Source organism: Prunus mume, linkage group LG4, assembly GCF_029339155.1.
Source record: "Prunus mume cultivar Tortuosa linkage group LG4, ASM2933915v1, whole genome shotgun sequence".
Classification (NCBI taxonomy): domain Eukaryota; kingdom Viridiplantae; phylum Streptophyta; class Magnoliopsida; order Rosales; family Rosaceae; genus Prunus; species Prunus mume.
In genome coordinates, this window is record NC_142701.1 from 7013875 (window position 1) to 7085963 (window position 72089).

General features: G+C 37.1%; 4 protein-coding genes and 2 long non-coding RNA genes across 6 annotated transcripts; 3 read left to right on the forward strand and 3 right to left on the reverse strand.

The window, feature by feature from the left end:
- The first annotated feature begins 9450 nt into the window (after positions 1-9450).
- LOC148917804 (uncharacterized) lies at positions 9451-12729 on the forward strand. Its single transcript, XR_016126418.1, has 2 exons — positions 9451-11283; positions 11400-12729. It is a non-coding gene; the product is annotated as an uncharacterized LOC148917804 (long non-coding RNA).
- A 10589-nt stretch (positions 12730-23318) lies between these two features.
- LOC103328312 (Homeodomain-like superfamily protein) lies at positions 23319-27056 on the reverse strand. The gene is made up of 7 exons (XM_008230702.2): positions 26945-27056; positions 25721-26132; positions 25099-25175; positions 24949-24985; positions 24519-24690; positions 23889-24228; positions 23319-23807 (listed from the first exon to the last, which is right to left on the reverse strand). Exons 2-7 carry the CDS (start codon positions 26118-26120, stop codon positions 23538-23540), a joined length of 1296 nt encoding a protein of 431 aa, XP_008228924.2. The 5' UTR covers positions 26121-26132; positions 26945-27056; the 3' UTR covers positions 23319-23537.
- A 6035-nt stretch (positions 27057-33091) lies between these two features.
- LOC103328313 (2-aminoethanethiol dioxygenase, putative (DUF1637)) lies at positions 33092-40486 on the reverse strand. The gene is made up of 6 exons (XM_008230703.3): positions 40347-40486; positions 39529-39863; positions 35381-35526; positions 34773-34920; positions 33600-33803; positions 33092-33456 (listed from the first exon to the last, which is right to left on the reverse strand). Exons 2-6 carry the CDS (start codon positions 39629-39631, stop codon positions 33338-33340), a joined length of 720 nt encoding a protein of 239 aa, XP_008228925.2. The 5' UTR covers positions 39632-39863; positions 40347-40486; the 3' UTR covers positions 33092-33337.
- Positions 40487-43570: 3084 nt separating this feature from the next.
- On the forward strand, positions 43571-44647 carry LOC148917805 (uncharacterized). The gene is made up of 4 exons (XM_089050404.1): positions 43571-43721; positions 43918-43998; positions 44084-44270; positions 44446-44647. Exons 1-4 carry the CDS (start codon positions 43571-43573, stop codon positions 44645-44647), a joined length of 621 nt encoding a protein of 206 aa, XP_088906530.1.
- Positions 44648-45352: 705 nt separating this feature from the next.
- Positions 45353-47018, reverse strand: LOC148917806 (uncharacterized). Its single transcript, XR_016126195.1, has 3 exons — positions 46861-47018; positions 45736-46686; positions 45353-45532 (listed from the first exon to the last, which is right to left on the reverse strand). It is a non-coding gene; the product is annotated as an uncharacterized LOC148917806 (long non-coding RNA).
- Positions 47019-50971: 3953 nt separating this feature from the next.
- On the forward strand, positions 50972-53825 carry MBF1A (multiprotein bridging factor 1A). Its single transcript, XM_008230704.2, has 4 exons — positions 50972-51232; positions 51832-51915; positions 53264-53346; positions 53483-53825. The coding sequence occupies exons 1-4, from the start codon at positions 51094-51096 to the stop codon at positions 53600-53602; spliced, it is 426 nt and encodes a 141-aa protein (XP_008228926.1). The 5' UTR covers positions 50972-51093; the 3' UTR covers positions 53603-53825.
- The last annotated feature ends 18264 nt before the right edge of the window (positions 53826-72089 follow it).

Here is a 72089-nt window from a genome sequence, read left to right on the forward strand (position 1 = left end):
GGCTATTGAAATCGCTCTGCTCATTGCCGCATCTTGATCTGTGATGATCGTTTTAGGTTCGCCACCTGGCATGGCTTTCTTAAACTCCTCAAACATCCAAATAAACGACTCAGTCGTTTCCTTGCTCAAAAATGCGCATGCTAGGACAATTGTTTGACCATGGTTATTAACTCCCAACATTGGTGCAAATGTCAAGTCGTATCTATTCGTGTTGAATGTGGTATCGAATACAACAACATCTCCAAAAAACCCGACGCCGTCTAGAAGTTGCATCTGCCCAAAAACATTGACTAAACCTCATATCGCCTTCTCCTCAATCTTAAAATAAAAAGCCTCATTTTTTTTTCTGTTCAGCCATAAAATACTCGGTCACTAGTTCAACATCGTGGTTCCTCAGCTTCCCATTCACACTACATTCAAGATTGTAGATATCCTTTTTGATAAAACCGATTTTATCCATTCCTCCGGATTGCACCTCGAAAATACTTACCTTCTGATTAATGGGAATATTAACCGAACCCAACTGTTTTGTGAGTACTTTTGTAGAATCTGAAATACGACGGTGGGATCTCAAAATGCATTCTTCCCGAGGGTGTCATCTTATGATTGTGTCCCTCTGCAAAAGAGAGATAGTATACTTCTTGCTTCCATGTGTCTTCACAACCACAATCTTAGCTTTGCAATTGCATCTACTTATTCCCCGCTGTCTTTTTCTCTCCCGAGTTTCATCATTCCGGTATGCACCTTGTTTGCAACATACAAATTCTTTTCTCAGAATCTCTTTCTTATTTTTCTCCAAAAGCTGGAATGAAGTCGAATACCAAAGCCAGCCAAGAATGCATATCTATTATAGAAATTATAAACGAGGTCAAGCGAGTCGAACTTCATCCCAACTGCTGGTGTTTCCTCATTTCTTACTTCAGGAATGTAAACACCCATTAGTTGTTACAGAGTCATCACTCTCTGAGCCCCAGACATTTTATCCACGTATATTATTGATCTACTTCTATATTACTGCATAGCAAATGTTAATTCATTAATCAATCATTACTGCATCACAACTTATCAATGCATTCCACTTACACAAAACATTGCCCAAATTGACACAATACACGCATAGCCTAGCTTGTTGGATTCTGATTACACAAAACACAAGCAAAATTTAATAATAGTTACGTCATCTCTTGTGAAATAATCTGGAAAAAATAACATTATAACCAACATGTTCAACTAAGAACTCAAATGTAATTCAAACCAACAATTACAGAACGTTCACCCAATATCCTCTCCAAATGCTTACTCCTAATGCCATTAAGCCTAAGTTTAGGATCTTTTACCTACATTTCATAATTTTCCAACCCCTCAAAAAAAAATAATCAACTAAGTATATTGAATATTCATAAGGAAATGACGCATTATTGATAGCAGAGCAAATGACGCATTATTGATAGCAGAGCAAATGACGCATTATTGATGCCACAAATGACAAATTTCTCATCCTCACAAAAAACAAATCAAACCCAACAAAATCAATCCAGCAAGAGTGAACTTACCTCTCAAAGTCAAATGATGCATTATTGATAGCAGAGCAAATGACGATTATTGCCACAAATGACAAATTGCTCACCTCACAAAAACAAATCAAACCCAACAAAATCAATCCAGAAGAGTGAACTTAACTCAAAGTCAATCGAGCCCAAGTCAGTCAGCTTGAGAATGTGGTGGACATTAGAGAGGATTCTTTCGAGGGAGACTCCATCTCTACCAAAATCGAGGAACAATCGCAGCAGCACGAAAAGAGAGATATGCTACTTTGCTTTCATCCGAATCTCTTCTGCTGAACAAAAAGAGAAGGGGTTTTCACTTGAATCATAGAATCAAACAGGCAATAGCTAGGTAAAGCCATTAATCGTCATACCGAGGATACCATAGATCGCAGGCCTCCCAAGGAGCTGATGACAATAGAGCGATTATAGAGTTTGGGAGCTTTGGATCTTTCTAATTGTGGATTTGCATTACATTAAAAAAGAGAGGATTGTGGTCTTGAGTTTTTCACAGAGAGGGAAAAATCTTCAGCTGATGTTGGGTTTCCAAATGGGTCAGATTTCAACCCGGTTCTACATGCACCGTCTTTAAAACTCACCGTTGATGAAATCCAACGGCTCTTACATACCCTCAAAAAAACCCATTATAACTTTCCACTCACTATAGAAGCACTCCTCAATTTTGCCTTTTCAGTTTGGGTTGGGCCTAACCAAGATTTCAAATGTCTAAGCCCAAGCTCACCCACTGGGCCAAGCTTAGGTAGGCATGACCCAACATAGGCCTACATGGGCAATGCCTTTTTTTAAATCACAAGTGGTGGGATTTGGATGTGAAATTGGTGTTATGTCTTTCAAATTTGGTTTTTTTATCACAAATGGTCCTTGAGGTTAGCGAAATTATCACATTTTGTCCTTAATTTTTTTTTTTTTGTGACATTAATAGTCCTTAACTTTACCTAGTACACATCAAAATGGTCCAAGCCGTTAAAAACTCGTTAAGTTGCTAAGTGGAATGCAAGTGGGCTCCACATCTCCAACGACATCGTGACATGTGGATAAGATAAAATAAAAAATAAAAACATTTATGAAAAACTATTAAAAATTAAAACAATTTCAGAAAAATTTAAAATTCTTTTTTTTTTTCCATCCCCGTCCACTCTCCCTCTCATATACAATTTTTCTCGCCCACCACCCTCCCATCCACACTCGCAACCCACGCCACAATTGCACCCCAACCCCCACCCTCTCCCTCTCTCCATATGACTTCCAATGGCCCTTCCCCACCACCCCTCCTCCTCTCTGTTTTGTTTTCTCCCCAACAACCTCTCCACCCCCTCTGTCAAATTCAATACCTCCACACTCCGAAAAAGCTCATAGTTGATCCAAGCCTTTTAGAAACAATCGAAAGGTGAGATTATTGATCATGATTCATAAATAGTGCCTTACAGCCTCCCATCTCAACCTTTTTCCAAATCACACAAAACCCATCATCCAAAACATCCAAATAATTCAATCTTGGTGTGGGTTGCGGGTGGGGATGGGGTGGTGGGCGAGAAAAATAACAGAGGGAGAGGGAGCTTAGAGAGAGGGCAGAGGGGGGATGGGAAAAAAAAAAATCAGCTTTTTTCTCCATTTTTTAATGGTTTTAAAAATAGGTTTTATCTTATCCACGTGTCACGACATCATTGGAGATGTGGAGCCCACTTAACTTCCACGTCAGCAATTTAACAGAGTTTCTAACGGCAGGACTATTTTGATGTGTACTAAATAACGTTAAGTACTATTAATGTCACAAAAAAAGATTAAGGACTAAAGGTGATAATTTCGCTAATCTCAGGGACCATTTGATAAAAAAAACCTTTAAGTTTTTGTTACAAATTTTTAGACAATATTAAAAAAATTATCCTAATTCATAAATGTGTAAAATAAAATTAAAGGTTAATTAATGAATCTAATATATAACATTATTTCAATTAAGTTTAAAATGAGGTTAGGGAGTGCACTTGGATGTGGGATTGTAGTGCAATGTCTTTTTATAACTTTTGGTTATAAATTTTTAGACAACATTGAAAAATTAACTTAATTCATAACATGTGTAAAACAAAATAAAAGGTTAATTAATCCATTCTACATATTATATTATTTCAATTAAGTCTAAACTGAGGTTAGCGAGTGCATCAATTAAGTTTTTAAAAAAATAGAGCTTAAACAGCCTAAGCGGGCCAGGCCATGAGTGGACTGAGAATTTCAAATCCTACGCCCATGCCCTATCCAATTCAAGAGCGAACTGGACAGAAAGAGCCTAAACAACAAGCCGTAATGGGCTTTGGATCATCGAGCTACCCACTTCGTCCCATTCGCCACATGCCAAATGTTGATCCCTAGTTTCATATTCATTTATAAATATTGTTCAAAACCATGAGCTATATGGTGGAAGATATGAGTTATCTTTTAGATGGGACTTGGGCCAACACGAGACCATACTCTATATCAACCTTACCTTAGCTATTAAAAATACTATAAAAAATCTTCTTGGTTAATTGACAAAGAGGATTCTCTTAAATATAGAATAGATAAACCTCTATACTTCCATTCTTGAATTAAATTAAGCAAATTCCTTACTAATCACTCAATCAAAAAACGAATGAACTAAAGAAAAGACTCCAAGTACAAGTACAACAAAGTTGGGATCCTTCTTTCTTAGCAGATTATTTTATTTTATTTTATTTTTATTTTTATCAAGGATCAAATCAACCGAGGCCGCCATGATTACATTTTCTCACGGGCATATTCTTATTTGGCCAAAGTGGACCACCCTCACAACATATAGTCTAATGTGAACATAATTACCCGCAAGCCTTAGTGACATGCAATCCACGCTGGGTGCAACATAAGGTGGAGATAGCGTCTGTTATCCAACTTTCAAAAAATTTATTCTTATTAATTATCATAGGAATTAGGATCTATAAATAAATTCCTCCTCCTAAAGTTAGGATCGCAAAACACAAATAGAAATGGCTAGGAACCTTGTTGGTCTATATGTTAGTTATACGGATGTATTGCTTCCAAGTGCTGATGGTGGACTATTCTTGTTCTGCATGATCCTGATGCCCTTTCAATAATTTCAGCTGTAATATTTTCTTGTGGTAAATCGTCTCGCAAGAAGAAACACCATAATGTGCCAAATGTTTCAGACAAAGATTAAAATATCGACCGTGCAGATAATATTAATAAATTATAAGGTTCTGGGCAATGATTAGCAATTTTTGGGTTTCAATTTGCTTCAATTGCCTTCAAAACTTCTGAATTGTTTTTGGGTTCTATTATGGGTATCAGAAAATATCGAGGATATCGGCAAAATATCGGAAATATCCCACTTATCGGGGGATATATCGTCGATACTGAGGAAGATATGGCCTTAACCCCCAGATCGGTGTCCATAGTTGAAAATACCGAAATATCGGCCTTAACCCCCAGATTTGGCCGTGCCGTGGCTTTCTTAAGAGTTGGTGGCTCATAACCCCCTACAAATAGATTTACTTCCTCCCCTACATCCCTTCCTCTTCTTGCCTTATCCATATTCCGGATCTGGCCTTCTATTGGACTACATCAACCACTTTTATAAATGAATTTTCACGTATTTTCTGGAAAGTGTATATAGCTCTTACCATGGCTATAGCTATGGCTCCTGCTCTGGTGTTTGCACCACCACCTTTCACTCTCTTGGTTTTGTTCTTTTGGGACATACCATGGTTTGAATGGTTGTTTTCTCTATGGTATTCGGCCTTCACAGAGATTGTGAGTCTTGGATGGATGTTCTCGTGTGGATGTACTTTTGTGCTTTGGGGGAATTTGTTTCTCGGTGACAAATTGGTGGGTCTCTTTGTGCAGCTGTGCTGATTTGTGTGAGGAAAGTGTATCTCCTATTTTATGGCTATGTTGGTGCAGTCCATGTTCCCTTTGCAGCAGTGGCTTTGTTTGCTTTTGTTTTGTATTTTATTTTGGCTTTGTGATGGGGAAGATTCATTTGACTAGACTGTAATGGTTTTTAGTTTAAACTCCCATATGCTTGTTGTTCTTTATTCCTATGTGTTGACCTTTTTGGTTCTTGATCTCTGTTTTTTTTCCAACTGTGATTGAACCCAAAAAAAACTTTTGGATTCTAGGCTATGTTATATTAAAGGTGCTTCGTATATACATGCATATATGATGATCAGATAGTGTTTTTATTATTATTAATTGTCATGTTAGTGCTTGTCATTCTCGATTTAAAATTCACTTTAAATTTCTATCAACAAAAATGTAATAATCCGTAAATTCCCATTTTGGGCAGTGTATTCCCTACCATTTGCAATTTGAGGACAACTGACAATTTCCGTCACCGAATGTTGATAAAATGACCACTTTTTAACCCCTCAAAACCAAATTGGTGACGGAAATTGGGATAATGGGCTCATTGGGATTTAATCGCTTTATTCTTGCAACTCCTTCCCCAAGCCGTATATGCTTAATCGTAGAATGGATCGGTGGAGCAACATTAGGAAATGTGGTGGAAGATTCAATAGGGATGCGATAGATGTTTTATATCAACCTCAAAAGGCCAATGGTGTGGCACATGCTCTTGCCCAATATGGCTTGAAAGAAGGCACCCGTTTCCTTTGCACTGATGCGGCACCACCTCGATTGGACTCTATTCTATGGAAGATAGGGAAGTGGGGTAGGGTGTTTAATAGTATTGTTTTGTATAGCTGCTTCAAAATCTGCAAACCCTCTTTCAAATTTCTGCATACCAATAATTCCCCTGTTAGATCTACCCCAAATCCACCTTAACCCTAATCTAACCTTCTCCCTTATCCATTTTAATCAACGCAGGAATAAGCAAACCATAAGGCCATGTTTGATATGGAGGATTAGACTCGACTATAGCTATTAGAAGGCCTAGATTTCATGTGCAAAGGCCTAGATTTCATGTGCAATCAAGAAATAATATGAGTGTTGTCTTCTAACTTGGAGGATTTTTTATTTTATTTTTTGGTCGAAAAGGACTTATATTCAAAGCACAAGAACCCTTAAACAAGAGTCTCATGCCCATACAAAGGAGAACAGGTCTGCCCATGCAAGGAAACAGACAAAACATAGAGATTCCAGAAACCAACCAATACATTTAGACTGATCAAGAAGAAAAGTACCAGAAAGACAATCCAACCATAAGGATGTCAAAACGATTCAAGACCAGTCAACATCCAAATTAGGCATGGTGAGGACAAGGGAGTCCATCCTTGCAAAGGATATGCACAAGAGAGGTGGGGGGCCGTTCAACCTAAACTTCCGTACTCCTCCTCGATAGTGCCAACGACGCAAGATGATCCGCCGCTTGATTACAATTCCTGGTGGTCTAATTCCACCTACACTCTTCAAAATATCGTTGCTCATCGCAGATGAGGGTAAGAATTGGGTACAAAGTCCAACTCCCTCGACCAAAAGAGCCACGAACACTTTTGATAAGCTCCAAAGAGTCCGACTCGAAACAAAACCATGTTGTGACCCCGCTCCTTAGCAAATTTGCAGCCCTCCCATAACGCTGTTGCCTCAGCTATAAGAGCATTTCCTCTTGAAAATCCACAGATTTGGCCCCAAGAAATATCCCTTCAAAATTTTGAATAATTATGCCAGCCTCCTCACGACAAGTGCTTTTCCTCCAAGCAGCATCAACATTTATTTTGACAACAGGCTCAGAAGGGGTTGCCTAAGAAGCCTGGGCAGAGGGATGAACTAATCTTGTGGTGGAAGAGGTAATTAGATGCTTTAGAGAGAATCTTTCATTTACCTGGTTGAAAATGGCCTTGAGGGTTTGCTAGGGTTGGGGTGTGTAATTGTCAAACACCACCCTATTCCTAGTCTTCCATATATTTGAGCAAGTGTATGCAATCTGACAAAAATTTGGCTTCTCTCCTCCTTTGTGTTAAGGCCTATGATCACGCAATCTCGCAACCATGTATGCAGAGAAGAGATTTGCTGCCTATCAACTCTATAGGTTAGGCCTCCAAACCAGACAGGTTCAACCCAAGGGCAAAGCCATAACATGTGCTCAATTGTCTCCTCATGATCATTGCAAATTGGACATAAGGGAGAGTTGGGCAGCTTCTTCTTATAAAGAACAAATGAGATAGCCACGTGGCCATTTAAAGCTCTCCAAAAGAAATGGCGAATTTTTGGTGCGACATCTGCGTGCCAAATCAACTTCCAAACCTTTTGGTCGATGGACATAGAGGAAGAAGGTCTACACACGGAGCTGCGGTGATGATGGGTATGAATGTTGTGATAACCAGATCTTACCGAGTATTTTCCATTTTTCTCATCTGGCCACACCAAGCAATCCACCTCCGAGCTGCTTCTGATAGGGATCCGTTGAATGGCCAAAGCCTCTTCAGTCGATAATAGAGGCAGGATTAAATCCAGTTTCCACGTTCTTGAATTCCAATCAATAATAGTCTCTACAGTAGCATTTCTATCCATAAAGGGACCAGAAGCAGGACACAAAGCACCTCCTTTTAAGTTAATAATCCATTTGTCAGTCCATATTTTTGCTTGTACTCCATTCATAATCTGCCATCTTGCCCCATTTAGGATCACCTTTCTTCCTTCAATAAGACTAGCCCATGCCCACGACGCCCTGCTACCTTTGGTGGCCTCCATAAAATTACACTCAGGGAAATAGCGAGCTTTGATTAAACGAGCCCAGAGAGAATTTGGTTTTGTGAGAAGCCGCCAACACTGTTTAGCTAATAGAGCCAAATTTAAATCATGAAAGTCACGAAAGCCCATACCCCATTCATGCTTTGGCAGGCCCAATTCAGTCCAACGTACCCAATGGATCTTCCTTTCCTCCTGTTTCTGGCCTCACCAGAAATTAGCAATCTCATACTCCATCTTCATACAGAACGTTTTAGGGAATAAGAAAACTCTCATAGGGTAATTCGGGACAGCTTGAGCAACGGCTTTGATAAGGACCTCCCTACTGGCTTGTGAGATAAGGGATTGTTTCCATCCGCTTAACTTACGCAACAACTTCTCCCTCACAAACTGCAGCGCCTCCTTCTTAGACCTCCCCCACACTGGCTAATTAGGCGAAAATGAGAAACTCCCTCAGGGTTTGGAATTTTGGGAATTAAAACCAGGTTTGTAGTATTCAAAGCACCAAGACTCTGATTGTTTAGGAAGAAAACCTCTGTGATGCCTTTGACTTCATCATAAATAGTGTCCCAATATTTGTGAAAGAAAATTCCCTGTAACCATCTGGACCTAGAGACTTTAAACCTCCCATCTGCATTGTAGCCTCCTTTATCTCTTCCATAGTAATTGCCTGCAATAAGTTGTCATTGGTAGTTTGGGAGATCACACTGTCAACACAATCAAGAATATCACCATTAATGGATTGAGCCTCAGAAGTGAACAAGTTCTTGAAATGCTCTTCAAACACCCTCCTGACGGCTTGCTCACCCACATGCCAACGCCCATCATCACCCTTAATTCTAAGGATACAATTCTGTCATCTACGGGCTAGCATAGATTGGTGGAAGAAAGCAGTATTAGCATCCCCCTTTGAAAGCCACTTTATCCTGGACCGTTGATGCCAATATTGTTCCTCTCTTGCCCTAGTTTCAGTTATCTCCTGTTGTTTTTCATTGAGCTCAGCGTGAAGGGCCTCCATTCTCTTCTTATTGTTTAAGAACTTTTCTCTACTCATTTTTGAATGAGGGTAGTGCAATGTTGAAGCTTAGCTTTCCATTTATGTATCCACGAACCATGAACTTTCTTTTCCCAGCCTTTTTCAATAATCTGTTTAGCCTCCACCTCATCGGCCCAATAAGCTTCAAACTTGAACTGCCTTCTATGATTTCTATGATACATGGTTGTCTCCAAGACCAGTGGATTGTGATCCGAACCGATGGCCGGGTGGTGACTGATGGAAGTATTTGGCCATGACTCCTGCCATGGTAAGTTCCCCAAAACTCTATCGAGTCTTTCCTAAACAAACATACCATTCTGCCTGTGAGCCGTCCAAGTGAAGCTCAATCCCTGGTAACCCAAATCAATGAGCCCCGCCTTCTCCATGAAGTTGTGAAGGTAGCGGGGTCTGTTGGAAGGCTGCTCAGAACCACCCCTTTTCTCAAAAGACCATAAGATTTTGTTGAAATCACCACTGCATAAACATGGAAGGTCGGTATATCTAAGGACACCTTCGAGAAAGTTCCAGCAAGCCTCCTTCTCATTTCTATATGGCATTCCATATACCCACGAAGCCCTGTAATGCGTTCCCCTCTGATTATCAGTGATGCTTGTGTCAATAAATTTTTTGGAGAAACCATTTACCTCAAGATCAATGTTATCATCCCACCAAAGACTCAACCCTCCAACACTACCTACTGGGGGTACCCTTCTGAAAACCACAGCTGCGTTTCAAACGTTCAATCCTGTTGTCCTTCGATTTTGTTTCCATTAAAAACACAACAGTGGGCTAGAATTTACGAACCAAACCCCGGAGGGTACAAACTGTCAAGTTCGGCCCGAGGCCTTGACAATTCCATAGAATGTAGCTCATGGTTGACGTGCGGCTATTGAAGGCCAGCCACCACAGCCCCGGGTTGCACCGCCCCACTCTTGATCAGTTGCTTGAATATGGACATGGGACCAATCATCCGCTTGAGCGACGTTGACCTCAGTGAGATTTGCACTATCAAACAAAGCATGAGCTCTGCTTCTTGCATCCTTAGACTTGCTGCTTTCCTTATATGTGGTTTTCCTAGCCTTCACTATCCTCCTCTTTTGTGACCTTTCAGCCACCGCCAAACCTCTCCCAGTTGTAGCCTCATTTGATAAGGTTTCAGTTTCAGCCTCTCAAGGTCTAAGAGAGGCACGTGATCATGCTTCTGGTTTTTTTTCCCGGAGACTCCAACTTACTGGCTCGCTCATCCTCTGGATTTCGCTTTAGGCCCAAATTCTGAAAAGTTGAATCTACATGCGAAATAATTCGAGTGGATGCCATGTTGATTTTTGGCCCAAGGGGATTTGAGAAAAAAGGCTCCATATGCATGGGAGTGCCAAATGGCCCAAGGCCCATTCAATTTGGTCTCAGTGTTGGGTTAGGTCTGCTCCAATTGGTAATGAAAGCGTTGCCCCTGAAATCTGCTGTAACATTCAGTTCCTCCAAGATAAACGCCTCTTCACTTCCAGAATTCACACTCTATGCTCATTGCCTTGGGAAAATCGTCTGTGTCTGTCTTGATTCCAGAACCACTTGACAAAATGGGATAGGGGTGTTACAGCTATGCCTGCTCTCTAACATTCGACTATGCTCGAGCTGCCTGCTTGTCAAATCACAGATTCCAAGCTGTCTTTGGCTCATCAAAGATCCCTTATACACCCCCTCACTTGCTGCGTGAGGCCCACGCTCCTTCTTCCCCTTCCCCACGGCGTTGCCAGACTGTGGCAACTCTCCTTCATACTCCAGGTGTGTTGGTTGGTGGCTTAGAATCATAAAATTCTCTAATAATTTTGGCCCTGGTCTAATTCCCATAGGCCGTTTCATTTGCAAATGGTTCCTCGAAAGTGCAAGCATCCATAGAATGTCTAATTTGGCCGCATCGGTAGCAGAAATCAGCAAGCCTCTCGTACTGGTACTCAACCCAAGTCTCCGTGTCGTCAACCTTGGGCAGCCAAAACTGGCAAGAAGTGGCAGGTTGGTATCTACCTCAGTTCTAATTCGTAGGGAACTTCTCTGCTTTCCTCGGTCTTCGAAATCAATCAACCCCCAGCTTTGCGCCCCAATTTGATCACATTCTCCTCGTGGCATAGGTTCAGCGGGATTCCATGGATCTGGATCCAGTGCGGAACGATGTACACCTCAACTTCCTCGATGGCAAGATTTGGAGGCCATCTTTTCACAGAGAAACAACATTTCATAACAGACCAGGGTCCATTGTCAATAATCTCGCTGTCCATTTCTTCATCTATAACCGTTATGGAGAAAAGGTTCTCCCTAACCCATACTATCTTAGCTTCCCCATAGTCTTTCCAAGCTATTTTCAGAATGCTCTTTATTGCCCCCTTGTTTGGTAGTTTCTGGGCAATCACAGCGCCAACAAGCTTCAGCCCATCTTCAAAATTGGATATTCCAGCGCCTCCTTCAAGTGCTCACTGAGTTCGTCAAGCGTGGGTCTGGTCCGTTCACTCCTTTGGCTACTTCTTTTGATCTCGCTCATTGTTGGTGTGAGGTTACTTTCTGGATAGACTATGGTCTTTTGAAACGGTTTGGGGTGAGATAGATGGTGTTTGTGTGGCTGTTTTAGTAATAGGTAAGGTTGCAAACTGGTATACTGAGGATGTCTGTGGTGGTATACATGCTTCAACTTGATGTGGTGCAGATGCTTATGATTCTTGAAGGTGTGATGAAAGTAAATGGCTATAGCCGTTATATATAGTATTGAAGAGATCTGGTTGTTAGGGAATTCATGGTGCGTATCCTTTCTTCTTAAATTTGTTTGTCGTAGATTGTTGGTGTTCATCCCTATAGGGGTAGCCTGAAGCCAAAATGGGGAGCAAGATTATAAGCAAAGGAGAAAATTATGGAGGAATTACTGAGGCAAAAACTCTGATGCAAATCATCAAACACGTTTATGGTCAATGTGCCCTTCTTCACATCAATAATAGCATTGGCAGTTGCCATGAATGGCCGACCTAGAATGAGTGGTAACTGATTGTCATGAATTGGTGCTTCTTCCATTTCCAACACCAAGAAATTTGCTGACAAAATTAGCTCTTCCACTTTCACCAAAACATCTTCTAGAATGCCCTTAGGGTACCTAATAGTTCTATCTGCCAATTGAATGCTCACAGATGTGGCTTGCAACTCACCAAGGTTAAGTTTCTCATAAACATGATATGACATAAGGTTTATAGAAGCACCAAGATCAAGCAAAGCTTTTTGAAACTTAAAATCACCAACTATGCAAGGTATAGAAAACGAACCTGGATCCTTTAGCTTTGGAGATAGCTTTCTTTGTAACACTGCACTTACCTCTTCACTCAATGCAACTTGTTCATGCTCTTCGAATCTCCTCTTGTTAGTGCATAGATCCTTCAAAAATTTTGCATACTTTGGAATCTGAGTAATGGCATTGAGCAATGGGATGTTGATTTGCACCTTCTTGAATGTTTCCATTATCTCATCCAAGCCTTGAACTTTCTTTGACTTTAATAACCTGCTGGGAAATGGTGCAATAGGCCTAAAAGAATTAGTTGAAATTGGAACTTGATTAGCATTAGATGATACCTTAGGGCCTGTGCTCTTTCTAGGAGCATTGATGGGCTGTTTGGTGGAACCTGTGGGCTGCCTATGTGGTGGCTGAATGATCTCCCCGTTTTCTCCATCCTCTTGCTCTTCATTGGCATCTCCAACCTTATTATCAACTTGTTTACCACTTCTCAAGATGTGTACTGCTTTAGCATGCTCTTGATGCCTTGGATTCACCTCCGTGTGGCTTGGGAAAGTTCCGGATGCTCTATTGCTCATGGAGAATGCAATCTGCCCAATTGCACTTCTAGTTTGTTCACTGCATTTTGAAGATTCTGATTGGTTTGCATCTGTTGCCCTATGAACTTCTTGAACATGTCTTGCAATTCTCCCATTTGATCACCCCTTTGCTCTTGCACTTGTTGGGGAGCTTGCTGGAATTGCCTTTGTTGTATTTGAAATCTGGGGGAGGTCCTTGAGATTGTTGCACATTTGAGTTATTGCTCCACTTGAAATTAGGATGATTTCTCCACCCCGGATTGTACGTGTTTGAGTAAGGATCATTATTAGGATTCCTTGCTTGAAGGGCATTTGCTTGTTCTAGCATGTGCTCTGCAAAAGATTGATCTTAAACTTCCACTTTGTTTCCTAGAGGGCTAGTCACTGCCTGTTGAAGCAAAGAACACATAACATCAAGTTTTGCAGCAATCTCATTATTAGTACTTACCTCAGAGACCACAGCTTTCATAGGAGCTCCTCTTCTTTTATTATGGCTCCATTGTTGCGAGTTAGCACTCAAGGATTCAAAAAGAGTAAAAGCCTCATCTGCTGTTTTGTTCATCAGTCCTTCTCCACTTGTTGCATCTACCATCATCCTTTCAGAATCAAGCAAACCTTCATAGAAAGATTGCATTTGCATCCAACTCTCTATGTTGTGGTGTGGGCAAGAACTTATCAGAAAGCTCATCCCAAGTACGAATTGACGCATTAGGCAAAGAGTATAACCAAGACTTAGCTTTATCTTTTAAACTGAATAGGAATAGCCTCATCTTAATCTGCTCATCACCAAGGCCTTGAATTTTGATCGTAGCACATATTTCAAAGAATTGCTTAATATACATGTAAGGATCCTTAGTGATATTATCATAATAAGTTAGAAGAAGATGAATCATACCACTTTTAAGCTCAAACCTGTCAATAGTGAGTTGAGGATAGACGATACACGAAGTTTGATCAGTGACTTTGGGAATGGAAAACTCACGCAGGGGTTTTCGAGGTTGGACAACAAGCGCACCACCTCCTTTAACATTATTGTTGTTGTTCGGAATCTCTGCCATCTTGCTTGAACCTTCAGATTTGTAGCTCTTGGATTCAGTGCTTGAAGAACTATAATTCCTCCTCAAACCAGCACGTACAACAGCGGTTCTTGGTGAAAGTGGCTCAGGTGAACTTTGCTCCTAGTCAGATTCGGACATATATACAAAGGAACCCAATTCAGTGCCGTCAATGGAGATAACGAGTAAATAGAAAAACTGAATACTAAAAGAAAAACCAACCAAAAGAAACAAATGAAACAAAAACAAAAACAAAAAAACAATCAAAGTAACCTAACTATAGCACCATCATTACTGGTTCCCCGGCAACGGCGCCAAAAACTTGTTTAGCCTATTCTTAACAACTAAAATGAGTTACTAAAAACAGCAACTTTAGTTCTCGCAAGTGCACGAACCGTTTATAGTATAGCTTATGTAAATATGAGGTCGATCTCACGGAGAATGGTAACTTGGTTCCAAGTTAAATTACTTAGAATGCTAGAAAAACATAGAACAAATAAACAAATGAAAGTGCTCAAAAGTAAACACTGGACAGATTGTGAAACAATAATTGAGAGGTGTTAGAGCCTTGGAATCCACCACTAGTTTTCCTATCCAAGTTATGAATGCATAGAAATTGACTCAAGCTTCATCAACAATAGATTATCGCATACAAGCCTATGGTAACTAGGTGCACGATGCATGATTCTCCTAAGGCATGTGATTATGCATGGTATCTACACAACACGTGATCTCTAATATGCAACCCTAAGCATGGTATCTACTTAGAATAAAGCATACAAGAGTCATTAAGCTCGATGAGAATATGATAATCACATAAGTCCTAGAACATGGTATCTGTCCTAGTCAACCTATGGTTATTAACCCCTTGAATGATTCTTAGGCCATTCATGTGTTGCTTGTGAAAGGAGAGTAGAATTGATGAATCTAAACCCCTTCCCAACTTGTGCTAGATGCATAAAATCCTAGTTAGCTACTCCAAGAAAACATATATCAAGCATATAATAAACTGAAGATTAACAACTTGATAATGAAAGCAAGGAAATCAATTAACTATAAAAGCATCCATAACATTGAATATTCATGACTAGGGCTTCATCCTAAGCCCTAAATAAATGGATTAGTTAAACATAACTATGAATACAGAAAATAAGAAATACATAGATAGGATAGAAGAGAAGAGAAGAACTAGCTGGCAGCAATGTAGTTCCCAGAACGACTCCAAGCTATTTTCTCTCTTTGTTGTGAATCTGAATGTGTGTATGAGAGTAATGGATGAAGTGAAAATGTGTATCTGACTCCCTCCTCCTTGAATGAGTATGTAGCTCTCTATTTATAGAGTGCAATTTCATCCTCCCCTTTGGCTGGTGAAGCACACCTCTTTTACCTGCTCCCAACTACTCCAGCTGCCCATACTTGCCAGCTGCTCCAGCTGCGAAATACATGCTTTGGTAAGGTTTCTTTGTGGAAAGCTTGACTTTTGTTCATCCTTCTGAGTTCCTGAGCTGATTTGACTCTCATATATGGCTGCCCATGTGTAGCACATGGCTCTTAGGGATGTAGCTACATTAAATGTGATGGCAGCCAACATGATATTTCTGTGAACTTGGTTCAGTATTTGACGTGCTGAGGGCTTCCGATTTATCCAATTGGGCTGAAATTTGGATATGTTATAATAGACACCCATTGGAACAACGTCTATCAAGGATGTCTCCTCATCCGACCTGTGTAATTTGCTGAAATGAGGCCCACAAGATGACCTACAAAACTAAACTGACAAGGAGTGTGGCCCAAATTGGGTTTGTCTTTAAGCTCATATTCCTCTTATGCCACTCAGCCTTTAACATGCTTGAATTGTATCAAATGTCATCCCCTTGCTGTCTTAACCTATAAAACACACAAACATAAGTAAGAGACTCAAAATAATGAGAAACTAAGTAAAGTCTCTAAGTAAAGAAGGCATGCGAATGTATGAAATTATGAACTTATCAAGCAGAGGCATAAATGGTAACAAAGGATCACTTAGTTGGAATAAATGCTAAAGCAAAAGGGAAGTTAGACCCAAAACCCGTCAAAGTCGCCGAATTACATCCAGTTTCGCAATGAATGTTTGATTGATGGTAGGATTAAAGGCAGTTGTTGGTGGTGGGTGAGAATCACCAGTAAAAAGTACGGTGAAGGAAAAACTCCCACCAGGAGGAGAGGAGCTCTCACGCAGAGGGAGAGAAAAACTATTGCTTCTACCAACTTGTTTTAGCCGGCAAATTTGTGCCATCCGCGCACCCCAATGTTTATGACTAACTCATTAGCACTACTTGGAGGATTATGATGAACTATTTATAAGAGGTTGATGACTAAAACTTATCCCTATTAATTTCACCAATTTCAAGGGGATTAGTGAGGATAAATTTTAGACATCAACCTCATATGAATAGTCCACCTTAATCCTTCAAGTTAGAAGACAACATCCATATTCTTCATTGATTCACATAAAATCTAGTCATTTTACTAGTCCAAGTTAGACCAATCTAATCCTCCATATCAAACATGGCCCAAGAAAAGATGGCATATGTTGACCCATATCTTTGTCAGAGTATACCCAGAACCATCGTCCATGGATGACGACCACATCGAATGTCTACCAAAGTCTCTCCTCCTAATCTTAGAATGGACTTGATTTGTTAACTATTGCAAGTGCAAATATGAAATTGGAAAAATTAAAATTACGGTGAGTAAAATTGTTTTTTACCCTAACTCCAGTAACCAAAAATATTTTTTTTCCCTTACTTTTTTAGTTCAACGGCTACTCTTTCGGCATCCTCACCAAGGAAATTGGCAAAGGTGACCCTCAAAGTGAAAGGGGTAATCAAGAATTGCGTACACTTTCATCAACTTATGAATTGTCCTGTGCCTCAGTATACATACAACTAGAAAATCCTCGAGATGATCCAGAACACCTACTTGGTTTTTTTTTTCAGACAAAAAAAGAAAAAAAGAAAAAAAGAAAAAAAAAGAAAAAAGAAACTAGAAACTAATTATTCAATTTTATAAACCCATATTATTCAAGGCCCCGAAGATTGTTGAATTATAAGTGCTCAAGCTGATTTCATAATTAGTAGTTTTCTGTTTATTTGTATTTCTGGTTTTAATCCAAGTGGCATAGATTGATTGGTTAGTTTAATGGAAGGCTGAGATTGCATTGTGATGTAATGCATCCAGCTGGCACAATATAACGGATATACTCTCACACCAAGAGTGTTAGCGATATTGTACAAATGCTAGCAGTCTAATAGAAGAAGTGTGTTCTCTCTGCTACACGTATAGCAGAGGAGATTTCTGATTTCATCTTGCTCTCTCTCTTTTTTCTCTTCTTATCAAAACTCACACACAGATTCACAAAAACACTAACATGGCCTCAGAGCCAGGTTGGATTATCTGAAGCTGGGCGTTTATTCTGAAGAAAATCGTTCGAAGTTAAGCTCAATCATAGCTCACGAAGCTGATTGAGCTCGATCAATTGCTGAATCTGAAAACAACTCGTTTCCGGATGCTTCAAATTCGAAATGGCTGGATCTGGAAGCTCAGAGGCTAGAATCCCAATTTTCTCTGGTGAGAACTATGAGTTTTGGAGGATTAAGATGGTTACCATATTCAAATCATATGGTTTATGGGTTTTGGTAGAGAAGGGGTTTACAATCCCAGATTCAAAGAAGAAGGAATCTGAGGATGTTTCAGGAGAAGAAGTTGATGAGAAAGCAACTGCAATTCTCATGAGGGATGCGAAAGCTCTTGGAATTATCCAAAATGCAGTTTCTGATCAGATTTTCCCGGATTGCAAATGCTGACTCTGCAAAGATGGCTTGGGATCTGCTGTACTCAGAATATCATGGTGGAGAGCATGTTAGATCGGTAAAACTTCAAAACCTCAGACGTGAATTTGAGTACACTAGGATGCGTGATAATGAAACCTTATCTGATTATCTTACTAGATTAAATGAATTGATCAACCAAATGAAAACATTTGGTGAAGTTCTGTCAAATGAGAGGCAGGTTCAGAAGGTGTTAATTAGTCTTAGTAAGAAGTATGATCCTATATGTCTTGTGATTGAAAACACAAAGACTCTAGAAATTGTGGAGTTGCAGGAAGTGATTGCCATTTTGAAGAGTCAAGAACAAAGACTTGAAATGCATAATGTTGATACAGCTGAGAAGGCATTTGCCTCATTCACTGTGAATCCCAAAGGTCAGAATAAAAATGGATCTCAGTCTGGTTCATCCAAGTCACAGGGAAATTGGCATTCTAAAGGAAAGCCATGGGAGTCAAAAGGCAAGTCACAGCAGAACAGTTATCACTGCACAGAATGTCAATTCTACAAATCAGGAGAATGCAAAACCTCAATGCAAGGTGTGTTCAAAGCATCATTTTGGTGAGTGTAGATACAAGGGGAAACCAAAATGTTATAACTGTGATAGGTTTGGACATTTTGCTAGGGACTGTACTGTGAATAAAAATGTGCAGAAGGCAAACTATGTAAACCAAATAGATGTGACAGGGAATCTGTTTTATGCCAATTGCACAACCACTGAGATCAAAACCAATGGAGAATGGTATGTTGATAGTGGCTGTAGCAATCATATGACAGGAGATTTAAAACTGCTGGTTGATGTGAGAACTAATGTGACAGGGAAGGTACAAATGCCAACAGGTACACTTGTAAATGTTGCTGGCATTGGTTCACTGATGATTGACATAGAAAAGGGTAGGAAATACATCAGAGTAATGTACCTGCCAGGGTTAAAGGAAAACTTGCTGAGTGTTGGACAGATGGATCAACATGGATATTGTCTGGTGTTTGGAGAAGGAATGTGCAGGGTGTTTGATAGTCCATCAATGGATTATCTAATCATCAATGTACCAATGAAGAGTAACAGATGCTATCCAGTATCTTTTCTTGCTGACAACCAGCTACTCATGAAAACCAGTTTCACTCAATGCACATGGATGTGGCATAAGAGACTAGGTCACTTGCACTTTAAAGGTCTGAAACAGTTAAGAGAGAAAGACATGGTGCATGGTTTACCACAATTGGAAGAACAAAGTGGTGTGTGTGAAGGGTGCCAATTGGGAAAACAACACAGGGTTGTGTTTCCAAAGGAACAAGCTCAAAGAGCAAGCAAGGCACTTGAATTGGTGCATATAGATCTTTGTGGTCCTATGAGAAATGAATCAGTTGCAAGGAACAAATATTTCATGCTGATTATAGATGATTTCACAAGAATGATTTGGGTATATTTCTTAAGAAACAAATCAGAAGCTTTCAGCTGTTTCAAGAAGTTCAAGTCTATGACTGAATTACAAACTGGACACCAAGTGAAATGCATAAGAAGTGACAGAGGTGGAGAGTTTCTATCTACTGAATTTGTGGAGTTTTGTGAAGCTCACGGCATTCAAAGGCAGCTTACAATGGCCTATACTCCTCAGCAAAATGGAGTGGTAGAGAGAAAGAATAGGACTGTCATTGAGATGGCAAAATCAATGTTACATGATAAGGGAATGCCTTATTTCCTATGGGCAGAAGCAGTGCATACAGCTGTTTATTTGCTGAACAGATGTCCTACCAAAGCTCTCCATAACATTACCCCATTTGAATCATATAGTGGAAGGAAGCCTGGGATTGCACATCTGAAAGTTTTCGGTTCTCTGTGTTATGTTCATGTACCAGCTGAATTGAGGCACAAGTTGGATCCTAAGAGTACAAAGGGAGTGTTTGTGGGATATGCCACTTGTGAAAAAGGCTATAAAGTTTTTGATCCAATCTCTAACAAGCTGATATTGTTAAGGGATGTGACATTCGATGAGGAAAGTGTTTGGAATTGGACAGATAACCATGGTTCAGATATGCCAACATACTCAGTTGAAAATCAAGTAGAGTTTGATGTCAATTCTGGAAATTCAGGTGACAATGGTGCAGCTACACCTCTAACTCAGAATCTGCAGGAAGGAAATTTGTCATCTACTCATCACACTCCAAGTGATATAAGTAGTGAAGAAAGGAGAACTCAAGCCTATGATCATTCTCCATTAAAGTGGAGGAGACTAGATGATGTGTTGGCACAATGTAACTTGTGCATCGTGGAACCAGAAAACTATGCTGATGCTGCACAGGATGAATCTTGGCTTAAGGCTATGCAAGATGAATTGTACATGATTGAAAAGAATGGAACATGGGAATTGGTGGAAAGACCATCTGAAAAACCAGTGATTGGAGTTAAATGGGTTTACAAGACAAAGCTAAATTTGGATGGTTCAGTTCAAAGGAATAAAGCAAGGTTAGTTGCCAAGGGATATGCTCAGAAGCCTGGAGTGGATTACAATGAAACATATGCACCTGTAGCTAGATTGGATACCATCAGAACACTTATTGCTCTTGCTGCCCAAAAGAACTGGAAATTGTACCAACTTGATGTGAAGTCTGCTTTCCTTAATGGAGTATTACAAGAAGAAGTCTACATTGATCAGCCGGATGGTTTTGTGATTCAAGGTCAAGAAGACAAGGTATATAAGCTACATAAGGCTCTATATGGTTTGAAACAAGCACCTAGGGCCTGGTATGGAGAGATAGATAACTATTTCTCTCAATGTGGTTTTGAGAGAAGCTTAAGTGAAGCAACCTTGTACACCAAGGTAAGGGGAGATACGGAGATCCTAATTGTGTCTATCTATGTAGATGATATTGTGTATACAGGGAGCAGTCAAACACTGTTAGCTGAATTCAAAGAAGATATGATGGCTAAGTATGAGATGACTGACTTGGGCCTACTTCATCATTTTCTTGGCATGGGAGTTATTCAATCTGAGTCTAGTATATTTCTACATCAAAAGAAGTATGCTAGCACCTTGTTGAACAAATTTGGCTTGACTGAATGCAAATCTGTAACCACACCTCTTGTTGCCACTGAGAAACTAGCTAAGGATGATGGGAGTGGAGCTGCAAATGAAGAACACTACAGAAGCATTGTTGGTAGTATGCTGTACTTAACTGCTACAAGACCCGACATCATGTATGTTTCAAGTCTGCTAGCTGATTCATGCACTGTCCTACAAACAGGCATTATGGAACAGCTAAACGTGTTTTGAGATATGTCAAGGGAACTCTAGACTACGGCTTAGAGTATGTGAAAGGCAGGAAATCAGTTATGATCGGTGATGCGCATATTTTATATTATATATTTAACCCCATTTTTAATATAGTTTGGTTAATATTTTGGAAGAATTTTGATACTTTGAATTATATTTCCATTATAGGACTTTCGACTCCCTCTGGAGCAAAACATAATCAAATGGACGAATTTTGGAGTAATTCCAGTTGGAGGACGTTCGTGAGTCACTTTGCTTGATTGTATCAAAATTTAAGACTTTTCTACCAAGCGGTTATTTTCTGGCGATAAAATAAAGGAGCAGTGCGCGGTGCTGGAATAATGACGATTTGGACTCCTTTTTTTACTTCTTTTTGGCTTTTGGAGCAATTGCTAGGGTTTTGGATTTTCGCGACTTTCAGGTGTTTTCATTCTTATTCTTCTTAATGATATTTTCTTGGATTTCAATTGTGAACATGCGTAACTAACTCTCTTTTGCTAGGGTGAGGCCACGAGCCTTAGCAAGAATATGTAGTTTCTGTTCAATTTGCTTATGATTATATGCATGCAGATTTTCGAATTATTCATCATTGGATTAAACTATCTAAGTGTCTTGATGCTTGATCACCATTAGGATGTTTAGAAAAGTAATTTGATGCAGTTTTGGTCGGAGGTCGGTCCCTGAAATTGACGAAGGCTTCTTGTGATTAATATGTGCAAGTTCACTTAGGATGAATACCACGTCTTAAGGGTTGCATGGTTTTTCAAAAGGTTTCACAGAACTTAATGAGTCATGTATGTTTAGATTTGATCTGAATACCACAGACGAATTGCATGTGTGATATACGCTCTATGTTGGGGGTCCAAGTAGGCATATATTAGGAATACCTAACCTTCGAAATATGCATGTCTAGGTCATAAGTAATTGGGGGAACTATATAGAATTGTTAAGGTGACGGCGGATCCCTAGTGCTTTCTTAGTTTGATTTCTAAAAACACAACTGTTTCTCTTGCTCTTAGCTTTAATTTTGCATATTGCCTTATCTTTATTAGTTAAATTCCTTTTAATTTAAGGTCTTCAAATCAAACATCTCAACTTTCTCTTTTGCAATAATTAATTAGAATTTGGTTGCTACGAGTTATTTAAATAATTCCTGCGGAGAACGACCTTGTGAGAATCATTTATACTACAATAACCTTGTCATTCTTGCAAGTTTTGTAGGAGTTTTAACCCTGTTTGCGCAAGTACTAAAAAGCCTATCAATCGGCTACTGTGACAGTGATTGGGGAGGATCAATTGGTGATAGCAAAAGCACATCGGGGTATGCTTTTACTTTTGGAAGTGGAGTGTTTTCTTGGGCCTCAGTGAAACAGAACTGTGTTGCACTGTCCACTGCAGAAGCTGAGTACATCAGTGCAGCTGAAGCCACTACTCAGGCCATTTGGCTTCGATTTGTGCTAGAGGATTTTGGAGAGCTTCAAACTGAAGCTACTCCATTGCATTGTGATAACATCTCAGCAATAGCTATCACTAAGAATCTTGTATTCCATCAGAAGACAAAGCACATTGACAGGAGATACCATTTCATAAAGGATGCTTTGCAAGAAGGAGTTATTAATCTGGAATATTGTCCCATGAATGAGCAACTGGCTGACATATTCACCAAACCTTTGGCCAAAGATAGATTCAATTATCTCAGAGAGATGCTTGGAGTGAAATCAGCTCAAGACTTAAAGGGGAGTGTTGAATTATAAGTGCTCAAGCTGATTTCATAATTAGTAGTTTTCTGTTTATTTGTATTTTCTGGTTTTAATCCAAGTGGCATAGATTGATTGGTTAGTTTAATGGAAGGCTGAGATTGCATTGTGATGTAATGCATCCAGCTGGCACAGTATAACAGATATACTCTCACACCAAGAGTGTGAGCGATACTGTACAAATGCTAGCAGTCTAATAGAAGAAGTGTGTTCTCTCTGCTACACGTATAGCAGAGGAGATTTCTGATTTCATCTTGCTCTCTCTCTTTTTTCTCTTCTTATCAAAACTCACACACAGATTCACAAAAACACTAACACAGATGACCTTTTGAGACAAGTACTTACAAGATCTCACTCCTATGCCTTATCAACAGGCATAAGTAGTTCTAGTGCAATTTGTTTGTTGATCCCAATTTACAACTTGGGTAATATCTTTATGTTTTGTTTTTCTTTTTTTCTTTTCAAGAACGCCTAAGTCCTTGAAACCGAGAGTCGAATTCTTGACGTAGGTGTAGTGGATTGTTCTTGTTGCCTGGCCGAAGAGGAGGACAACGAAAGAGAAAGCATTGATTCAAAATCTTTCCTGCTTTCTTGGCTATCATTTACCACACTGCCATTGCTAAAATCGTGACTTAAACTTAACTGTAAATCTGGTACCCATGTGTTCTGTCTCATCGTTTTCATGTTGGGGTCAACTTTTGGTTGAAACATTTCTCCATTTATGCATTGAAGTTTTTGAACCTGCGTATCAAAATGAATCTTGGATATGTATACCAGTAAAAATGTTACAAATAATTATAAAACTGAAGCAAAAGTGGTTACCTCAAGCTGAGTTAAGGGTTCATAGCTACTAGAGATGAACTTTGGACCGCGTGTATTGGGTTGATGTTGGTTAATGGTACTTGCCTTGGCGCTCCATACTAAGTTATCAGGTTGTGGAACATTATTGATATCACCCCAAGTAAAGCTTAGCAAATGTCTCCTACCCTTCATGTGGTTTCCAATCAATTCACAAGGAGGCCATCTCTTCTCTTCAAGAAATCGGCTGGGTCTAAAAGGCCCAACTCTTGTTATTGCTTCCCTTACATGAAAGATGTGCGAGCCTCTTATATTGCTCCCATGGTTGTCTATCCTGGAATTTTCTCCCCACAATGAAATCGACCTTGACAAAAAAGGATCATGAGAAGCTCAAGGTTGGTATCTATCTATATATGTATGAAGCCTTTCATACCGGGAATGTTCTTTTAGTCGAATGGCTTACATTTTATGTTGTGAAACTGTAAATTCTGGACTACATATATATCCAAACTTGAATCCGTATACATGTCCGACAATAGTCCAGTTTAACAGTTTCGCAACTTAACATGTGATCCGTATGTCTACCAAGGCAACATTTCTCCCTTAATTTAGTAAATAAGCATACAAGTTCTTTAGGTTTGACTGGTAAATTACCTTGAAGAGTTTGCGTTGAAATCATCATATGGCTGCTGTTTCAATACCGGTGGAGAACAAAAATGGCTTCCGCTGTCGTCAACATGTCTTAAGTGCCTATGAGGATTGAATTTGCGGTAGGCTTCCAGTATGTGATCTTTTACTCGCATTCCTCTACTTGATTGAGAGATAACTGAACAGAACAAGTATACAAACGTTTTGTGAGCCTTTCTCTCGAAGAAAGCTTTTGCTTTATTTTGTACACTAATAAGAATCCAATTGATCAAAACTACTCTAATCTACGGGAAAAGGGATCAACTCAGACCTAATCCACATCTGCTTCATGTAAACACTTCGGGTTTCCAGTTTCCTCTCAAAATAAAAAATAAAAAATTTAAGAGACCACTAGAGGAATTAGTTCCAAAATTTAAGGTGGGTTTTGACACTTTACCTTGGCCTGACTCGTCCAGCTTCTTACTTCGATACATCTGCTGATTCAAAAATTTCATGATGATTTAGGAAACTATAGAACTGAAAATTAATTGATACAAAATAAAAACTAAACATATCCAGTTAGGGGCACCAGTGAAAAGTTATTTACCTGCAAGTGACTCTTTACGTGGGCAATGCTAAGTCCTCTCACATTCATCAATTGAAGAACTAATTTTGGAGTTGCTCCTGTATTCAGTTCAGTTAAAAAACAGAAATTTAAAAGAGAACAACACCAATATATATGAATTAGACTATCCACATGCTTAAAACTTGAGAGGTAACTTAAGGCTCAAGCTTTCAACAGTGATATATAAATCAATAAAATTTATCATATATATTTCAAAATGGGCATAATGAGTTTGAGTCCTTGTATAAATGAAACCTCTCAAGTTATCCATACTACTATATTTTCTTGCGAGCTAACAAAATTGTAAAACCACAGACATGGGCTTAGCCAAGTTGGCTAGATCAGATGTGCTCCCCACTTTGCACCTGAGTTCGAATCCCTCTTCCCGTAGTTTAGATTAAATTAAAATAGAATATCGTTTGTATCAAAAAAAGCAAAATTGTGAGACCCTAGAAAATAAATTCTATATATACTTTTATTGTTAAAGAAAACTCAAAATAGAAAGTTCATACCATTGAATTGTATTATGATCAGCTGAACCCAACAATCGTGTTGACTTAAGAGACTAAAGCCTAAATTACTCAGTAAATAAATTAAAACTTACTTTCTTGTCCGCCGAGCCTCTCAACAGCATGGACAAATGCTAGATGGAGATCAGGAGTCCAACGAAGCCTCGGCATCTTGGACCGAACATATTGCCTTACTGCAATTGTCCGTTCTTTTCCTTCAACACTTGTGTTATTACAACTTAAATTACCTTCTGGAGATGTTCTGCTACCGACGGCTTGGGTGCCTTCGTTGGATGAAACATCCTGATCATCATCTCCAGTACTTGCTTCCTCATTCAGGTCAAAGAACAAACACTTTTGAGAACTGAGTAAACGGTCATTTTTAGCTTGAATTTCGTAACTTGCATCACTGCTTTGATCATCTTCATCTGAAATCTCAATTCTCTCAGGCGCCATATCTCTTCTATCTATTTCTTTCGGTCCTCCACTTAGCATGCCTCATCACTTCTGAACTTGATGATCAATATTGGTATATCTATAAGTATCTTATGTTGTCAAATAATTTAGTAAGAGTAGTTCATTTATATATAAATTGTCTATACATATATATGATATATAGATAAATTGTCTTGTCAAGTCGTGTAAGCTTATTCTATTATCAGACTGTGAATCATTGATTCTTCTTGTATGGTACCAAGATCTAGAGAAACTTCTAACAAATTTAGAAAACTAAATCCTAACTAGTTTAGTTAAGGCACATAGTTCTACTCCAAAATGTTGCATTTTAGTCCTTGCTTTTGCGAGTAACCCTAGAAGGGAGTAAATTGGAGTGTAGCAGCAAAATCCACATGGATCATTTTCATTCCTTTTCTCAAGTACATTGATGAACTTGGTTGCAGCTGTGCGATTCAATTTAATTCATGATGATAGTAGCTTTAAATAACGGTAAGAGAGAGAAGATAATTAAGATAATGAATTATGAAAGTTTCAATTCAGTACTCTTTGATCTGATAATTATCTGCTAAATAACTGTGAAATCCAAAGTACATGAGAGAATGTGAAAGTGATCAAGGCGAGCACAAACCCATTAGTGATCAACAAGCACCTCCATTTCTTCTCTCCATGATTCTAATGTCATCGTGATGAAAATTAACAAGACTTTCAATTAGATTCAAACCCATGGCTAAAGCTTATCAAGTTTTACCTCAAACGACGAATATTTTATCCGAAACCTAGCTATAAACAGCTACATATATATATACACACACACATATGCTCGAAAGCAGATTCAAGATAGAGGGTTATAATTTCAAACTTACAACATCCACACATAGAAATCAAGCACTGCACTTCAACTGAACGTTCATCATAAATCCACCATGTAACCAGCTGACACCAAACCCAGTTGATCCAACAGTACATACATGCGAATCACAGAGAGAGAGAGAGAGAGAGAGAGAGAGAGAGCATTTACTGTGTGCTCCTTGTGGTATCGAGAAATATATATAGCTAAGTTGAATTTATATGTATTATAGATATAGAAGAATATGTGGAAATAAAGCTTTATGCTGCATTACATTCATATATTCTTAGACTTCAATAATTAATATTTAATAATTCACAATATTGTATTATAAGAAGACGATGGTTGGACTCGGACAGGAGTTTATCTATATTTTTACAGCAAAACACTACTGTTGAAAATCATGTGACTTCTCGAGCCTTTCCTCTTTACCGATTGTTCTTAATTTGACAGGTTGTCCATTTCTCTCTCTGCCTACCTATCCGTGATAATCTTTATTAGTTGACCTCTGCTAGTGAGTAGGTCTGTCTCCTGCTTATTGTTATATATTCTCTTGAGGGATCCATAATAATTTTATTTGAAGGACACTCTATAGGGTTCGGTAATATTTTATTTCAATCTATCCACATTGTCTATTTTTCGATTCTTCATTCATAGATTATTAAGACTTCTAGTTATGACCACCAAATAAACAAACTTCAAGAAAACACGAAAAATGACAACCATTTGAATGAGTGGTCAAATATTTTTGGATTCAAATGATTTTTCGCAGAGATATTTTTAAGGACTTAAAAAACTGAAGGTTCAGATCATTAAAATACAATATAAAAGAGTCCCTCAAATAAACTTATTTGAGAGATTTTTCCGTTGAAGCTATGTGTATTATATATATATATATATATATGAAAAGTAATAATGTTATATAGATTGTTAATTCTATTCCAACCCAATTATTCTATTGCAAAATGAATCAAATCTCGGTCCAAGTATACAGTGGGAAAGGTAAACCGTCGTCCTCATATCATTGATGTAAACCTGGCCATGCATGCACATAATTTTCTTGGCCCCATATTTTCTAAACAATCATTTGTCCTCTTGTTCTCTGATTTTTGTTTCCCACTGTTTTGTTTATTGTTGTACATATTCTTAACAATCTTATTTAATCTGTCCTCATCTGCACTACTGTTCAAATGGTTGAATGTAACAGCTCTGGCCTTCCAAGAAGTCCTTGAGCTAGGCATTATATATGACAAGAAGTATCACACTCTGCAAGAAAGTGTCTTGAGATTAATTAACTTATAAAAACAAAACACTTGGTTTTATTTATTTATTATTAAAACACATGGAATACCACCACTTGTAGTTCAACCCCAGATCAGCCGAAATTGGACTCCTTTTATATATGCAAACTGTTCCCTAGCTAGTGCTTGATTAATTACAATTGAATATATGACTCCTTTTTTTTTCTTTATTTGAAGTTCTTAATATATAATTTCTGTTCGCACGTTATTATCATGTGGACACTAGTTAACTAGGAGGAAAGCAGGAGGAGTAGTACAAAATCATAACGTCCAGTGATAATAATAACATGCGAATATCCGCATAGGAGAATTTCCATATATTATATATATAGTCAGTATATTTATGTCTTCTATTTTATACCCTTTTCTTTAAAGAATAAAGATGTAAATTACACACACCCTTTTCTTTTGTCCTTGTCAGGCACCATGGCAGATCTACCATGCCATGCCTAGTTCGAATCTCAAGAGAGATAGATGATTTGAAACTTGCAATGTGTAATTAATATATATATATATATATATATATATACAGGGAGCTTCCATTGAGAGATCCTCAAATAAAGCTTATTTGAGGACACCACTTGTAGGCCCCACTCCGGATTGTATTTCACTAATCTAAACCGTCTATTTTGTAGATACTCATTCAAAGATCATCTCTACAAAAAATCACTTGAATCCGATATCATTTGACCACTAAATTGAGTTATTGAAATTTTAGTACTTTCTTGAAGCACCGTGTTCATTGATTTTGTAAGACACAATTGGATGTCGAAATGGTTTCAGATTTGTCTAATTTTTTGTAAGGATCATCTATGAATGAAGACCTAAAAAATAGATTGTTTGGATCATTGAGAAAAAATTGTAGGGTACTTAAAGGGCGTCCTCAAATAAAATTATTTGAGGGATCCTCAATAGAAGGGGATGTATATATATATATACACATAAAATAATTCTAAAGTTGCGAATTATTGAGCTGTGGAGAATGATTCACCAAAGAAGGCATCCAAACCGGCCGGGGTCAGAATGTACGGGAGTGTGAGTTCGAGGTCGATCGGTCTCTCCTCATGTTTGCTTGTTTCAATTTAGTTTTGACAACCCTAAACCCTCCTTACAACAAATATAGTTTTGACACGTGTCAAATTTTTTTAATATATTTTTTGTTTTGTTAAAACTTTACCAATATTACTGAAATTCGATAAGTGTAAAAAATGTTGCCTACCCCAATCTATTTGGCAATTGGGGGAATATGAGGAAAACTAAGTTGATAAGATTAAACTTGACCCCAATATTGTCTCTTGATAAAATAAATTTTTTGTCTCTTTTTCTTGCCATTTTACCCAATGTCCAAGTATTTACTTTCCAAAGCATCTTACAAAGAATTTCCACAATTTGTCATGACATAAGATGATACCATTTGTTTATTAATTGGGAAGACAAGAGGTTGCGAAGAGGCATCATCTCAAGGATTAGGTTTTGGCTAAAAGACACCTAAAATTTACTAGAAATGTGTGACATGATCTTTAAGAGGAGGGGGGGGTTGTTGTATACTATATTTGAAGACCTAGAGAGAGAGATTCTGTCAAGTGAAGACAAATATTCGAAAAAGTATGAGTTTTAATGGGGAAGAGAATGCGGGAGAGAAGGAGATTGGGTCTCGTGTGGGTTAACAAAATAAGAAATTCTCTTGGGTTTTATGCCCTCTTTGAACCTATTTGGATTAACTGCCATTCATTAATTGGTGTTATTTCATTTTGATTGAAAGAATTATTTTATTTCATTTGGAGTGAAAATGTTATTTTATTTTGTTTGGTTTGAAATTAGGTTTGAGTTGGGATCGAAGACGATTGAAGGGCCAAGAAGATAGGGGATGAGAATTAATCTCATTTGTATGTTACATTTGACCTAATAATTAATATTTGTTTGGACATGCATTTAAAATATATGAGAGGTTCGAAACATGCATTTTTTCTTCACAACTATCGTCTATAAGATTGAACATATATTGCATCTCTTTCAATGAACAAAGACTAATGTCACTAAACCAAATTAGTATGAAGACCGAATGGTTCATTTGTACTGAGACGATTATGCTACTTGACTAGTAGATTACATAATTATCAGTCAGTCCCTCAGATACACTCTTCTATGGGTCTTGGGTTTGATGTCCCTACGTGCCCAATCTGAATTAACTTTTGGTATTTCATTTGGTTTTATGGAATTTGGATTGAGAATATTATTTTTGTTTGTTTGAAATTAGGGTTGAGTTGAGATGGCAATTAATCTCATATATCTTGTATGTTACATGTGACCTAATCAATTACTCTTGTTTGGCATGACAAGGTCTGCTTAGTTTATCTGAAGGCCAACCATAGCTTGGGTTGACACTTGTACTAAAACCTTGTCAACCGTTGTGTGTTAGTATATATGATTCCTACATTGACTACACAACAACCATAACCAAAAGCCATGCCCAATGATTTTGTCAAGAGAGATATAGGGAGGTGGGAGCTTATTTCCTTTTAGATTACATTGGAGGAGATCGAACTCTAGATCAGATCGATTATAATTCATCTTCTTATCTTTCTTTGCATGAAGAACCATTCGTTGGATGTGTCGAAGCGCGCATCGAGAACCTAAGAAAATTTAAGTTTAGTCAGGTGTGTTGACAGCTCCCAAACCGTTTCATGGCAGGTCTAGAGCCATGCAACTTTCGTGCAGCTCTTGGGACATCTTTGATTGTATATTTTTAAAACCCAAATGGGACTGCTTACTTACTAATTAGTACCAGAAGAATATGTATACGGTCAATATTCTCATGCATAATGCATGAATGAAGATGAGTGATTGAGACTGAGAGAAATTATTGAAGTCTTAGCTATGTATTCTGTCAATGCCTTTGATGTCCCTTTTTTATACCTTATAAAATATTTTGGTAAGTAATTCTTCCTTGTCACATATGTACTTTGACACATTATATATGTCATTTAATTAACGACTTAATTAAATTGACGATCTGACAATATAACATGTCAAGCTCTTAAGAAAAATATTACTCATAATTTGATTACGGGATTGTAAATGTAGATAGTTGCACAACTTAAAACTGAGGTTATTATTTTTAACATGGTGAGAGATGTACATATAACTGAGAAAGAATCAAACTAGCTGTGTGTGTGGTGGTCTCTTTGCTGCGTTGGATAAAGAGTCGCCGCGAACATAGGCACCATATGGGATCTCACCACAGAGAGAGAGAAAGAGAGAGAGAGCTCAAATTCACATGTTCTTGTTTTACGGAGGTAGGGAAGGAAGGGTGAAGCCAAATAGTCCATTTTTGTATATATTTGGCAACTAGTATAGTATTAGGTAGGTAGGCAGAAAATCCAGCACCAACCCAAAAGCATTGAAGTGCATATATATATGCATTTGCTCATCCTTATGTGCGGGGTTTTATTTTGTTCAGTTTGATCATAGTTTTGTTATTCTCTTTAATTGAACACTTCTTTTAATACTATAACAATTCAGAATCTCAAAAAATTCAGTCATTAAGAGGCATACTCTAACTCTTCCTAATAACATCCGGAAGCCCCAATGATATACTTTACGGATAATTGTTTGTTCAAACATTCATATACATATACATTTTAATCCATCCCCTGCCATATTCCAAGAGCCAATTGCAAGGGCTCGTTTGGTGGCTAAGATTTAATTGGATTGGATAAGTCATTAAATCTATGGTATGTTGAACGAGAAAATGAAGGTAGAGATAAATAATTTTCTATTTTGGGGGTTATTATCCTACTATTTTATGGGGATATTAGATGGGATAAGTTTTCTTCACGAATAATCCATCTTCTACCTTCAACTTGGTTTAAAAAAAATTCATTTATTCCTTAAACATACTTTACATATAGGGAGTTATCATATCCAATCCTAGGCACCAAACAAGATAAATCCTTCAACTCGGACTATATGGAACTGGTGAGAGTTAAGTTACGAGGAAAGGGGTCATAGTTTCTATTCCTGTGGTACATAAAAAAATTTCAAAATTCAAAAAAATCCGAATATATTATGTTTGAAAGCTAAAATGGAGAACTTGATGTCCCAATTATTGCTATGTGAGGTTAAATCAAGCGATTTTTAACTTTCTATCACCAAATATATAAAGATGAACTCAATATTTCCAATATACTTGAAAATGTAATTTTGGATTTCAACTAGTAGTCAAATTCGTTATTGTATGAATGTGTTGTTCAAACTAAGTGTTCGACGGACCATTGGCTTATGCATTACCGCTACATAATTTAAATTAAATCTCAAAGATTTCAACCCAAAAAAAAAAAAAAATCAAATCAAATCAAATCTTAAAGTAAATTATACATCAAGTGGGTTGAGAATTACTTGTATAGTGATTGTATTTTTCATGTGCTATATTATGATTTTTTTTTTTAATTGAAGAAAAAATAAGTTTATATAAGAAAATTATCACCCCCAAACCCAACCCGACCGGACCCTCCATGAATAATACAGCCCAGAAGAGAGAGGCCCTCGGGATTTTTGGACTCAGCACACGGAGGCCGAGGACTTGATGCGAGGATCTCCATCATCTCATGGAATTCAGCTGAAATAAACATTCTGCACTGGAATTCCGCTGCTGCAGGCCAATCAAATTTAACATCTGAAAAATTAAGACAGCACAAACAATCGTTGCCTGACAAACCTCAGTGTAGGCAAGCCAGGCCTAATTGCACACCACTTGGGTAGCTACCTATGCACTAATTTGAAAGGTTGATTGCAAAAACTATCTTTTAGGGAAAATACCACCAAGGCAAGAAGAATCGCCATACGAATACGATCAATGACCATGAAACAAACAAAATGCCAACGCGAATGTGATTGGCCATGATTTCTTTCTTCCAACTTCCAATGACTGCCCTACTAGTTTAATGTGAGGTCAGTAAATCAGACTACATTGCTGTATTATTATGTACAAGCCAAATGCGCAACTTACATAAGCCAAAAATAAATTATTGCCAAAGTTCACCCTCAATGTTTCCTATCATGAAAAACGCAAATTTAACTAAAAATGTATAAACAAAAAACAAGAATTCTCAAGTTCTAATAACAGGGCCCTTGTACAGCCCTCTGCGAATCACAAAGTTGTCGGGAGGTTGAAACTCTTCTAACCAAGTCACTTGTGGCTCTGTAACTCCTTCAAACTCAAGATAACCTTCATCCCAAACAAAACAAACAAAAACTACGAATATCAGCATGGTAGACAAATTTTACAACCAGTTCTGAGTTATCCTTATTCTAGGACCAAATGGAATTTTTGCAACTGTAATAACCAGCAACGTAGACAAATTGCATTACCAGGCAGATCTTTTCTTGAGGACTTTCGGAAATACGTGCAGTGCCGTCCATCTTCAGAGGAGTAAGGCGGCGCAAGGATGTCAAAGATGGCACAAGGAGTTAGAGCTCTAAAACTATGGATATTGCCTCCAGTTGTTGGATAAAGAACTGTTGGTGGGCATGGTGCTGTCATCTCAGTATCTTTGACCAGCTTTGCAGGTTTAGCTGCAAAAATCACCAAGTACGGTTTCTAGTTTAGAAAAAATAATGAAATTATAATAGCCCCCTTCACAACTACGGCCATGTGAAGAGTTACTTATTCAGCGAGCTAAAGAATATACCAAAATTCTTTTTTGCTTTTTTTTTTTTTTTTTTGTGAGAAACAAAAATTTATTAAATAACAAGCACATACACAACCAGTGGCAGAGGACAAGATCTAGCAGCTAACAAAATCTTATAAAGCCTAAATTACATTACTGGAAAAATAACAGCTGCCCTCCAATCTGTAAAAATTGAATTAAAAGGTATTTCCTGGAATTCTGAAGAAACTGACGCCCAAAGGGGTGTCCAAAGGCTACTTTATCCCACAAATATCCACCTTGTCTCGCGAAAGTCATCCAACACGAATCCCCAAGAAAACCATACACACAAAAAACTGAAGGAAATTAGCCAAATGAATTTCATTCAAAAGGGGCTAAAACTGTTCCTTAAATCTTTGGTTGAACCGTAACTGAAAACATATATATAGCAAGCATTCAAAGCAAAGCACAAAGGTAAAATGGAAAGCTGTTGATGTTTCTAAGCTGGTTGTTTTCATGGCATGCTTAATTTATATATTTAAATAATTGAAAAACGTATTCATACTTATCTCAGCTCATATATCAACGTATTAGTATCAAGACAAACATATAACTAATCCCGCCACAATTAACCACCAAAAACTGTTAAAAGAAGTTCAAAATGTGAAATAAGAACATGGTAGAATGATGACAGAGCTCACAGGATTTGGGAAACACAATCCCAAAGGTAATTTCCTTGTCGTAAGAATCAAAACACTTCCCTCATACAGATACAAACATTCACAAACAGGATGCTGTTTCATTTTTGAAGCATGCAAAGGAGATATTACGTCAAGCAAACAAAACATTAACTAACATTTATATAGTAGATGAGAGATACTGTGGAAAAGCACACCTGCTGATGGATCGGCAGGACCAGGAAAATCAAGCCAGTCATATGAATTAACACATAATGTACCATATATAAGCTTGCTCAACACAGTCATTCCAGGATGATTATGAAGGGGTATGATAGAGGAAGGGGGCATGCAAAAAATTCCCATCTGCCAAAAATAATAACAATAGATAAATACCATGATACTTGGTTATCCAATTGTAAGTGAACATTGATTGTGCAGTTGCGAGTATGCAGAAATTTCTAGTCTTAGAACTCTAAGGCTCCATTTGGTTGAAGAGATTTGTATAAATGGATTCGGAATTAATAATAAGCTTACAGTTTTTAAAAGAACTGTACAAATACAATGCAATATATTTGAAAGAACTAGACTTTACATAATATTATGAATTTGAGATGACTAGGTACAACAATGAATCATTTGAAATCCATGTCTATATATCTATTTCATCCCACGGGAATACAAACTTTTATGCATTGTTAATATTATTCTCAAGCAATTTAACATAAAATATTAGCTAAAATCTCTAGATTTGAAATCCCACACTCAAAATGGAACCCAAAACAATTTGCAATCAATAACTGATGAATTGTCGCCCTGTACTCACAGAGAAGCTATCGCACTCATGTAAATGCAAATACTTGATTGGTGGCAGTGACTGCTGATCCCCATTACGCTCAAGCATAGAACCTGACCAATTACGCACCAACTGTGCCTCCTGTTCGAGACCTACATCAGCAGGCTTAATTTTCTCTGAAACAAAATTATATACAAGGTTAAAAAGTGCCAAAAAAAAAACATAACAAAGGAAGTGTTTACCTTAAGATTTCACACTATTATGTGCAGAAAGAAAGCAAAATGAGGCATGTCATATAGCATTACAAAAGGGTGCTAATCCTGATGCTACGGGCAATGACCACTGCTTATGTGTGTATTAACAGTGTAGATGCAAGTACTAGAGCTGAAAATCAAGTCAAGCTGTTGGCAAGCAGCACGAAGCTTGGCTCAACAAAGCTTACTTATACTTATTTAATAAAAGAACAAACAGAAGTCAAACTTTCAAGCTCATTTAATAAACAAGCGAAGCCTGTGCAATGGTAAAACTAGACTCGTTAAGGCTTGTGAACAAAGCTTGACAGCTTGTGAAGAAGCTTGAGACCAGCTCAAATATTTAATCTAAGAAATAAGCTATTGTATCTAAGTGTCTACAAAAATCCAATACTATTTTAATATATATGTCTTAAATTCTTATTATGATCATAAGTATTTAGCTCTAGTAAAAGGTAATCCTTCATCACAAAGGAAAGGAGTTACTTACAGAAGTTTGTAGTACTAATTATTCAAGTTTACCACGTAGGCCTTCAGCACCAAGCAAAAATTTTCAATGCCTTAGATGTCTTGTAAATCAGGTGGGGCAGTTCATGCTAAAGCCCAATCACCTTTTGGGTCAGGGAAGGGCAACCAAATCTACAAAGAGCCAAGGTCGGGCCCAAACCTTGATCCAAAGGAGGGAAGGAGCTACAGACAGAACCAGGACGTACCCATCCTATCCTTTTTTTAATTTACAATTAATCATCTAAAACTAAGTTATTAATATTTATCTACACTACTATTAAGAAAACTCCCTCTGTCAATCGTAATACAAAAAAATTCAATGACACCCCTTTTACATAGTAATTAAACTCCACTTTCTCTCAACTGTCTTCTCTCTCCCACACCTTACTTTTTTCTCCTTATTGCAACTTGCATCATACTGCACATGCATCCCATGTGGTGATGCTTATGGTTTGTATGAAACAAACTAACTTCTCTTAATATGAGACTGAGGCGTGCATGATAACTTTTTTGGAGTGTGAATAACAGCTCCAATAAATAAAAATATCTTAAACTTTTATAAATAATAAGACTTCTAAAATATAAATACTGGGGCAAGCAGGGGCTGTGGCACCTAGGCCCAAGCCCAACTCCAGGCAAGCCTGAATCAAGCCCAACCTCAAGCCAAACCTGGGTCAGGTCAGCCGTTGGGCCAGGGGCCTTTACAAGCCTAGCCACTACACTAGTCCCACATCTATTAATAAAAAACAGAGTTGTCAAGGCATGAAGCCAACTGATGAAAGGCTTATGAAACTAATAAAGCCTGAGCCTTGAGGTTTGCACTCAAGAGGTTGAGCTTTTGATGCAGGACGCATAGGACCTAAATTTATTAGTTTCCTAATGTATTTGTTTGTTTCTTAGATTCTCTAGTTTTCCAATTACTGGTAGGATTTCTACTTTTCCAGATTTCCATATTTCACGTTTTAAGTTTCCTATTTTATTTGGGTTATGATTTCTGTTTAAGCAAGGGATTTTTATCCTATTATTTCTAGGTTTCAGTTTGCCATAAATAACCCCATGTAGTTCTTTAAAATTCAGATTTGAATGTTGAGTAAACCTTTTCCTAGAACTCTCTGATTTCGTCCCTTCGATCTATATTTCTTCTCCTCGATCTCCGATATTCTTCTTTGTTCTACTGTTTCTGCCCTTTATCTCGTCTTTTCGATCTATATTTCTTCTCCTCGGTCTCTTATATTCTTCTCTGTTCTATTGTTTAAGTGCTTAATCTAACACCTACGGGCTGTACTACATCAGCTTTACTTTATATGTGGGAAGACTTGGCCGTACTCCCCTGCAACTAACCAAAAATTATTAAGTAACAGATGTCTTAACTATGGAGTGCTCAACAAACATGGAGCAAGCAGCATATCTTAAATATGCTGAAAGTCCTAAATAAAAAAGGTTCAATGTGTCGTTGTTGTCTCCTAATTCCAAATTTGTTACAGATACCTATCAAACTTGATCAAACTACCAAGGAGACCAATTTGTTGATGGTGGTCTAACAAGCTACTAATAATGGTTTTCGTCCAGCTAACAAGAGCATGCCACTTTAAGAATTTTTCTTTTAGTCTGGACAATGGACATATTCAAATAAGGGTTTAAGGTTTAAGGTTTAGGGTCGACTTGTACAACATACAATTATGGTGGCCTGAACATAATAGACAGGCAAGTTCCAAAATAGAAAGACAAATTGAAGCATGGAGACATTCTGATCACACATTAAAATAAAAAGACATGCATAAACCTGAATGCACAAACAATGTTTGGTAGTTTGGTTGTCATAGGTCCCTTTTCTTATGTAACTGATTACAGCTTCAAGTTAGTGGTGCACAAGGAAATGAAACATATACATAGAAAGGCAGGGGGGCAATATGCCAATCAGTGGTTAAGTGGTAATGGAAATATCGGATGGTCATTAATACTTCAGGGACTACAGACTTACAGACTTTAAGGAAACCAGAGAAAACCAGTATGACAGAAAGCAGAAAATATTAAAATACAAAAACAAAGTCAAACCACTTTTAAAAAGTTATCACAGGGGAAATTGAAAAATCAACAAAATAAGGTCCATTAGAAGCAACTTTGACTACGACAAACAAAAATAAATATGGCCCAAGAAAATATTGTGAAATATTACCCTACGATCAAATGTCCATTCACTGAAGGCCACATAAAATAAATATCCATGTCATAAAGGATGGTTTCTAACATGTGTAGACATTTTTAAGATAAGGTGGTATGGGGGTTGTTCTTTAGAATTTTAAGAAAGTTAGTCATATAACATCATGAAAGGCCAACAAGCTTTAATCCTTTTTGAGGAAGTGAAAATGATACATATATTAAAGAAGGATGTACCATATATATCGGAGACTTGGATTCCTTGTTCCAGATAATTTAACCATAAATTACTGACCTATTGGACTTTCGTCTTGAAGAGATATTCAACATCAAGTTAAAACAATTTCAGATTCAAATCCACAAGAAAAATCAATCAACTGCAATCCACAAAAAACAAGTACAAATCAACTCAAGGAGTCAACAAAGAAAGAGTATATCTGAGAAGATATGATCCGATTCACTTAAACTCCAAGAAATTATTAGTAGAAGCATCTTTACATAATGCTAAAAAGAAAGAGAAAAGATAAGTTGCCAAGTTCCCTAATACTATAGCATACTTGACAAGCTCACCTACATGTGTACCATCCAAAACCCTATACACAAGTATGTTTTTACTGCAATGAGTCATAATTTAGGTTCTAAACAGCCATAATTTTATAACAAAGTTCAGGCATAATGTATAAAATGAACAAGGAAGCTTTCAGAGCAAACAGAAATCCCTGATGGTAGTACCTCTTATTTTTTTATATGTTATCAAGTGCTTTGAATATTTTTTTTTTGTCTGATAACTACTAAGTGTGAACAATTTAGGTTTTGCTTTAAAAAAAATACAAACAATTTAAGTTTAGTATGAGTAAGTTTAATCTTTCTTTTTATTACATTTTCTTGATGTGCTTTAAAGTTCATTGCTGCCTTCTACGCTTCGGTTTCTTACATAGCTAAATTAGCAAGTTAACTAAACTAATGGGAAACTCCTTCCCAGTTTATGACTTAGCGGGGAGCACTTCAGTTGATGAGTTAAAAATAAACACCGAAATTGCCCGGGAAAAACTAGTATATTTGATTTGTTAGGATTTTCAAGAGAAAACTTCTCTTCGAAAATTAACATTCACTTCAAAACAACAATTTTGTCTGTCTTTTCAATGTTCCAACTAGGCAATGACATATAATTAGCAGAGTAGAACATGGAGCAGCACAACGCAAGCACAATTTGAACATGTTTGGATTGATATATCAGGAGATAAAAGGACCAATTCTTCATACCTAGTTTAACACGAACTTTTTCGAGTGCTTCTTCTGACACAGGTCCATTCGGCGAAAATGATGATTTGCAAACATTATAGAGTCTCTGAATATAATATGGCATGATGCAAAGACGGTACCAACTTAACTGAACGGACTACAGCCCCAAAAATCAGTAAGCTGATAACGTCTTCGCAAGAAGCTTATTGATTGCAATGCCAATCCAAAACCAAATTAGGAAACCTTATTGCCTTCTATTCAGCATATCAAACCTCTCATTTTGCAAACGACAGAAACAATAATGAAACTCCATGGCAGTTTTTCGATCCCTCTCTGCTAATCTTATCTATGAGCACCTACTCAACAAGAATACATATTAAGGCAGTGTTAATAAATTTTCATTAAGAGTATGCACGAAAAGAAAAGATTACGAATTTGCATCTCGTACTTTTGATGACACATATGCAACTAATCAAAGCGATTTGTTTCATTCAATTCTAAAGTTATCTTTTTATCATTCTTTCAACCAATTCTAAGCAACCCAATAAAAGGTAAAGTGAAAAACATGCAGAACATTATACATATACTCCAATAAAATAAAATCAAAACCAAAAAATACACCATTTATCAAGTAGTTAAAAGCGAATAAGATCAAAATTTATCAAACGAAATCAGGGAATTATATATCAACACCAACAGAATGATGAGAATTTGAACTTTACAATGATTATAAGAAGAACAAGAAAGACCCACGTTGGATCCAAACTGGAAAAAGCCATAAATGAGATCCAATAAGGAAGAGAGAATATGGGTTGAGATGGGATTTGAAGCTACCGTACCTCGTTTTGGAGAGATAGACGAAAATTGTGAAACAAGTGAGAGGTAGAAATTGAAACATAGGGAATGAAAGAGCAGAGAGATCGCCAGTATAGAGGAGGAAGAAGCCGAAGGAAGATCTTCGACTACGTCATTTCCTTTTACGGCCTTTTCGGGTGTCCGTGTGTGTCTCTCTTCTTCACCCCTTTGGCCTCCATATTGCTACATATTCACAAAAGTACCCCTCGCGTTTTTTACCCTTTTTTAAAAAATGGAATATAGGAAAATTGGCGGTTTTGCCCTTGGCGCAACTAATTTATTCAATAATATCCCTATTTTGAAATCTAATCACAAATACCCCCTATAAAAACTCCCTATTGACAGTCTATTGCCCATCTGTCACTTTTTTTTTTCTTCTCATTCGTTGCTTCTTCTTCCTCTTCTATCTAGTCTCTTCCTCTTCTTCCTTTTGCCAAACCTCACAGGAATCCACCTCCACTGTAGAATCTCGCTTAATTCAATTTTCTCTTAGTTATATCTTCAAACTATGAGCTAATTTGAACCTTAAGGTTGAACCCCAAATTTAGAATCGAACCCTAGCCAAGGCATGACTCGCCACCTTCGTCGTCGGCCTCCATAACGAAGCCATAATCGTGACTCTCCCTTTGTCATCGACTTCCACCACAAACCCATAACACCTTCATCTTCGATCTTCACTGTGGTGAGTTCTAATATTGGTTTTACTTTTTTTTTTGGGGGGGTTTCTGTTATTGATTGAGAATATTGGGTGATTACTTTCATTATTTTGAATGAGACATTAATGAGTTTCTGTTGTGGTTTGCTTACTGTTTCTGTGATTGAATGAAATTTACCAACTATTTCCTGTGGTTGTCAAGCTCTTGGACTTGGATACATTGTTTGTACTTATGATTTGTCTCTAAAATCATGCATATACTGGTTTGTGATTGAGACTTGGACTTGCAGACCTCCTTGAAAGTGGTATATTCACTCTTTTGTGTTTGTGATTGTGATTTGTCTGTGAAAGCACTTAGGTGATATATCAAATTATGAATTCTGACTTTTCTAATTAACCTGTAAGAATACATATAAAACTCATAGATGCTCTCTGAAATAACAGTATTATGGGTTTTAATTGTAAGAAACCAACATCATAATTTGAAACCAGTAGCACCACCTGTTAGGATTTTGGCTCATCAAATATGTCCTAGTTGGTTTAGGATTGTTTTAGGAAAATTAGAGGTATACCAATTCTTGTCCTAGAGGGATTAGGAAAGAATTTCAGTTTTCCTTATTCAATTCAGGTTTGGATTTCTAGAAGTCTATTAGGATTTGGATAAGTGTAATTTCCTAATCCACTTAGGAATAGGAATCCAATCAGCCTTGGGACATGTAAGCCAACTCTATATCTATAAATAGGGTGTGACAAGGCTTATTTTAAAGAGAGGAAAAACAGCCAGAGACAGCCAAGAGTTTTAAGATTAGTTCTAGGGTTGCAAAAGTTCTGTAATCTCTATTATTAATCAAAGGAGCGGTGATTTCTCTACCTAGAGAAATCACAACTGGACGTAGGCAAAAGTTCTGCCAAACCAGTATAATTATTGTGTGTTTCTAAGTGTTTTAATATTTGCTAGTTTAGTCTATTGCCGTTGGTTACATCAAAGAACAAGATCTAGAAGGCGGTTATTTAACAAGTGGTATTAGGAGCCTAGGTTAAGGGGTTCTACGATGTCTAAAGGGAAGATGAATGCGGATCTAGGACTGCAAGTTAAAGCCCTTTGACGGCAAGGATGACTTCACGGATTGGCAAAAGATGATGAAGAACGTCTGTACTGAAGATTTAGATGATGCACTCAGCGGTGAGAAGCCAACAGGCATGACAGACACAACATGGACTAAGGTTCTCAAGAAAGCCAAGAGTTCCATCGAGATCCATCTCACAAGATCAGTTCGGTCACACATCACAGAAAAGATGATTGCCCAAGAAGCATGGGAAAAGTTGGAGAATGTTTATATGGGCAAAACCGTGTCCAATAAACTTTTTCTAAAGGATGAACTATTCGGACTTCGACTGGAAGAAGGAGGTGATATTGAAGATCACGTATGCAGGTTTCAAAATTGCATAACTAATCTTCAGAAGGTCGAAGAAACTTACAAAGATGATGATATGGCTATCATCTTGCCGAGGTCTCTACCTTCGTCTTTCAAGCACTTTCGAACAACTCTAATGTTTGGAAAAGAGTCCCTGAAGCTTGAAGACGTGATTCAAGCTCTTCAGTCATATGCTAAACTAGATGATATAACTGAAAGCTCTCAAGGCCTTTATGCTAAAGGCAAGGAAAGGGGCGGGAAAAGACAAAGGAAGAGAAAACAGGCAACAGAGGTAGGTCAAAATCCAAGAAGAAAAGGAAAAGAAGGAAGGTTGCTTGAATGTGGTTCAGCCGATCATTGGAAGAGGAACTGCAAGATTTGGAAGAGAAGAAAGCCAAGAAGGAAGGAAGCTGAGTTCACTAGTGCAATCACCGAGCATGAGAGTGAGGGGCTTCTTTCAAGAACATCAGCTCCAAGGCTTTCACAAATTGATTTTGGATACCGGATGCACTTTTCATATGTGTGCAGAAGAGAATGGTCTGATACTTACAAAGAAGTCAGCAGTGGGAAGTTTTAATGGGGACGATTCTTCATGTCCTATAAAAGGAATCGGCACTGTTCGAATCAGAATGTTTGATGAAATGATACGAGTTTTGGGGAATGTTAGATATGTCCCTAGACTAAGAAAGAATTTGATTTCCTTGGGTACTTTAGATGAGGCCGGCTATGGGTACGAGTCTAAAAATGGAAGACTCAGGGTAGCCAAATGATCACTGTGGTAATGCGGGGTGACCTACAACCCAATAAGCTGTATAAGTTAATTGGGACCACTATAGTCTGGGAGCAAATGCTATTTCTCGTAAATCAAGGTATATAAGACAAGACTGAACTCGCATCATAGGCTCGCACATAAATCAGAAAGGGTTGCAAGAATTACATAAGCAAGGCCTGTTGGAAGGCGTGTCATCTTGCAAACTGGACTTTTGTGAATATTGTGTTCTTGGAAAGCAAAGGAATGTATCATTCACGAGTAGCAGTAGATAACCGAAGCAAGGAGCAACTCAGCTACATTCACTCAGATGTTTGAGGCCCTGCACCAACCAAATCAAATGGTGGAGCCAGGTATTTTGTTACTTTCATGGATGATTTTTCTAGGAAGGTTTGGGTTTATTTCATGAAGCAGAAATCCGAGGTTTTTGCAAAGTTCAAGGAATGGAAAACAGAAATCGAGAATCAAACTGGAAGAAAGATCAAGTACCTGAGAAGTGACAATGGAGGTGAATATACAAGTAATGAGTTTACCGATTACTGCAAGCAAGAAGGCATCACAAGGCACTTCATAGTAAAGAAGAATCCCCAACAAAATGGAGCTGCTGAGAGGATGAACCGAACTCTCGTGGAGAAAGAGAGGAGCATGCGATTTCATGCAGGATTGCTGATAGTTTTTGGGTAAGATGTTAATCATGCAAGTTATTTGATTAACAGATCACCATCTACAGTTCTTGGTTTTAAGAGTGCAGAAGAGGTATGGTCTGAGAAGTCGGTGGACTATTCCAAGCTCACAGGGTATTCGGCTGTAGTGCTTATGCACATATTCCAAGCGATGAAAAGTCCAAGCTCAAACCAAAGTCTATACATTGCATATTTTTAGGTTTTGAGAAAGGAGTGAAGGGTCAAGCTTTGGGATATCAACAACAGGAAAAAGGTTGTCGCCGAGATGTTGTCTTTGATGAGACAACCATGCCTCTGAATAAAGTCGAGAGCAGTACGGAGAAGAAAGACGATGTTGAAATTGAAGCAACAAAGATTCCGTTAATCGTTCAGACGAAGAAGCTCAGGTGGAGCAAATTGAGCAAGATGCCGAACTGATGGTTTTGAGGAAGAAGATGAGCATCAACATCGTTCACCGTTAGGAATCAGGTGGAGCAAGAAATAGGGCAGATTGAAGGCACTCTAATCGCGGACATCCCAAAGGGTTAGAACTCCAACTAACAATCCACCTGCATTCCATAGATGCATAGCCTTTGACAAACCTAATCATAACAAGAAGAAACCTGACAGGTTTGGGTTTGACCAAGACGAAGTTAATTATGCTCTCAACATTAGTCAAGGAGATCCAACTACTTATCGAGAAGCTATAGCAAGTGATGAGCGAGATAGTTGGATAAGTGCTATGACAGAAGAAATGGAGTCTCTTTACAAGAACTCTGTTTGAGATTGGTTCCTAAGCCCAAAGACAGAAAGCTAGTTGGATGCAAGTGGGTATTTAGGAAAAAGGAAGGACTACATGAACAAGATGCCGTGAGATTCAAAGCAAGGCTCGTGGCTAAAGGGTACTCACAAAAGGAAGGGGTGGATTATGATGAGATCTTTTCACCCGTAGTTAAGCATACTTCTATCAGATTGCTTTTAGCAATGACAACTCAACATGACATGGAGATTGAGCAGATGGATGTGAAGACAGCGTTTCTTCATGGGGATCTAGAGGAGACAATTTTCATGGCTCAACGAAGGGTTTGTTGAATATGGGAAAGAAAACCTAGTATGTCAGCTAAAGAAGTCCCTGTATGGCACTGAAATAGTCTCCAAGGCAGTGGTACAAAAGGTTCGATTACTTCATGCTAGCGCTGGCGCGGTCGGTTGGCCAGTTGAGCTTAACCAAACCAAAATCTGTTCATCGGTCCGGTCGGTTCTGGTTTTAAAAAATAAAGAAAAAACGGATCAAGACGCAATCGTCTGATTCGGTCCGTTTTCGATTTGAGCCAGGTTTGGGCGGTTTGCTTTTTTTAAATAAAAAATAAAAAAATTCGTTTCTTCGTGGGCTTTAGTAGCATATAAGACCCTATTCACATTCGTATAAAAAGTTGGCCTAAAATAATTTCTACATGCCATCCTAACTTCCAAATACAAAACATGGTCATCCAAACCAAACATATAATCTTAAGAATTATATCTCAATGTAAAAATTAATAATTAAATTACAAACCAAATTTGAAATATAAGCCAAAAATTAACATATAACACTAACAAAGGCTTCACATATTAAATTATCACTGAAACGAAGGACTTGAGTTGGTAGGTGCCGGTAAAATTGCACGATCTACAAATAAAAACACACATTAAAACATTAGGCAAAAATGCAACTATATATATACATATATTAATAGTATACATCATTAAATCACATCAAACTAAGAACAAATACCTAACTCAATGGATTCAACATAGCAGCACTAATAAACTGATAAACCCATCCAATTAATGCAATTAATTATTTATCAAAACTACTATTAAACTGCTTACCTATGGCTTATGAGGAGGTGAACTGCTACTGCTTCTTCTCCTCAAAAGATTTGCATAAAACACCATCCACCATTAGAACAAGCTAAAGCCAAGTACCAGATCTTTTAAAAACTAAACAACCCACCAGTCCCATAGAAACATGAGAATTTTTTAAAGTTAAAAAACAAGTAGTAAGCACAAATTTCGTAGATAAACACGTATCCAATGAAACTATAGAAAAATGCTCTGTCAAAGACAAGCAACAAAAAAGATGAAGACATATTAGACTCCAGAGTAATAACAAACATATGACAGGAAATTAAAGAGGGAGAGTCAGTAATTTAAAAAAGTAAACAAGATATCAAGTATATTATATTCCTTCAAAATAACACGACAGACTAAGAACTTTTAAAGGTATTTTGGCATAAATGAAAAACATTAACTCATCTAAAAAGGGACAAAAAATAGTACATAATAGATAATTATCAAAACATATATAGTAAACAATACACATCGAGATACCAGGAGTTATATTCACAGATTCACAGTCAAATTTGAAGTATATTACCTCCATAAAAAAATTAATTTATCAGGAAAACAAAGCTTCACACGTAATAATCTTTATGAATCAATTATAAGAAATAAAAAAGAGAAGCAGATCATCATGTTCACAACTCACATGTCCATTGGGCACCAAATAAAGATGAAGATTGAAAATTTACAGCAGCCCCTCGAATAAAAAGGACTAATGTAAAGACATTAGCATATACATAATCACAACAACCACAACTCATACCCAATGTCAACGAATCCCCAAAATAAACAGCCCTAATATTTCATCACAGCCATCCCTAAACTTGTTTAGTTGAATAAAAGATTAATAACCAAGAAGCCCTAGAGGAAAAGAGTACCTATCGCTTGCTGTTGTGGTGTAGGCTGATGACAAGTTGGATAAAAAACCTTTAGAAGAACCTAGAAACAAGCATGATCCAGATGAGAAATACCAGTGACTTGTAACTAGGCAGCTGAGTTCTTTGATTTACAAATTACAACACAAATTTAATAGCTTTGATCAATGAATATCTATCAAGATTGTTCAAGTAGGCAAGACTAATAGAACTGAAAGTGAAGGTGTGGATCGTTTACCTGATCAAAGATCCGATAGGGAGAAAAAAAGAAGCCGAAAAGGGGTGATCCATGTGCAACAGACTCTTGATTTTTAATCAACCACCTCAAGTTCAAAACTTCATCTTTTCAACAACATTTACAGTTAAACTAAGCATATACATATTCATTCATGATCATATCTTGAGAGAGAGAGAGAGAGAGAGACTGCTTACGCTCTGAGCTGAAATTTGAGGCTCTTGAGCTCTTGGGCGATATAAATACAAATATACAGAGAGAGACTTGGGCGAGATCTTGGGGAGTCACTTGAGTTGTGCGATGGCGGCGAGATCTGCATCTGAGAGAATAGAAGGAGAGTGAGAGAGAAGAGAGGGACTGAGGAAAACCTAATCGCGTAAACTAAGAGGTTTGGTTTTATCAGATATGGCAGATTCTATTATAACAAAATAGAACTGATCTAATAAAATAATATTTTTATATTTTATATTATATATTAAATATCTTGGACGGTCCGGTCCGATCCGATCGATTACGTCATATGTAAAGCGAAGTGGGCAGTTTAAACCGTCCGATCGGTTCGGTCCAATTTTGTTGACTTTTTAGTCAACTCGGTTTCGGTTTTTTCTTAAGTGCGGTTCGGTTTTCCGGTTTTTGGTTAATATGCCCACCCCTACTTCATCTGAAAATCAATTTTAGAAGATGTTTATATATTTGTTGTGTGTACTATCATGTGTTCCAAGATGGGATGATCATATTGCTATTGCTATATGTGGATGACATGCTAATCGCTTGTCAAGACAAGTCTAGAATTCAAGACTTGAAAAGATGTTGAGCAAGGAGTTTGACATGAAGGATCTAGGTGCAGCACAGAAGATCCTTGGCATGGAAATTCAGAGAGATAGGACCGCTGGAAGGATTTGGATATCACAAGCCAAGTATATTCAGAAGGTTCTTGAGAAGTTCAACATGCAAGAAGCAAAGGTAGTTTCGACTCCTTTGGCAGCTCACTTTAAGTTAAGTGGGCAACAGTGTCCTAAGTCAGGAAGAGCAGCAAGTAATGGAGAAGGTTCCTTATGCTAATGTCGTGGGCTGCCTTATGTATGCAATGGTATGCACACGTCCAGGACATAGCTCAAGAAATCAGTGTCGTTTCGGATAGATGGGAAATCCAGAAAGCAACATTGGGATGCAGTCAATGGATTTTGCGTTATTTGAAGGGTTTTGGCGACAAAGTTATGTTTGAGAAGCAAAAGAAAATGCAAGGGTGTTGGGATATGTGGATGCTGATTATGCAGGGGACTTGGACAAGAGAAGGTCAACTTCTGGTTATGTGTTTACATGCGCAGGAGGACCGATCGTTGAGAGCACTACTGCAAGCAATTACACTTTATCGACCATAGAGGCGAATATATTGCATTGGCGAAGCTGGAAAGGAAGCAATTTGGCTTAATGGCTTGGTAAGTCAAATGGGAATCACCCAAGATTGTGTGAAGCTGAAGTGTGATAGTCAAAGTGTCATTCATTTGGCAAAGAATCAAGTTTTTCGGAAGATCAAAGCACATTGAAGCAAGATATCACAGAATCGAAATTGGGTGGAGTCTAAGGAGATTTGGATTGAAAAGATTCATTGTGATGACAATGCTGCAGATTTCCTTACAAAGATAGTGCCGGCCAAGAAGTTCAAGCATTGTTGAACTTGATCAATCTCGTTGATTGATTAAAGTGGAGCACCTCCTCACTTGAGGTGCAATGAGGCAAGAAGAAGATTGCCAAGGTGAAGACTCTTGAAGATTTCCAGAGCTGCTTCAAGGAGGTTCAAAGATACTTTGGGGTGCAACGATCAAGACTTGGTTTGACTCACCAAGGTGGAGATTGTTAGGATTTTGGCTCATCAAATATGTCCTAGTTGGTTTAGGATTGTTTTAGGAAAATTAGAGGTATACCAATTCTTGTCCTAGAGGGATTAGGAAAGAATTTCAGTTTTCCTTATTCAATTCAGGTTTGGATTTCTAGAAGTCTATTAGGATTTGGATAAGTGTAATTTCCTAATCCACTTAGGAATAGGAATCCAATCAGCCTTGGGACATGTAAGCCAACTCTATATCTATAAATAGGGTGTGGCAAGACTTATTTTAAAGAGAGGAAAAACAGCCAGAGACAACCAAGAGTTTTGAGATTAGTTCTAGGGTTGCAAAAGTTGTAATCTCTATTATTAATCAAAGGAGCGGTGATTTCTCTACCTGAGAAATCACAACTGGATGTAGGCAAAGTTCTGCCGAACAGTATAATTATTGTGTGTTTCTAAGTGTTTTAATATTTGCTAATTTAGTCTATTGCCGTTGGTTACATCAAAGAACAAGATCTAGAAGGCGGGTTATTTAACACCACCAACAATTGCAAGATTCTCATCATTTACTTCTTTTGAAAGTGATTGGAGAGTTCGTGAGTTTTATGAGAATACCAATATTTTAACATACGTTTGATAGTGTAAAGTTGGCATGTGTTGGATCTTTGTTTTCTCTATTTTTTTCGTAATTCAATCCTGGATCTGTTTTTGGTGCGGTCCACAATCCTCAAGGTTGGTATCATGCCAAGGTTGTGTTGGTGCCTTAAAAAGGGTTCTTGAAAAACTTGAAGGTTTGTTGACAGCTCTTGCATTTATCTAGTTCCATTGTTTTGTTGTTGTTCTTCTCTAAGACTGTGCTTATTTAACTGTTTGAACAATGCCAAATGCACTATTGATGATTTCTTGATATGTTGTCTGTATTAACAATCCTATGCACCCGTTCCAAAAGCTCACCAAACGTGATGTTTCGCGAAACTATTATGCCTTTTGGGTCACCCCCTTCATATGTGCACATCTTCTTTGAGGTTACCCATTTTTCATTGTAGCAAAAATTGCAATTGTGTCCATTTCTGACCATCATAAAATTTCCTTTTGTTAACACATGTTAAGCTACCAATAAAAAACCTATCAAGTAGTGGATAAACCATATAGATAAAACATCAATTAAACATCAATAACTAACAATTTTAAAACATCAGTATTATGCAAAGTGAAACGGTTTAGCTAGCATAGTTGTGTTTCAAGCTTCAACAAGGAAGACATGTATTAAGAACTTTTAAAGTTAAATCCAACCCAAAGCCATTAACCTAGGGCATCCTATCACTAACTAACTACTTGCAAACTGCCAAACCTTGACTGTTCAAGATTGTTTCATATCGAATATCATACCACGCAAAAGAGTGAATACATTACTTTCAAGGAGATCTGCAAGTCCCAATCTCAATCACAAAATAGTGTATACATCATTTCAAAGACAAATTATAAGCACAAAACAATATATGCAAGTCCAAGAGCTTAACAACCACATGAAATAGTTGGTAAATTTCATTCAATCATAGAAACAGCAAACCACAGCAAAAACCCATTAATATCTCATTCAAAACAGTGAAAGCAATCACCCAATAATTTCAATCAATCAATCAAAGAAACCCAAAACAAAAAAACAAAAACAAACACAATATCAAAACCCACCACAGTGAAGATCGACGATGAAGGTGCCGTGGCTTTGTGGTGGAAGTCGACAACGGAGGTGGCAAGTCAAGACTATGGCTTCATTGTGGAGGCCGACAACGGACGTGGCTAGTCGTGCCTTGGTTAGGGTCCGGTTCCAAATTTGGGATTCAACCTTAAGGTTGAAATCAACTCCTAGTTGGAAGACATAACTAAGAGGAGATAGAGTTAGGGAGATTCTATGGTTGGGATGGATTTTATGAGGTTTGGCAGAAGGAATAAGAGGAAGAGGAAGAACAAAAACTGAGAAAAAAAAAACTAAGTGAAGAATGGGCAATAGGCTATCAATAAAGAGTTTTTATAAAGGGCATTTGTGATGGAGTTTCAAAATAAGGATATTAATGATTAAATTAGGTGAGTCAAGGATAAAGTCGCGAATTTCCCTTTATTATGTAGTATATATAGATAGACAACAGGTATGTTATTATTCTTGCCCGCAAAGAAAAATGATTACAAAATGTCAAAAAACCGACATTGACAATTTTGACCAAAACGATTAACACAAAAAATCCCGGAGGGCCAGAAAGGCCAGAGCTATAAAAACAAGACAGGCGTGCAGTCTAAGCCATTAGACATTTAATAGCAACCGAAACAAAATCCCTAGAAACCCAGAAAACCCAACCACAACAACACCACAAACCCCTCAGCGGATCGCCAATCGCCAATCTCCAATCGCCATGTCAGGAGGACCCATCACACAGGACTGGGAGCCCGTGGTTATCAGGAAGAAGGCACCCACCGCCGCCGCCAAGAAGGATGAGAAAGCTGTCAACGCTGCTCGCCGCTCTGGCGCTGAGATCGAAACCCTAAAGAAAGGTTTTTTCTTGTTGCATTTGTGTCGGCCTTTCTTCTTCCTCACTCCCCTTGTTCTTTGGTCTTGATTTTTTGTTTTTGTGATTCGTGAAGCAAACGATAGGATAAAACCCTGAAAATAATTTCAAAATCTGATAGTGGGTTTAGACAATTATTTATGTTTTTGGAATTAGAATAAGTTATCCTTGGTTTTTGGGTTGGATATCTGCACTTGATAAAGTTGTAATCATGTTGTTTTAGATGGATCTTATCCATTATATGTAGCTTGCTCGTTTTGTTCCCTTTGGGTTGTTGCTTGAATCATTGTTCCGGCTTCTTCTTTGATTTTTATTACCTTGCACCTATTTTTTTATGAATCAAACGGTGTTCAAATTAACTAAGCCGTACATTAAAAATCGAAAGGTTTTCTGGATTTGTGTGTGTGTGTGTGTGTTTTTATTATATATTTGATGGCTCTTCCAGATGTTTATAGTTGTAATTTTCTTTTCCCATTTGAGGTGACTTAGGATTAAGTATAAAAGTTACTTATCTTTTAGGTTGCGCACTGCATATGATAATTTTAGAACTTACAGTTCTAATAGTTATTTTATTATCCTTTGCAGCTACTGCTGGGACCAATAAAGCTGCCTCCAGCAGCACTACCTTGAACACAAGGAAGCTCGATGAGGAAACAGAGAACCTTGCTCGTGAGTTTGTTTTTACATTGTACTGTGTGTTAAGAAAATCATGTCGTTCATATGAGAATTTATATTTGTTTGTTGGATGAGAAAAATAATCTTCCTGAGATCTTGTTGATTGTAACGTGCTTTCTTAGTTTGCTAGAAATGTTTGGTTTGGCTTATGGAAGCAGATAGATCTGTTTACATCTTGCTCAATTGTTTCCTTCAAAGAGGGTGAACCTTGGCACGGTCATAAGTTTGGTTCCATTACAAATGTTTGATGGGAAATAGCCACTCTACAAGTGGGGTTGAGGCTGTGTATATAGGTCCTCCCAAGACCTTGCAATGGCAGGCGCCCTGCGTCGCCCCAATTGGCCTGTTGTTTCTTTTGCCAAGTTGGTTGCATGGTTCATTTCTGTTATAAATATAATGTTTATGCATTGAGCCTTCAGTTAATGTGACATACAACTTTTTCAGCTGAAAGCCCGTCCCCCCGGCCCCTGAACACCATCTTGCCTGAAAATTTTGTCCTTGCAGGAGTCTTTTTTGACCATTTGTGTGTTGTTCTTCAAAGTATTTTTCTAACATGAGAATTGCATTGATGAAAGGGGATGTGAGGGAAGTAGTCATAACATGTAATGATGCCAAGATGCTTTTCAGAGGTGCATTGGAGGGAATGGGCAATAAAAAAACAAAAAGGCTAAAAGTGATATAGTGCTTGACTTAGCAGATCCTTCACTTGTCGTGTTATTCTATGAGAATTTTCAGCATTGGTTGTCTGCTCAGGTAGTCATCATTGAGTTCATGTGTTGTATTTGTTTTTGTATCATGCATATGCATTACGGTATTCCATGATTCTCTTCATTGCCTTGTTTGCTTGCTTTAAATTTTTTCTTACTCTTGCAATCATACCTTAACAAGTGTGCTTTAGACATGCTATGAGTTGTTATGATGGAAATAGAATTCTTTACTTTCTTGTGCCATTGTAAGAGAGAATGCTGAAAGAAGGATGAGCTTGGGTACTTGTATCTTTAATATGCTCCCTACTCTAGGCATTCTTGGCCATGCGTACCATACGTGAAGCCTACAGTGTTGATCTTTTACATTTCTCTATTTTAATTGTATTGTATTTTTGTGCATGTTGTGAGTTTGTGTGCATTTGGCCTTATGTACTTTTCCCCCTATAGTCCTGCCCAGACTTATGCTCCTCTCTCTGGTTTAATATTTCTCCTTTGAACCATTGTTTCAGTGTTTTATTTAGCTGAAATATATTGTACCAATTCTGCAAAGCTATTTGTTTGTTGTTTGCTTGGATTTTTTGCTCTTTTCTACTATGTGGCTTTGTGCTTAAATGCCATCTGATTTGGACTTGTAGATGAACGTGTGCCAAGTGAGCTGAAGAAAGCTATTATGCAAGCTCGAATGGATAAGAAGCTTACCCAGTCTCAGCTTGCTCAAGTAATTCTCTCTCTCTCTCTCTCTCTCTCTCTCTCTCTCACACACACACACACACACACACACACACACATACATACACGCTTGCGCGTGCGCGCCCATCTGTGTATAGTTAGTGATGATCTGGAGTTATTTGCAGATTATCAATGAGAAGCCTCAAGTGATCCAAGAGTATGAATCTGGGAAGGCTATTCCAAATCAGCAGGTAATTACCAAGTTGGAGAGAGCTCTTGGAGCGAAACTGCGTGGAAAGAAATAAGTAATCCAGGACGGAAAATGAATCTCAGCTGGGATTTATGATTTTAAGTTTGAACTCTGATGTATTTGCACTTAAATCTGTAGCTAAAGTTTGAACTAATATGCTGCACCTCATTCTGTAGTTATCTTCCAAAGGTCGTGTGTTTGGTGCAGTAAGTACTTGTGTTTTCTAAGAATATTTCATCAAATGACGAGTTCGCAAACAATTTCAACTAAAAAAATAAGTATCTACATGTTCATATCATGGGTGATGCTTTCCTTCGTATGCATTTTCAATTCTTCATGGGAAAAAGAAACACCAGCCTTGTGATTTCTCGAGCTCCCTTGTGGTATGCCACTTTATGGGCTATTTCTCTTGGGCCAAGAAGAAAAAAGACAAACGAAAAGAAAATATTGCATATGTTGTTGGTCACATGAAAATTGACTAATTGAAAGGCCGGTTTAAATGAAAATAGGGACAGAACCCAAATCAAATTGGGTTCAAAAGAAACTAGAGTTGTAACCTAAAGTCAGTCACTGGGATACAAATTTCAATGCCAGCTCAATGATGCCCCCTTTAATTTCTCAGTTTAAAAAGAAATTGTGATTTAAAAAGGGAGCATCCAACACAAAATTGATTCGCAATAGCAATTTATACATATTAGTATTGAGTATAGATTTTGTGCTTCAGAGACTTGCTTCATGCAATTTCAATCATTCAAGAATTTTATTTAAGGGATTACACTATATGACACATTATACAGCTTTAACCTAGCTATTTATACATCTTTAGGGAATCGTTTCTGACGATATGCTCTGTGCATTTAATAAACCTTAAAGATAACATGTTGCTCTCCGTAAATGTGCAATAAGAAGGCACAATTGCATCTGTGAACATGGAGAACCTCAACATTCCTTGTTTCTACCAGAAACATTGTGTCATATAAAGTGAGTATATTCCTCTTTATTCCGAACACCCATGAATACCTTCAGGGTTAACATCCTTTTGTGGTTCGTACTATGGGGTTGTTCTTTCACGTTCATTCTCATCTGTAATGGAATTGCCTCATTCCATTTTTGGCCAATGATATTGTCGAAATTTAATAATAGAACATGGTTCCAATCACCACAGCCCATTGATGACTTAAGTAGCTACTCCAAAACCAAAAAATTTCATTCATCAATTCGTGATCCCACCATTCTCATGTGTATGTGCATGCATCAATTATAAGCATTTATTTGCTTTTGGGTACCCAAGCCACTTCAGGGGTTTTTATTGTCTCTTTCCAGATAGACATCTCTTGAAAGATGAATTATGTGAGAATGTGGATCATAACCTCTAATGGAGCGTTATTTTACAGTAGGGCGTGGATAATCTCCATTCAAGGAGTTGGAATATTTAGAACTCATATATCTGTCATGTTACATGCATGCCACATATTAATACTCACTTGTCAATGAATTGTCCTTTTGGGACTTTAAACTATATAATTTGCTACGCATTAAGCATGCACCGTATTAATATTGACATGTTAATGGATTGTCCCTTCGGGACTTCAATCCATATCATTTGCTACACAACATGAGTGCATCATATTGATCACTACTTGTTAGTTATTTATTATTTTATTTTATTTTACTAAAATTCAAAATTTATTATTGTTGTTTTATATTTAATAGTAATGATTATTTATTTTAAGAGTCATATTTGTTGACCCAATAGACGTGACTTTATAAAACGGTGTGTGGAGTCTTATAAATAAAATAACTCCTCATTCATAACAGAGTACAAACAATTCTCAGTTACTCTCATACTCCATATCTGAATCACACTCATCATTCTCCATCTCCTACAATTCTCTCTATCTATTTCCCGGGCAATCGATTAACACTTGGCATACCCGTCTGTCGTTGGCGTGCATAAGGGACCAAACATCTCGTGAGGCTTTTGGGTTGTATCTTGGAGTTGTAGACATCATTCATCGTGCCTCTCTTGGGTTCACAAGCCTGACTTTCTTTCTCCTTTAATCTATTTATTATTAATTGTGATTGTTTTAATTGGATGTATTTAATCCGTTTTATATGTACACAAATCTGCATTTATTTATAACACTACTATACTCATGTTATGTTCTTATGAGATTTTAATCTATGCAGTGTATTATTAATGTATCCAAATTGCAATATGTGAAATTTGCATTAATAATTCATGAATACATATCAGAATGATACAAGCCATTCTTCTGGAATGGTCATATTACAAGTCGTTCTTCAGGAACGATCTATAATGCAAGTCATTCTTCCGGAATAATCCTTTGCATGGCGCTGTTTTGGAATGGCCTTATCTCCAAATCTGGTTACCATTAAAGATGTTATACAAAATATCAAAATAAAAGTACAACCATGAAATAACACAAGTATTGCTTACATCCTTAGGTGAGAGAAATTTTGCTCAAATATCATTCAAGCTCGTATTGGCTCAGCAAATATAATGAAATGCTTGATGATCTAGTTATATCCTGTAAGAGCAAAAATCACAATTCTTTTGTCTCTGACAAAAAATAACCCGTAGTGTTAGATTCAAAACATGGATTTGTTATTCTGATGAAGGTTCAAAAGAAACAAAATCCCATATGAATAGAGAGTTATAAAAAGAAAGAAAAGATACAAAGAATTGTGATATTGATTGCAAGGTAGGTAAGTAATCAGGGAAGGAAACTAGTGAGGTAACAGACAACAAACTCTCATTCTCCTTAGCATAGGAGAACTTCAGGAGATTAGAGCTATGTGGTCGTTCTTGTCTGTTTGGTTCCCCGACGTCACCGAAACATCATTAGGGATAATCTCATTTCCTGAATGGATGATCAGAGATAGTCTTGCTTCTCAAGCACATTGAGCATTCACTTATAGGAAAAATAAGTGGATATTGCAAATGGAGAAAATTGGATGTATTTTGCAAAGAAATTTTGTTAGTAACGTATTTATACAAATTAGAGGAATAGTTTGATCCGATGAATCTCAAATTAACTACAGAAATTTGTGAGGTTCTTGAGACGCTTTTGAAAAAGTGACTCTGTGAAATCCATAAAAGCAAGATCGCTTTGACAAAAATAGTCCTTGAAACCCATAAAGTGCCGACAGACATTGATGAAGGCCGCATGAAGTTTTGAAATCCAAAAAAGAAAAAGGGAAATATTGGGATCCGAGAATATATTAGGATCCTGGAACCGTTGCCACATTTCTGAATATAGATATTGCCTTTGTAAGGCCTGATTGGAGTAACTGTGTTTCAACACAACTTCCTTCCATTTTCTGAAAATTTAGCTTTTTTAAAACTTTCCTCGAAACCTTTTAAAATGGCTTCCTCTTCTTATCTCCCAAAATGCTTTGATTTAAATGTTGTTCCCAAAACAACTCGTGATGCCAAAGTTTGGTGTTCATCCTTTGTATCCCAAAATCGTCATCTTACGGTTAATGACTCCGTGATGATGAATGATATGACTGCTATCATAGTAACTAGGAATTTCCTTACTCTTATGGATGAAATAATATTAGCAAGAAGGTCTGACAAATAGGTTATTAATGACTCAATGCCTTTTTACCACTACTACAAAAAGTGAAAAAGACGACCAGAAAAACACGACGGTCTAAGTGAAAACCGTCGTTGTTTTTTAAAAGACGACGGTTTTATAAAACCGCCGTGTAATAACACATTAGACAACTAAAAAATGGAGTTTCAAATGGCTGTTCATAAAACACGACGTACTTAATTTAAAAACCGACGTCTTATTGAAATAGGATTTTCAAGAGGTAAAATCATAGCCAACAAATAGGCGGAAGTTATGAACCGACCGGCGTAGAAAGTAAAGACGACGGTTTCAAAAAAAGCCGTCGTTTTTACCCGTTAACACGACCAAGTTTTCGTATAAGGCGCCGTATAATTACAAATAAATCCACGGCGGTAAAATACAAAATACCGCCGTATTAAATTAATGTACAACTACGGCAAAGGTAAATATAACGACGTCTTTCTCGTATTTCTACGACGACATCTTTAAATCTTACCAAGTTGGGGTTTTCATATAACGACGTATTATAGAATTTAACGTCGTATTTGTCCACTTTATACGTCATACATTATATTTAAACCGTCGTCTGAATAAAATTTTTTTTAACAATTTATTTCTTGGATTTTGTTATCCTACGTCGGTAGATCTATTAACGACAAAATTGAAATAACCACGACGGTTTATATAGAAAACCGCCGACATAATCAGTTATTCGAGATCACAAGGGTTAGGAAATCTTACAAGATGGAACTCTGTTGCTCATCATAATCTTACCAGAAAGACAATATTTTAGAGGTTAATGATGTATGTGTATTTGTGTCTTTGAGATACACAGCGCACATACACATTAACATCAAAATTGCTTCTGAAATTTGACACGGCAGCCTCAGATTTGCAATCAGAGAGACAATTTTTGGAAGTTGATGATATGTGTGCGTTTGTGTATCTACACAAGCGCCGCTTTTATCAACATCAAACAATTGCCTCCTAAAATTTCACGACGGCAGCCACAGATTTGCAATCAGAGAGACAATTTTTTGGAAGTGAATGATGCGTGTGCGTTTGTGTATCTACACAAACGCACACACACATTCACATCCAAACAATTGCCTCCTAAAACTTCACGACGGCAGCCACATATTTGCAATCAGAGAGACAATTTATTGAAAATTGGTGATTTGCAATCAGATTGCAAGAGATGAGGTGAGACAGAGAAAGGGGCAAGAAGAAGTTGAAACCCTAATCGAATACTAAAACTGAAAGAACCCGTGAAAAAAACCCTATTTATAATTAAAAAACCAAATCCACGTCGGTTATATTACACATAACGACGTTTAACAAAAATAATCCTCGTCGGTAACAAATACATTACGTCGTTTTATTCTTACTTAAGACGACAAGAAACAACGACGGTATAACAAAAACAGTCGTTGTTTTATATTTTTATTTGATTTAAATCAGTCACCTAGAAAAGAAACTTTACAAATTCTAGAACATTAATTTCCTCGGGAAAAAAAACTATATCTATAAGGCACTGTTTTTGAAAAATAAACTATAAGAAAAAGGGGGAAAAAAAATATTTATAATAAAAAAATAAAATCCACGTCGGTTATATTACACATAACGACGTTTAAAAACGAATCCACGTCGTGAAAAATAATACGTCGTTTTAGTTTAGTGTTATCCACGTCGGTATATTACAATAAAACGACGTATATTATAAAAATAAGCGTCGTAAATTTAAAACAACCGTCGTGTTAAATATTTCTACCATGACGCGAGATATTGAGTTATCGACTTTTAATTAGGAGTTTACTACGGCGGTACCTACAACACTACTATCGTATTTATGTACCACGTCATAAGTTCAAATTAACGTCGTAGTTTGTCTATTAATACGTCGCCGTTCTATGTAAACCGCCGTCTTATTACTATGAAACGGTTTGTATACATATACAACTTTTCGTCTACCTGACTTACACATGCACTGTTTCCAAACCCGAGAAAAATTTCAATCTCCCAGGAAAACTTTTCGTCTTTTTCCTTATCGAGCAACTTTATCGAGTATCTCATCGTCTTCCTCTTGTCTTCGCGCCTCTGAACTTAAACACCAAATCCGAGAAAGCTTTCATTGCACGCAAAGGTAAGCTTTCATTTCTCACTATTTTTGTTGCTATTTTGCATGCTCATACTGTTTTTGTTTTGAAAATCTTTTTACCTTTTCTCTGGCGAAAATCATTTTATTCTTTCCAAGTTTGATAAAATACGAAAGAGAGGAAAGTTTCAACTTTGAACACAACTAATTCAACTAAATAAGACGACGGTAGCTTTGTATTTACGTGGTTAAATATGTAGACCACGACGGTTCGATCGTCCTAGCGTCGTCTTAAAATTGATCTAAGTTGTTTTTAAAATGACGGTCAATTTTTTATTTGCTTGTTTAGTTGCAGGTTTGATTTCTCTGAACCATGGTTTTCGTTTTCCTAATTTGATAAAATAGAGAGAGAAAGAAAGTAGGGTTTGGTATCTTATATAGACGACGGTATCTTATTATTGGCGCCCGTCGTGAATGTTCATACCCGGCGTTATACTAAGATACCGTCGTCTATAAAATAAAAGTTTTTCTTTGTATTTTATCAAATTAAAAAAAAAAACAAAAACGAGATTAAACTTGCACAATCAATTCATTCAGAAAAGAGAAAATGTTTTTCTTATAAATACACGACGGTAGCTTATTATTCACGTCGTGTGAATATCCATAACACGACGTTATATTAATATTTACGTCGTGTTAATATGAATATCATGGCGATGTGAAATATACACCGTAATAAGTTCTTATCGTCTTATCTTATTTGTTTCGTCGTTGTTTAAACATTTATATTGTTTCTTCTTTAAACATTTATTACGTGCTGCCTGATGTTATGTTATTACGTCGTGTGTAAAATCTTATCATACGTCGTTAGTAGTTATAAATAACCGTCGTTTGTGTTCTAATTTTTTCCCGAAATATTTTCACTTGCAGGTTTGTTTATTCTGTAGTAAGAACCATGGTTTCTCAAGACCAAAGTAAGTACTCTGGCTCCAAAAAAAATGGAGGTAAGGAGCTTGGAATGGTAACTCCTCAAGACAAGCCCTTGATGATTTGTTTCATCTGTTGAGACAGAACCAAGCATAGCACGACAACAATTTCTGACGAGATTCAAAGTCGTCAGAGTATGAGCACAATGCCTCGTGTTGTGAAGAAAATTGCAGAAAATCAAGCGGGTTGTTGAGTACAATAAAGGGGAAAGGATGTGGCACTGCACATGGATGCAGATACATTGGTGTGTTAGCGCTCGAGAGTCCCACTTGTGGACAAGAAATGGGCTGAAATCCCCAATGATATAAAGGCGGATTTGGGAAGCCGTTGACATGGCTTTGTTGGTGGTGGTAGTCAAGGGCAAGAGCTCCGTTATCTTCTGCTGCCAAGAAATGGAAGGATTTCAAGTCTACAGCGACGGCGGGCATTATATCCTTCCATACATCAGAGAGAAATTAAGCCAACCCCCTGAAAGTATATAAATTCATAGAAAGCAGAGAATGGGATGCCTTTGTAGCTTCAAGGTTATCCAAAAGAATTTGAGTCTATGTGCGTGCATTCTCAGCATTCACAGATATTAGGGAGAAACTTGAGTACAATCATCGATTGTCTCGAAAAGGATGGAGTTTGGAGGATCAATTGGAGGAAACCATGCCTAGGGTAGAAATTGATCGATCTACCTTATGGAAGAAAGCTGAACAGGACAACATGGTAACATCCCGGATCCAAAGGTGGCGAAGCAAAATTAATTGTAAGCCTACACACTCTGTTTTAAATTTTTATTAAACTGTGTAATTCTTATTACGTCTTATATATTTTTCCGTCGTGTAGTGAATGATTTTACTACGTCGAGAAATATTTTAAAAGCGCATCCGTGAAAGATCTAAATCTGGGAATCACAACTCTGTTTTCTGTAATTATAGCATAAGACGTCGGTTAATTTTTTAAATTCGTCGTGTGTTAATGTTATTACTACGTCGAAATGTTTTCAAGTGTGAGAAGATCTAAATCTGGAATCACAACTCTGGTTTTCTGTAGAATCAGACCAGAAAAAGACGTCGGTTTTTATTTATTGCGTCGTTTTAAACAACTAACCACGTCGGTTTTAATTAACGTCGTTATAAATATATTATAACGTCGATTTCTATATTGGTGCGTCGTGTGAAATTATATAATGCGTCGTCTTTTTATAAATAACCGTCGTGTGTTTTCTTGTGCTGACTTTTTTGTATGTCTTTATTTAGGATGAATTGCAAAAACAAGTGGCTGAAGCGATCTGAGTGTGCGCAGTAATGATGTGTTGACCTTGGCTTTGGGTCTCGAGCATCCAGGGAGAGTAAGAGGGGTAGGTGCTGGGATTTCCCCTAGGCAATTCTTCAATTTACCTGACCTAGACCACAGACCACAGAGGGTAAAGTTTGCTGATCAATTGAAGGAGTGTAAATTGTCCTTCAAGAAGAAGATACTAAGAAGATGGAAGCTAGAACCAAACAATTAGTAGAGGCTGAGGTGAGGGAACATTTACTAAGTCGACTTTCCCACCTCATCCATTTTGATCCAAGCATGCTTGCTTACGCAAAACTAGCCCTGTGTCACAAACCAAGGTCTGACAGTCCCAAAAATTCAATGTACGATAAAGCAAGCTGATGCAGGTTGCGGGGCTCGAGCTTTGGAAGGGATCCCACATTTAGAGGATGATCTTGCCGCCAGAGAATGACAGGGAAGAAAGCGGTAACATAACTGACCAACTTTGAATTCTCTGTTTTTTTTTAACATTAGACGTCGTTATTATGAATAAACCCGTCGTTTTAAAAACATATACGACGATATTATTTTATAAATAACCCGTCGTGTTTATTTAAATATCACGTCGTATTTAGTTTACTTGTTTTACACGCGCCATTAGACGTCGTACTTTGTGGTTTTTAGACGACGGTTTTAGTCCTTAATAGCGACGTAATATACAATACCGGCGACGTTTATTATTTACCATCGTTTAATAATTTTAAGACGTCCATAATTCTTACATACCGTCTTAGGTTATGCCTTACCACGACGTTTTGGTTTAATTTTTTTATTCTCTCTGTACCAATCTGTCTTATATATATATATTTCTTCTTTATTATTTAAAACAGAAATCTGTTTAGATAATCAAGATGAAGAGAAGAAAGAAGAAAATAAAGATGACAGAAGAAGATGGGAGAAAAAAAAGATGAAGGGAAGAAGGAAGAAAAAAAAGAGGAGAAAAAGATGAAGGCAAAAAGGAAGACACAAATGATGAAGAGAAGAAAGAAGAAAAACAAGATGAAAAGCATGACGAGGAGGTATATTCTCATAACTTTGCCTTTTTAATTTGTTTTTCACATTTCAGACGTCGATATTTTTCTTTAAACCGTCGTTTGTTTTCACATTAGACGGATTTTATTTTCTCGATGACACGACGTAATAAATTATCTAAAGCAACGGTATTTAATTACCGTCGTTTAAATTATAATCGAGACGACGTTTTTTAATTTAAACCGTCGTTTTTAATGAATTACCACGTCATTTTATTTTGCTTTATTTCTTTAAACATGAGGGTAATGATGAAGTAGTTGATTATTCAAATGTGGAGGTGCCATCTTCCTTACAATAACCCTTTGTGGTTATGTGGAAACTACACTAAAGCCACACAGGGGAGATCATGACCTTCAACATTGAGAAGGAGGTGTTTGAGGTGCAGGATCGAAGTACTTTCTTAGTCTTGCATGAAGATATTACATTTAGTTTGGCGCAGGCATGGAAGAAATTGGGGACTCTTGTAGTTCAGTATATATGAGGTTTGTCTAATCAAATATCAAACATTATATCATAAGATGTCGGTTGTTTAATTATGAGCTTTTAAACCACTAACCACGTCGTTCTTTTTTTACCGTCGTGATAAATTAGTTATCACGTCTATGTTCTATTTCATTTCGTTCGTGTGACGGTGATGTGAAATTGTATATCGTCGTTTGTGTATAAATAACCGTCGTTTGTTTTATATATTTAGGTGCTTATATGATCTTTTGAGAAGCAAATATATGCGGCATGGTTGGCTATCGACCCTACTCAAGATTAGTCACGCTTACAGTATACCAGCGCCGGTCACTAAGCGGCGTGATCACAATTGCTATCGACTATCTTCGTAAGAAAGCATGGTGACGATTTTCACATGATGCCTTACAATCCAGGGTTAGTCTCCTTAAAAGGATTTTGTTTGTATGATTTTCACTAATTGACCACTTATAAAACTGTTTAACTAATTACGTATCGCTTTTGAAACATCTAACCCGTCGGTTATTTATTTATTAGTCGTTTGAAACAACTAACTACGTCGGTAGTTAATTATCGTCGCGTGATAAATTTATAATGACGTCGATGATTAAGTTATTACGTCGTGTGAAACTATATAATACGTCGGTTTTTATAAATAAACGTCGTTTTCCCTCTGGTGCTTTGACTTTTTATATTAACCGTCGTTTTTTATTTTATTTTTGTGCAGCCGTCAGCTATGGGTCCGTTCTAGCGATTGGGTCTTAGCGTTGTGGGCAAAGAGGGAAGCCCGTCTATTTTCTATTTTCTGGATCCTCTGCCTGGAATCGTGTGGTTGATGAGGAGGCAAAAACATCGTGAGCAGTGCTTTAAAATTTATAATTCCCACATAGAGACCGAGGCCGTAAAGCACCATAAAACGCAGCGAAGGCAAAGCACAAGCAACCAGTGATGTCGAATGCGGGTATTATGTGATGCGCTTCATGAGGGACATCATCATGGATCCTTCCTTGGAGTTTGAGAAGAAGGTAAGAATAAAATTTTCAGAAACATTTTTTGTGGTTTTTTGTATTATCAGCGACGGTCATTTAAAATTACCGTCGTTGAATCGATAGACTATGTCGGTTATGAAAAAAGCGTCGTCGTATCGAATTTCTTTTTATTTTGTAAAGCTTAATAATCATTGTTTATGGATTGCAGTTTGCCAAGGGAAAAGATCAAGCCATACCCCCAAGCCCATTGATAAAGTCAGGAAAGAATGGCGAGTTTGTTTGCCTTCATATGGATTAGAGGATTTTTGGAACACTTGATATTTTTATATGTACTAATTTTGTCTATAATATATAATGTACAAATTTTGTCTATAATATACATCCTTTTTTTCCCTGAAAATTTGCTGAGGTTTTCATAATATAAAAGAAAAAACAACTTTGTAACCGACGTGTAATAACTTTCCAACGACATAATTATGTAAAAAACCGGCGTAAAATGATATTTAGACGTGATGGGGCGTACATAAGGCGTCGTTTTGATACAATTTCGCCATGGTTTGGCTTTTAAACGACGTCCTTTTGAACAAACAAGTCGTTTATTAGGGTTTAGTTAATACCTTATAGACGGTGATTAGGTCGTGGAATATGTATTTTACGTCTGATGGTGAAACATCCGTCATGGTTTCTCTTTTAAACGAAGCGTCCTTTTTACATGTGAGTCGTTTATTATTATTTACAACGTCGTGGTTTGTTGTTGATATAAGAATATTTTATTATTTTTAATTCAAAATTTTAAAAATAAATTTAAAATAAATTCAAAAAAACTTCAACTCCTATGAAGTCATTGATATATTTTCTTCCCCCTAAAACCCAAAAAAATGCAGTTTGTGTAATAAAGATTAAAATGACCAACCTAAATAAAATTGTTTTGATGAATCATGTATCACTTATATAGTTTGATGGTTTAGGGTTTAGGGTTTGGGGATTAGGGTTGTTATTTATTAGGGTTTATGGTTAAAGTACAATTTTGGGTTTTAGGGTTTATGTTTGTTATTTATTAGGATGTAAAACCATAAACAATTTTATAAAATTAAATTTTACAAATATATAATTTATGGTTTTAAAGTTTAGGGTATTACTTTAACGACGGTGATTGAGTCAGTGGAATATTGAGTTTACGTCGTATGGTGAAAAATCCACGTGGTTTCTCTTTTAAAGCGACGTTTTGTTTACGTAAGTGCGTTTATTATTATTTAGCGTCGTTAGTTACTTAACCCTGCCGTGGTTTGTTGTTGATATAAGAATATTTTATTATTTTTAATTCAAAATTTTAAAAATAAATTTAAAATAAATTCAAAATTCAACTTCAACTCCTATGAAGTCATTGATATATTTTCTTCCCCCTAAAACCCAAAAAAATGCAGTTTGTGTAATAAAAGTTTAAAATGACCAACCTAAATAAAATTGTTTTGATGAGTCATAGCATCACTTATATAGTTTGATGGTTTAGGGTTTAGGGGTTTGGGATTAGGGTTGTTATTTATTAGGGTTTATGGTTAAAGTATAATTTTTGGGGTTTAGGGTTTATGTTTGTTATTTATTAGGATGTAAAACCATAAACAATTTTATAAAATTAAATTTACAAATATATAATTTATGGTTTTAAAGTTTAGGGTATTACTTTTAACGACGGTGATTGAGTCGTGGAATATTGAGTTTACGTCGTATGGTGAAAAAATCCGACGTGGTTTCTCTTTTAAACGACGTTTTGTTTACATGTAAGTCGTTTATTATTATTTATAACGTCGTTAGTTACTTAACCCCGCCGTGGTTTGTTGTTGATATAAGAATATTTTATTATTTTTAATTCAAAATTTTAAAAATAAATTTAAAATAAATTCAAAAAATTCAACTTCAACTCCTATGAAGTCATTGATATATTTTCTTCCCCCTAAAACCCAAAAAAATGCAGTTTGTGTAATAAAAGTTTAAAATGACCAACCTAAATAAAATTGTTTTGATGAGTCATAGCATCACTTATATAGTTTGATGGTTTAGGGTTTAGGGTTTGGGGATTAGGGTTGTTATTTATTAGGGTTTATGGTTAAAGTATAATTTTTGGGGTTTAGGGTTTATGTTTGTTATTTATTAGGATGTAAAACCATAAACAATTTTATAAAATTAAATTTTACAAATATATAATTTATGGTTTTAAAGTTTAGGGTATTACTTTTAACGACGGTGATTGAGTCGTGAAATATTGAGTTTACGTCGTATGGTGAAAAATCCGTGCGTGGTTTCTCTTTTAAAGCGACGTTTTGTTTACACGTAAGTCGTTTATTATTATTTACAATGTCGTTAGTTACTTAACCCCGTGTGGTTTGTTGTTGATATAAGAATATTTTATTATTTTTAATTCAAAATTTTAAAAATAAATTTAAAATAAATTCAAAAATTCAACTTGACTCCTATGAAGTCATTGATATATTTTCTTCCCTAAAACCCAAAAAAAATGCAGTTTGTGTAATAAAAAGTTTAAAATGACCAACCTAAATAAAATTATTTTGATGAGTCATAGCATCACTTATATAGTTTGATGGTTTAGGGTTTAGGGTTTGGGGATTAGGGTTGTTATTTATTAGGTTTATGGTTAAAGTATAATTTTTGGGGTTTAGGGTTTATGTTTGTTATTTATTAGGATGTAAAACCATAAACAATTTTATAAAATTAAATTTAACAAATATATAATTTATGGTTTTAAAGTTTAGGGTATTACTTTTAACGATTGATTGAGTCGTGGAATATTGAGTTTACGTCGTATGGTGAAAAATCAGGCGTGGTTTCTCTTTTAAGCGACGTTTTGTTTACATGAGTCGTTTATTATTATTTGCGTCGTTAGTTACTTAACCCCGCCGTGGTTTTCATAGTTTTAACGCCTTTTTGATTTTCGTGGTAATACATGTTTTACCACGCGTCCTTAATGTAATAAGCGTCATGTTTAATGTTAAATTTTAACGTGCGTGTTTTTTCAGTCGATGTTTTAAAAAGCAGCTTTCTTAAAATATTCGCGGGACCTAAAATTTTCAGATTTGGCTCTTATTTTATATACTTCTAACCTGAACCCTAAAATTTTCAGATTTCGCGCAACATAACATTTCACTCTCTCACTTCATCTCTAATTCAAAGTTGGGCAGGCTGTGTCAAATCCAATTTGGTCATAATCTGTGAGCTCTGTAACATGTAAGTACAAACCCTCTCTTCCCCTTGTAAATTCATTGAATGATATATTACGTTGTTTTGTTAAAGGGTTTTAGGTATATGTTTTGTGATCTGTTAATAATGTTGTTGGAGGTATGGGTTCATGGATTTTCTGTTTAATGTTTTCTTGATCACTCTCTGTTATGTTGAATTGGGAATGGATTTCATTTTGTCGGATCTTTTAATCATTCTCTGTTATGTTGAATTGGGAATGGATTTATTGTTTTCATGCTTAGTATATGTTGGTTTCTTGCTTGGTTTCATGTCTATGTTGTGTTCTTAATAGGGTTTTGGGATCTTGAAAATAAACTTGGATATCGGCGTTTTCAGGCATACGACGGCGGTTTTACTTTAAACCGTCGTTTTATACTGCAAATAGCGGTGTTATTTAACTACCGTCGTGGTTATAATTAAACGACGTAAAATCCGTCGTCTATATATATGTCAAATCACGTCTGTTTTTGTTTAAAACCGTAAATCGTCTACAGTATATATACTTGCTATTAGACTTTATATAATCTGCTATAGTGATGGTCATTGCTTGTCTTTTCACTTTATTATATATAATAGGGTATAGTATAGATGGATAAGTCATGGATACTTTTCGGATAGAAGATCAAGGCATATGAGTTAGGAGTGGAAGCATTTTGAACTTTTATGTGTAGAAAATCTTCTAACTACCACATATCCGTTGTCCATGTGTTAAATGTGTTAATTTGAAATTGTTTGGGGTTGGAATTATAAGGGATCACTTATACTTTAATGGAGTTGACCAAAGCTATAAGAATTGGACATTTCACTGAGAACCTTGGGAAGCAGCTACTAATGCTAGTAGAAATGTTGAAGAAGATGATGACCATAGTAGTACAGTTTTGCATACGTGCGAGAGATGGATGATAATGATTTTGGTGATTTTGGATCTGATCCTTATGAGTTTGCCAATGTGATTGGGGATGGAGATCAACCATTGTACCCTGGTTGTAGAAAGTACAAGTTATCGGCATTAGTGAAGTTGTATAATTTGAAGGCAAAATATGGGATGAGTGATGTACTATTTTGAATTATTGATACTTCAAGCGATTTGCTTCCAGAAGGAAATACAATACAGCCTCTATGTATGAGGCAAAAAAGACTTTGTGTGCATTGGGGCTGAGTTATGAGAAAATGCGCGCATGCCCCAATGATTGCATCTTGTATAGGAAGGAGTATGAGTTTAACTCATTGTCCTAATTGTGGTATCTCAAGGTGGAAGGAAGGCAAGATTCAATCTTGAAAAGAGTGTGCGAAAGGTGGTGTAGGTATTTTCCTCTAATTCCAAGGTTTAAAAGGATGTTTCGATCACATGAGACCGCTAAGAGTTTGACTTGGCATGCTGCTAGAAAATCAATTGTGCGTTATTTAAGTATTGCTTTTCCGAAACTGTGATTGATCTCTCTGTAATGACCGACGAAGCAGAATGGCTCCGAATCTGAGATCATTGTCAATCCCCACAGTTCTCTAAGTAGCAGATATAGTTGCTGGCCAGTTATCTTAGTTACATATAATCTCCCTCCATGGCTGTGCATGAAACGAAAGTTCATGATGTTGACCTTATTGATTTCCGGTCCTAAACAACCCGGAAATGATATAGACGTCTACTTGGAGCCTTTGATTGATGATTTAAATCTTTGTGGGATGAGATTGGAGGTGTATGATGCACATAATGGAATACTTTACACTCAGAGCTGCATTAATGTGGACAATTAATGATTTCCCCGCCTACGGAAACTTATCTGGTTGTGTTGTTAAAGGATATAAAGCTTGCCCAATATGCGACGATGATACACCTAGTCACACGGGTTGAAAAATGGCCATAAAATTTGTTACATTGGGCATAGAAAATGGTTACCAATCAATCATCCATATAGGAGGCAACGTGCAGCTTTTAATGGGAAACCTGAATATGGCACGCCTCCTGCCATTACTAGGAGAAGAGTGCTGCATATGGTTGAAGATGGTGAGTTTGTTGGAAGAAGAAATCAATATTCTTTGATCTCAGTATTGGAAATACCTTCTGTGAGGCATGTCCTAGATGTTATGCACATTGAGAAGAATGTTTGCGATAGTATCATTGGTACATTGCTGCTGGAGATCCCTGGAAAAAATAAAGATGGGATTGCTGCTCGATTAGATTTATTGAACATGGGGTCAAAGCGATTTGCAACCTTGAGCGAGTATGGAAAGGCGTACTCGCTTGCCTCCAGACCTTGGAATTTGTCAAGCAGAGAAGAGAGAGGTTTGCAATTCTTTCTATGGTATGAAGGTCCCTGAAGGTTATTCTTCAAATATAAAAAATCTTGTATCTTTACAAGATTCAAGACTTCTTGGCCTTAAATCACATGATTGTCATACCTTAATGCAACAATTGCTCCCTGTGGCAATTCGTTCTTTTTGGAGAAGCCTGCAAGGTATGCAATAACTCGTTTGTGCTTCTTCTTCAATGCTATATGTGCAAAGACTGTTGATGTTTCCAAGCTAGATAAGTTGGAAGAAGATGTAGTAGTTACTTTGTGTTTGCTTGAGAAGTACTTTCCCCCTTCATTCTTTGATATCATGGTTCATCTAGTAGTACATCTTGTCAGGGAAGTTCGTCTATGTGGGCCAGTATATTTTAGATGGATGTATCCGTTTGAAAGATATATGAAAGTGCTAAAGGGGTATGTTCAGAATCGTTCGTCCCGGAGTTGCATTGCTTGGCGGTATATAGTTGAAAAGTGTAGAGTTTTGTACACAGAGCATTTATCCGATGTTAGTCAGATTGAGTGCCTTCAAGCCAAAGATGGGAGTTTCAAAGCCATTATCAGGTTGCCTGCAGTGAGCGAGTTGATCGGGACTGTTGAACCAAGCACATCTATATGTCTTGGAGAATACGGAGAAGTCCTACCTTATCGAGTCGATGAGTTTTATTCTTTAAGTTTCCATTTTAAATTATTTCTTATGTTTATCTTATATGTTTGGGACCGTAATATTGAATTTTGTGTGTCATGTAGGCAACATATGATCCACATCAGACCGCTTATCCAAAATTTAGAAAGAGAACAAAGTGGCTGCAGGATAAGCACAATAGCACTTTCATTCAATGGCTCGCTTGGTATATGTTATTGAATAACATATTGACTTTAATTTTCTTCTTTCCTATGTTAGATTGAATTAAGTTATGATTAATTTGCGTGGTTCAAAGTGAACTTAATGAGGAAGACAATCATGGCGTATCAGAAAATTTAAGGTGGTCCAAACATGGCAGTGCCATTATATAGGAGCTATCTCATTAAAGGTATTAAATTCAACATCAAGGCACAAGATGATGTGCGGACAACTCAAAATAGTGGAGTTTGTATGCACTTTATACTATACAAGTTGCTAGTGCCAAGGATAAAACCCAATTCTCTCAAATATGGGTTTCTATGGTGTCATTCAAGAAATTTGGGACCTTGACTACCAAAAGTTTACAATCCCAGTCTTTAGGTGTGATTGGATTGATAATACTTCTGGTCTTGTAGTGGACGAACTTGGATTTACCCTTGTAGATTTGAGTAAAATTGGACATAGGAATGACCAATTTGTTTTGGCTTCTCAAGTCAAACAAGTATTTTTTTTGTTGGTGACCCGATGCATCGTGGTTGGTCAGTAGTGTTATCAATGCCTAATAGAGAATATAATGATGTTGGTGATGATGTCTTAGGTGATGGAGAATGAGTGTGAGCCATTTACTAGGGGATGCCAATGTTGACACATTTGATGAAGTGGTGGTTGAGTTAGGGAGTCAAAATATTCGAGATGGGTGTGAAGATATATGGGTTGAATGATGCTTTTAATTGGCAGTGTATGACATTGTACATAATATATTGTAATGTGATTTCTCTTTCATTATACAGGTTTTGTACACAAAACAATCAGATACAAATTACTGGTCAGTTACAAAACATACGGTTTGATAAAATGAAAAACAAACGTCTGTTCTAATAAATAACGACGTTTTGGAGCATTCAACGACCGCAATATATTTACCGACGTCTTAAAGCAAAGTAACAATGAAGAACCACGACGCTATTGTGAAACAGTAATCCAGGATAACACGTCGGACAAGCATAAAGAACCGCCATGTAATTCAAAATAACGACTCCAATCCACATAAAAGGCGAGAACTTTAACTGAACGTTACAAAAGCGTCGTCATGAATTTACCGTCGCATGTTCTTTCATAAACGAAGTGGAAAAGGATGAATTCACGGCGGTATTTGAAGTCCATTAAATTTGTCGCGTTAAGATTATAGAATTAGACGACGTTAATTTTTTAATGAAGACGTATAAATTATTAAACACGACGGTCTTTTCATGGTACCGACGTTAGATATAAACGATAACGTCCCCTTATAAATTTGTGTGTAATTAATAATGACATCATTTTTTCCCGTGCTTATTTTCAAAATATGACGATAAATTCTGTAATGACGGCTCATTTATTTGGAACCGACGTTGTTTATTCATTTCAACGTCCGTTTGCTAATACATAAGTCGTAATTAATGAACCTGACATCTATTTCCACGCCATAATTGAGAAAAATCAAGTGGAAAATATATTTTACGACGTATTTGAAGTCCATTAAACTTGTCGACGTTAAGATATATGAATTAGACGACATCAATTTTTTAAATGAAGACGATAAATTATTAAAGACGACAGTTACAGTTTTTAATGGTGACGACGCGTATATAGACTACAACGCGTCCGTCATTATAAATATTGTCGTAATGACACCCATCTTTTTCACGCGTG

Excerpts from the sequence above, each read along its gene's own strand:
- LOC103328312 (XM_008230702.2), bottom strand. The coding sequence starts at position 26,120 with ATGCTAAGTGGAGGACCGAAAGAAATAGATAGAAGAGATATGGCGCCT. Across the intron at positions 24,986-25,098 it reads ACGTAAAGAGTCACTTGCAG|ATGTATCGAAGTAAGAAGCT; the intron begins GTAAATAACTTT and ends TTGAATCAGCAG. Across the intron at positions 24,229-24,518 it reads TTCAACGCAAACTCTTCAAG|GTCGATTTCATTGTGGGGAG; the intron begins GTAATTTACCAG and ends TTTTTTGTCAAG.
- LOC103328313 (XM_008230703.3), bottom strand. The coding sequence starts at position 39,631 with ATGCCATATTATATTCAGAGACTCTATAATGTTTGCAAATCATCATTT. Across the intron at positions 33,804-34,772 it reads TCCTGCCGATCCATCAGCAG|CTAAACCTGCAAAGCTGGTC; the intron begins GTGTGCTTTTCC and ends TGATTTTTGCAG. Across the intron at positions 33,457-33,599 it reads CTCAAGAAAAGATCTGCCTG|GTTATCTTGAGTTTGAAGGA; the intron begins GTAATGCAATTT and ends TTTGGGATGAAG.
- LOC148917805 (XM_089050404.1), top strand. The coding sequence starts at position 43,571 with ATGGATGATTTTTCTAGGAAGGTTTGGGTTTATTTCATGAAGCAGAAA. Across the intron at positions 43,722-43,917 it reads CAATGGAGGTGAATATACAA|ATCACCATCTACAGTTCTTG; the intron begins GTAATGAGTTTA and ends TTTGATTAACAG. Across the intron at positions 44,271-44,445 it reads GTTCAGACGAAGAAGCTCAG|ATGCATAGCCTTTGACAAAC; the intron begins GTGGAGCAAATT and ends TGCATTCCATAG.
- MBF1A (XM_008230704.2), top strand. The coding sequence starts at position 51,094 with ATGTCAGGAGGACCCATCACACAGGACTGGGAGCCCGTGGTTATCAGG. Across the intron at positions 51,916-53,263 it reads GGAAACAGAGAACCTTGCTC|ATGAACGTGTGCCAAGTGAG; the intron begins GTGAGTTTGTTT and ends TTGGACTTGTAG. Across the intron at positions 53,347-53,482 it reads CCCAGTCTCAGCTTGCTCAA|ATTATCAATGAGAAGCCTCA; the intron begins GTAATTCTCTCT and ends AGTTATTTGCAG.